Source organism: Eretmochelys imbricata, chromosome 17, assembly GCF_965152235.1.
Source record: "Eretmochelys imbricata isolate rEreImb1 chromosome 17, rEreImb1.hap1, whole genome shotgun sequence".
In the NCBI taxonomy this organism is placed as follows: domain Eukaryota; kingdom Metazoa; phylum Chordata; order Testudines; family Cheloniidae; genus Eretmochelys; species Eretmochelys imbricata.
The window spans coordinates 1,840,507-1,898,928 of NC_135588.1; the positions used below are offsets into that span (position 1 = coordinate 1,840,507).

The 58,422-nt window shown below is 64.5% G+C and overlaps 1 protein-coding gene across 1 annotated transcript; it reads right to left on the reverse strand.

Annotated features, from left to right (window-relative positions):
* Positions 1-558: 558 nt before the first annotated feature.
* SEZ6 (seizure related 6 homolog) lies at positions 559-35,199 on the reverse strand. Its single transcript, XM_077836922.1, has 18 exons — positions 35,059-35,199; positions 33,641-33,653; positions 31,589-32,416; positions 30,355-30,485; positions 22,027-22,219; positions 14,821-15,006; positions 14,224-14,392; positions 12,230-12,396; positions 11,887-12,081; positions 11,517-11,655; positions 10,941-11,137; positions 10,495-10,689; positions 8,915-9,106; positions 8,317-8,514; positions 7,722-7,760; positions 1,559-1,676; positions 1,062-1,164; positions 559-591 (listed from the first exon to the last, which is right to left on the reverse strand). Exons 1-18 carry the CDS (start codon positions 35,197-35,199, stop codon positions 559-561), a joined length of 3,237 nt encoding a protein of 1,078 aa, XP_077693048.1.
* Between the last annotated feature and the right edge of the window lie 23,223 nt (positions 35,200-58,422).

Here is a 58,422-nt window from a genome sequence, read left to right on the forward strand (position 1 = left end):
AGGCCCTAGAGCCGACTCAGCAGCGGGCTCCTCACACCTGGCGTACGCCGGGCCCGGGTCAGACCCCACGAGCTACAGCTCAGCGCCTGGGACACGAGGGGCTGAACAGGCTCATGGGAAGGAAGTGTCTCCTTGGGCTGGGCCAGGCTGGCGATGGGAGGGAGGCCGCGGCGTTATCCCCGGCCACAGTGGGCAGGAGCAGGAGGCTGTGTGGCTGCGTCTGGCCTGGCCTGGCCGGTCCTGTGCACAGCTCCATGCGGTGTGACCGCGAGTCCGGGGCCCATCACACCCATGTGGAGCCCAGAGCCCCCCAGTTTCTCTGTGCACAGACCCTGCTGGGCTGGCGGCTGGGGCTGGGTGGGGCCGCACCGGCAGGAAGGGGCCAGGCCAGGGAGGGGAGCAGAGCTGCTGGCTCCTGCTTGGGCAGAGTCTCCTGGGGACAATATCTGGACACTGGCGGGGTGTCCAGAGGGGCCAGTCGGCGTGGGGGGGCCGAGGACAGTGCTGCTGGGGCTGCCCCTCCTCCCGGCTCAGCTCAGCTCGGCCTAGATGGAAACCTCATATTCCCTGGTGTCCTGGAAAGGAAACAGACTGCAGGGGGTTGGACACTTGCCAGCACTGCCAGGGCGTTCTCCACCCAACCCCACTAGGGGGCAGCGTCCCCACACTCGTTCCCCCCCCATCCCCCTCACGCCTTCCCTTCCTCCCGCCCCCTTCCTGGGGGGCAGCGACCCTCCTCTCCCCGCACCTTTCCGCCCCACCGTTGGGGCTCCCTTTGCAGCCCCCTCCTGGGATTGGACATTGCTGCACAAAATGACCCCTCTCCGGCTCCACACCCATACTGGGGGACTGGGGGCAGTTCCAGCAAGGGCCCAGGGCACTCCCCAGCGGAGGTGCATGGGGCTGCCCCTTTGCACAGCTGCTCTCAGCCCTCTAATCCAAGCCAGCCCCCAGCTCCTGGCAGTGCCCCAAGCACCTGGGTTTACCTGGGGCCAAGCTGCCAACAACCCTGTGTGGCCCGAGGGCTGGAGGGGCCCGAGTGAACGGGGCTCAGTACTTACTCCTGTCTCGTAGGCGGTGTTGTCAAAGGCCGATTCCACAGTGATGTGATCGTAGGGGTGAGAACCAGACAGGGGCAGCTGCAGGGACGGTTTCCCCTGGAGCCTGCAGGTGAAAGAGATGAGCAGACAGTGACCCCAGCTCCCAGGGCTGGAACTGACAGACAGGGCTGGGCAGGGGGCAGACAAGAGAACATGGGACCCAGGCTGGGGGGCAGGGGCAGACAGGGCTGGGGGACAGATGGGGCCGGGCAGGAGGCAGATGCGATTGGGTGCGGGGCAGATGAGGCCGGGCAGGAGGCAGACAGGGTTGGGTGAGGGCCAGTCGGGGCCAGAGACGGGGGCAGAGGGGCCGGGGGCAGATGGGGCCAGGGGCAGACAGGGCCGGACAGGGGGCAGACGAGGCCGGACAGGGAGCAGAGGGACCAGGGGCAGACAGGGCTGGGACAGATGGGGCCAGGCAGGAGGCAGACATCCCCTGCCCCCTCCCAGGCACTCACTTGCAGAAGTAGAGGTAAATGCCTCCGATGAGCAGTGCCACGACCAGCACTGGCAGGAAGATGGCGATGGCGACGTTGGGGCCCTCCTGCGGGTTCCCCGAGGGCGAGACCTTTGCAACTGCCGGAGAGAGAGCCGGGGAAAGGGAGCGGGGAGGGGTACAGAGACCAGGGCAGCGGGCAGGGGAAGAAGAGAATTTACCGGGGATGAAACCAGACTCCCTGGGCAGCTCGGTGGGGATCCTGCACCCCCCTTCTCAGGGCACTGGGGTTCCGCCCCCCCATGTGCTTCTGTGAAAGGTGCCCTGCGCGGACATGGGACCCAGCCTGCAGTGCCTCCTCCCCGCTCACAGGGGAAACGGCGCCTCCTGCTGGGCAGCCACATCCCGGCTCTGCGCTTGCTGCGAAGCCCAGCCCAGCTCCCTAGATAGCCCCCCTGCCCCCGCCCCCATGGGCACCTACCCCCACCGGCACCCCCACCTGCATCCCCGCCCCCATGAAAACCCACCCCCGCCCGCATCCCCATGGGCACCTACTCCCACCAGCACCCCCATGGACACCCACCCCCCACCCCCATGGGCACCCCCATGGAAACCCACTCCCACCCGCACCCCCATGGGCACCTACTCCCACCGGCACCCCCATGGAAACCCACTCCCACCCGCACCCCCATGGGCACCCACCCACTCCCACCCGCACCCCCATGGAAACCCACTCCCACCCGCACCCCCATGGGCACCCACCCACTCCCACCCGCACCCCCATGGACACCTACTCCCACCAGCACCCCCATGGGCACCACCCCCACCCCCATGGGCACCCCCATGGAAACCCACTCCCACCCGCACCCCCATGGGCACCTACTCCCACCAGCACCCCCATGGACACCCACCCCCACCCCCATGGGCACCCCCATGGAAACCCACTCCCACCCGCACCCCCATGGACACCCACCCCGACCCCCATGGGCACCACCATGGAAACCCACTCCAACCCGCACCCCCATGGACACCCACCCCCACCCCCATGGGCACCCCCATGGAAACCCACTCCAACCCGCACCCCCATGGACACCCACCCCCACCCCCATGGGCACCCCCATGGAAACCCACTCCCACCCGCACCCCCATGGACACCCACCCCGACCCCCATGGGCACCACCATGGAAACCCACTCCAACCCGCACCCCCATGGACACCCACCCCCACCCCCATGGGCACCCCCCATGGAAACCCACTCCCACCAGCACCCCCATGGGCACCTACTCCCACCAGCACCCCCATGGACACCCACCCCCACCCCCACCGGCACCACCATGGAAACCCACTCCCACCCGCACCCCCATGGACACCCACCCACCCCCATGGACACCCACCCCCGCCCGCATCCCTATGGGCACCTACTCCCACCAGCACCCCCATGGGCACCCACCCCCACCCCCATGGGCACCACCATGGAAACCCACTCCCACCGGCACCCCCATGGGCACCTACTCCCACCGGCACCCCCATGGACACCCACCCCCACCCCCATGGGCACCCCCATGGAAACCCACTCCCACCCGCACCCCCATGGGCACCTACTCCCACCAGCACCCCCATGGACACCCACCCCCACCCCCATGGGCACCCCCATGGAAACCCACTCCCACCCGCACCCCCATGGACACCCACCCACCCCCATGGGCACCACCATGGAAACCCACTCCCACCCGCACCCCCATGGACACCCCCATGGACACCCACCCCGACCCCCATGGGCACCACCATGGAAACCCACTCCAACCCGCACCCCCATGGACACCCACCCCCACCCCCATGGGCACCACCATGGAAACCCACTCCCACCCGCACCCCCATGGGCACCTACTCCCACCAGCACCCCCATGGAAACCCACCCCCACCCCCATGGGCACCCCCATGGAAACCCACTCCCACCCGCACCCCCATGGACACCTACTCCCACCAGCACCCCCATGGGCACCACCCCCACCCCCATGGGCACCCCCATGGAAACCCACTCCCACCCGCACCCCCATGGGCACCTACTCCCACCAGCACCCCCATGGACACCCACCCCCACCCCCATGGGCACCCCCATGGAAACCCACTCCCACCCGCACCCCCATGGACACCCACCCCGACCCCCATGGGCACCACCATGGAAACCCACTCCAACCCGCACCCCCATGGACACCCACCCCCACCCCCATGGGCACCCCCATGGAAACCCACTCCAACCCGCACCCCCATGGACACCCACCCCCACCCCCATGGGCACCCCCATGGAAACCCACTCCCACCCGCACCCCCATGGACACCCACCCCGACCCCCATGGGCACCACCATGGAAACCCACTCCAACCCGCACCCCCATGGACACCCACCCCCACCCCCATGGGCACCCCCATGGAAACCCACTCCCACCAGCACCCCCATGGGCACCTACTCCCACCAGCACCCCCATGGACACCCACCCCCACCCCCACCGGCACCACCATGGAAACCCACTCCCACCCGCACCCCCATGGACACCCACCCACCCCCATGGACACCCACCCCCGCCCGCATCCCTATGGGCACCTACTCCCACCAGCACCCCCATGGGCACCCACCCCCACCCCCATGGGCACCACCATGGAAACCCACTCCCACCGGCACCCCCATGGGCACCTACTCCCACCGGCACCCCCATGGACACCCACCCCCACCCCCATGGGCACCCCCATGGAAACCCACTCCCACCCGCACCCCCATGGGCACCTACTCCCACCCGCACCCCCATGGACACCCACCCCCACCCCCATGGGCACCCCCATGGAAACCCACTCCCACCCGCACCCCCATGGACACCCACCCACCCCCATGGGCACCACCATGGAAACCCACTCCCACCCGCACCCCCATGGACACCCCCATGGACACCCACCCCGACCCCCATGGGCACCACCATGGAAACCCACTCCAACCCGCACCCCCATGGACACCCACCCCCACCCCCATGGGCACCACCATGGAAACCCACTCCCACCCGCACCCCCATGGGCACCTACTCCCACCAGCACCCCCATGGAAACCCACCCCCACCCCCATGGGCACCCCCATGGAAACCCACTCCCACCCGCACCCCCATGGACACCCCCATGGACACCCACCCCCACCCCCATGGGCACCCCCATGGAAACCCACTCCCACCAGCACCCCCATGGGCACCTACTCCCACCAGCACCCCCATGGACACCCACCCCCACCCCCACCGGCACCACCATGGAAACCCACTCCCACCCGCACCCCCATGGACACCCACCCACCCCCATGGACACCCACCCCCGCCCGCATCCCTATGGGCACCTACTCCCACCAGCACCCCCATGGACACCCACCCCCACCCCCATGGGCACCACCATGGAAACCCACTCCCACCCGCACCCCCATGGGCACCTACTCCCACCCGCACCCCCATGGGCACCCACCCCCACCCCCATGGGCACCACCATGGAAACCCACTCCCACCGGCACCCCCATGGGCACCTACTCCCACCGGCACCCCCATGGACACCCACCCCCACCCCCATGGGCACCCCCATGGAAACCCACTCCCACCCGCACCCCCATGGGCACCTACTCCCACCCGCACCCCCATGGACACCCACCCCCACCCCCATGGGCACCCCCATGGAAACCCACTCCCACCCGCACCCCCATGGACACCCACCCACCCCCATGGGCACCACCATGGAAACCCACTCCCACCCGCACCCCCATGGACACCCCCATGGACACCCACCCCGACCCCCATGGGCACCACCATGGAAACCCACTCCAACCCGCACCCCCATGGACACCCACCCCCACCCCCATGGGCACCACCATGGAAACCCACTCCCACCCGCACCCCCATGGGCACCTACTCCCACCAGCACCCCCATGGAAACCCACCCCCACCCCCATGGGCACCCCCATGGAAACCCACTCCCACCCGCACCCCCATGGACACCCCCATGGACACCCACCCCCACCCCCATGGGCACCCCCATGGAAACCCACCCCCACGGGCACCACCATGGAAACCCACTCCCACCCGCACCCCCATGGACACCCACCCCCACCCCCATGGGCACCACCATGGAAACCCACTCCCACCCGCACCCCCATGGACACCCACCCACCCCCATGGGCACCACCATGGAAACCCACTCCCACCCGCATCCACACCCACACGCCCATGGAAACCCACCCCCACCCCCATGGGCACCCCCATGGAAACCCACTCCCACCAGCTCCCCCAACCACACCCCCACGGAAACCCTCCCCCACCCGCATCCCCATGGGCACCTACTCCCACCGGCACCCCCATGGAAACCCACTCCCACCGGCACCCCCATGGACACCCATTCCCACCCCCACCGGCACCCCAATGGAAACCCACCCCCACCCGCATCCCCATGGGCACCTACTCCCACCAGCACCCCCATGGAAACCCACTCCCACCAGCACCCCCATGGACACCCACCCCCACCCCCACCGGCACCACCATGGAAACCCACTCCCACCCGCACCCCCATGGACACCCACCCACCCCCATGGACACCCACCCCCGCCCGCATCCCTATGGGCACCTACTCCCACCAGCACCCCCATGGACACCCACCCCCACCCCCATGGGCACCACCATGGAAACCCACTCCCACCCGCACCCCCATGGGCACCTACTCCCACCCGCACCCCCATGGGCACCCACCCCCACCCCCATGGGCACCACCATGGAAACCCACTCCCACCGGCACCCCCATGGGCACCTACTCCCACCGGCACCCCCATGGACACCCACCCCCACCCCCATGGGCACCCCCATGGAAACCCACTCCCACCCGCACCCCCATGGGCACCTACTCCCACCCGCACCCCCATGGACACCCACCCCCACCCCCATGGGCACCCCCATGGAAACCCACTCCCACCCGCACCCCCATGGACACCCACCCACCCCCATGGGCACCACCATGGAAACCCACTCCCACCCGCACCCCCATGGACACCCCCATGGACACCCACCCCGACCCCCATGGGCACCACCATGGAAACCCACTCCAACCCGCACCCCCATGGACACCCACCCCCACCCCCATGGGCACCACCATGGAAACCCACTCCCACCCGCACCCCCATGGGCACCTACTCCCACCAGCACCCCCATGGAAACCCACCCCCACCCCCATGGGCACCCCCATGGAAACCCACTCCCACCCGCACCCCCATGGACACCCCCATGGACACCCACCCCCACCCCCATGGGCACCCCCATGGAAACCCACCCCCACGGGCACCACCATGGAAACCCACTCCCACCCGCACCCCCATGGACACCCACCCCCACCCCCATGGGCACCACCATGGAAACCCACTCCCACCCGCACCCCCATGGACACCCACCCACCCCCATGGGCACCACCATGGAAACCCACTCCCACCCGCATCCACACCCACACGCCCATGGAAACCCACCCCCACCCCCATGGGCACCCCCATGGAAACCCACTCCCACCAGCTCCCCCAACCACACCCCCACGGAAACCCTCCCCCACCCGCATCCCCATGGGCACCTACTCCCACCGGCACCCCCATGGAAACCCACTCCCACCGGCACCCCCATGGACACCCATTCCCACCCCCACCGGCACCCCAATGGAAACCCACCCCCACCCGCATCCCCATGGGCACCTACTCCCACCAGCACCCCCATGGAAACCCACTCCCACTGGCACCCCCACCTGCATCCCCATGGACACCCATTCCCACCGGCACCCCCACCTGCAAGCCCACTCGCACCCGAACCCCCTCTTTGATCCCTCCTTTGCCAAATCTCCCTGGGCAGGCCAGTGAGCCAGCAGTGAGCCCAACCCAGCTGCCCCGCACCCAGTGCCGTCACTCCCTGTGTTTCTGCATGTCCCGATGGTTCAGTGTCATCTGCTCTCCCCACCAGTCTCCCGGCCACAGTGGCTCTCAGGCCACCCCCCTCCAGGCCTCTGCCCCAGAGGGACCCCCCGGCCCTCTTGCATGGCAGCCTGCAAGCGAGGCTGAGGGCTTGAGGGTACCAGGACCCCAGCTGCAGGCAGGCCAGAGGGGGCTGCACGCCGGCCAGAGGAGGCTTCACGCCGTGTTCTTACCGTCCAGGTTGCGGTTGCTGTAAAATTCATCATAAGCAGCTGGAAGAAGAGAGGGAAGAATGAAAGGCGGGAAGGAGAGCCAGCAGCTGGGACGAGCAAGGGGGGCAGGAGTCCAGTGCATGGGCTGCTGGGGACCAGGGCAGAGCCAAGGGCCCCATCACGTGCTGGCCCCAGGCAGGGCAGCTGAAGCTCAGAGTGGTTATTAAGTGAGAGCCTGTGGCCGGTGCTTTGCTAACAGCTTGGCCCAGTGTGGCCCCCCTGCCTTGGGGCTGACGTGGGCACATGCTCCTTGCGCCGTGGGGCGGGAGCATTAGAGTCAGGCTGGAGAAGGGACAGGCAGCTTTGCAATGCCAGGGAGACGCTAGCGCTGGCAGTGGCAGGGGGTGTCCCTGGCACACTCACCATTCAGTCATGGAAGGGGCGGGGGAGGAGCTGGCATGCCCAGGGCACAGTGACCACAAGGCAATCCCGCCGGAGAGGGCCGTTCTGCACCCCACAGCGGAGGGCCCTGCAGGGAAGGTGAGACGCCAGAGGCCAGGGGCCTGGGGACTGGCTGGGCCGCACACACTGTTTGCTAGTCCCAGGGCAGACTCACCAGCCTTGCAGATGGGAGGAGAGCTGTTCCACTGTGAGGGGTGGCCGGGCACACAGCGGAGGCTCCCCTCCCCCAGCAGCACGTAGCCCATGGCACATGAGAAGCGCAGGGTTGTCCCGGCCTGGTACAGCCTCTTCTCCGGGGTCTGGATGCCGTTTTCCGGGGCGCCCGGGTTGTGGCAAGGCTCATATACTTCCGCTGCAAACGTGGAATGGAGCTGGGCTGAGACACACACCTGCAGCTCAACCGCGGGCAGAGGGGCTCGGTGTGGGGCTGGAGCTTCCTTTGGGGGCTGTGGGGAGCCTCCCCCATGGGGCTCAGCCTGGCCCAACTGCTGGGGGACTCTTGCCAGGGCTGGGAGGCAGGCAGCTCCTTGCCAGGCTGTGGCCCAGGCCCTGGGGACAGCCCAATGGGATGCGGTGCCCCCCTCCTGAGCATCCCATGCTTCAGGGTACCAGCACAGGCTGCAGGGCCAGGGCTCTCCCCGACCCTGGAGACAAGCAGCCGGGTGCACCGTGACCAGTTTTGAGGGGAGGTTACAGCCAGCCAGCTGGAGCAGCAGGACCCCACGGAAGCACCTGGCTGAGCTTGGACTCACGGGTGCACTTGGGGAGGTGGTCGCTCCACTTGGGGCCCCCGGCCTGGCGGTCCCGGCAGGTCAGCAGGCCGCCCCCTGTCAGGACGTAGCCCTTGTCGCAGACGAACTGCACAGTGGAGCCCACGGGGAACTTGGAGCTGGAGATGATCCTGCGGCTGTGGTCCACGTCCCCGGGGTCCTTGCAGGAGGTCACTGTGCAGGGGAGGGAGGGCAGCGAGACTCACATCAAGCTGAGGGGCAAGGGGGAGATGCCTCTCCGCACGGCTCAGGGCCTTAGGAGGTGTGAGGATGTGACGCAGCAGGGAGGGGGGAGTGTTGACCTGGGAATGTGCCCTGGGGATGGGAGACCTGAGAGCCTGTCACCTGAGCCGGGAGGGGGAGGGGGAGGTGACACCTCTGCCCAGGAATGTGAAGACAGGCTGCAGGAGGGAGCCTGCTGGGGGGGGGTTAGTTTCAGTTTGGGGCTGGGTGGAGGAACACAGGGAACCCCAGGGCTGGGGTCTAAGCTCCCTGCTCCCCCAGAAGGACTTGACTGAGGGGTCCTGGGTGTACCCACAAGCTCTGTTTTGGACTGTGTTCCTGTTGTCCAAAAAACCTTCTGTTTTACGGCTGGCTGAGAGTCTCAGTGACTCCCAGGAAGAGGGGTGCAGGGCCTGGACTCCCCCACACTCCGTGACAGGAGGGCTGGAGCCAAGTGGGGCTGTGGCCCTTAGCTCTGCAGGGTGTGGGGGGAGGGGAAGGGAAGCTGCTCGGGGGTGGGGTGTGGGGGTGGCAGCCCAGAACTGGATACTGCTCCTGCTCGGATTGTGGGGGGGCGAGGCTGCAATCCCCACAGCCTGCCCAGCTATGCCGTGGCAGGCAGCGTGGCTAGTGGTCGAAGCACAAATGCCTAGAGTCTCTTCCCAGCACTGCCACCCATGCCTGGCAGGGCGAGGCCTCCAGCCCCTCTGCACCGCAGAGAGGGACACAGCCAGACCCCCGGGCGCCCGGAGCCCTGCCCCAGGGCTGCAATGGGTAGGTGAGAGTCCGGCCCTCTGGGGCTGGCATTGAGGGCACGGAGCTCCAGCAGGGGGAGCTCTCGGCACAGCAAAGCCTGCCTGCCCCAGCCGGCCTGAGCAAGGCAGCCTGGGCACAAAGGGGTGCAGGGTTGTTTGGGGGAGGCGACTGTTGGCGTCCTGGCAGGGCTCCGGTCTGGGGGATCTTGTACCCAGCCCCACCCTGCTAAGTGCCTGCCGCCTGGGGGGCAGCCCCACCCACCCCTCCCAGCTGGGAGCCCGGTTCGGAGCTGACGGGGTAGGCAAGGTGCTGTCCCTGGGAAAGAGGGAGGGAGCGGGGGGGGCCCTCCCCTCCCAACCTGTGCTCCAGCAGGAGCAGCCAGTGCTTGAGGGAGACCTGGGCCGGGCCAGCTGATTGTCCCCTGGATGGCAGGGGGCCCGAACAGCCAACACTGGTGCAAAGGGGCCAGAACTCCAGCAAGCGCTGGGGGGCAGCCCCAGAGGGCAGGGCAGGCGGGGAGGGGAACCCCGGGGCAGTCTCTGGGATGTGCGGGGCAGCCTGCCCCAGCAGTGACCTGAGCTCACCCCTCTCACAGGTGGGCAGGTCCCCGCTCCAGGTCAGGTCCCAGTGGCACATGAGCAGGTCCGTGCCCACGAGCTCAAAGCCGGGGTAGCAGTGGAAGTTCACCATGGTGCCGTGGATCAGCTCGGGGTGGGATGTGGTCTTCCAGCCGTTGGGGATCTCGGGCAGCTCGGGGCACGTGTCGTTGCGTGGAACCTCTGCAGGGAGAGCCAAGTGAGACCTCTGCCAGCACAGGAGCCTGGCCCCACAGGCTGGCTGCAGGGCATGGCGGGCGGCACAGCTAGCGGTGCTCAGAGCTCTGAGGGGTTGGGGGTTAGAGCAGCGGGGCTGGGAGGCAGGACTCCTGGGTTCTATCCCCAGCTCTGGGGGGGCACTGGTGGTTATGGGAGGGGGGACTGGGAGGCAGGATTCCTGGTTTCTCTTCCCAGTGCTGGTGGGGGTCCCTCACCGAAGAAGTGGATGACGAAGCCCTGCTGGTAGCCAAAGACAGCGCCGCCGGGGTCTGACTGGAACTGGATGGTGACGTCGGCCATGGCCGTGTAGAGCTTGAAGCGGCGGTGGGTGCCCGTGTACTGGCCCAGGATCCGGGCTGTCAGGTCATCCCCGTCGTAGAATGTGAGGATGTCACCCTTCCCAATGTGCAGCCTGGGGAGAGAGAAGGGGCTGGGGCAGACGCCCTGCGGAGGGGACCTGTAGAGCCCGGCTTAGCTGGTCCTGGCCCTGGCCCTAGAGGGGACTCTCCCCCTCGGATGAGTGAGGCTGTGTGGGTGTGGACTTCACTTAGAAGGGTTTCAGCCAAGACCATCCTGGGGCAAAGGGAGCCCAGCTCTGGCCCTGGCCCCTTTGCAGCCACAGACTCTCACAGTGAGCAGTGGAGAATTGGCTGCAGACTCAGGGGACGAGGGGTTCCCCACAGGGCTCGCACCTCTGCCAGCCATCCCCAGGGCACCCAGTGATCGCCCGGGGGCAATCCATAGGCCCTTGCTCCCCCTCATGCCTGGCTCAGTGCCTCCCTGACACTCACACTTGGATGTCCAGCATGATGCGCTTGTCCTCCTCCACGTGCAGGCCCCAGATGCAGTCCTGGCCCTTGCCATAGGCCTCTGGCCAGTTGGGGGACAGCACCACGCCCGCTGAGTCTGTGATCTCCCCGCTGCACACGGCTGCAGGGACAGACGACACTGAGCTCCTGCCCCCTCTGCCCCCTGCAGCCCAGAGCTACGGGGCGGGAAGCCTCACAGCAGCCCCCCTTCCTGTCTCAGCGAGCAGCACAGGGGGCTCTCAGTGGAGCGCCTGGGCCCCAGCTCTGCCCCTGCCCTGGCTCAGCTGGTCTGTCCCCCCAGGCACCTGCCTACCCCCTCCCCTGCAGCCTGGCTTGGCCTCAGCAGACAGACCTCGGCACGCCGGCTCCGTCTCGTTCCACTGGGGGTCGCTGGGGTCCACGCACTCAATGATGATGGAGCCCTGCTCCAGGGTGTAGCCAGGGTCGCAGCTGAACTCCACCGTGGTGCCCACGGCATAGGTGGCGTCGCTGGTGGTGAAGTTCCCGTACTTGACGAAGGGCTCATAGCAGTGCCCCTGCTGGAACGCTGGGGGCGGAGGGGCAGAGGGTTAACGTTGCCACCCAAAGGGGGCCGGGATGGCAGTGTCCGTGGCTCCCCGGCAGCACAGGGCTCGTTCTCCGGGGCCCCGGGCCAGGCGTCTCTCCATGCTCCCTGCGGGGGTCTCGGGCCTTACCTTCGTAGCGGAGCGCCATGCCGGTGGAGGCGCCGTTGCTGTCGGTGGTGAGCTCGAGGAAGAAGTGGCGGGCGGTGCTGAGCAGCCCCTCGATGGGCAGGTACTCCACCTCGAACGAGTCGTACACCGGCGGCGCCTCCGTGCTGTTCCCGTTCCGGATGACGAGCCTGCACAGCAATGGTCACAGAACCAGCTTGGGGGGGGGGCACAGGCCTTGGAAGATCCCTGCGGTGTGGCCGCTGGGTTCTAGGGGTCTGTGGCTCAGCCTGCTGGAGGCCCCTGTGTGCATCGGGAGAAGGCGGGGAGACGAGGGGCACGGCTGATGCCTGGTGGCAGGAGGGCAAAAACCACAGGTGCAGGGGTGACACTATACCCCATATTGGTCATAGAAATATTGTTATCGTAGGATTACAGCATTACTAAGATACGGTTTGTGCAAGATAAGGCATGTGAGGTGTCATTGGAAGTTATGATTTGCTGAGTATGATTATCCTGTTTGTATGTGTGGAGCATTTTTGTATCTAAAGTTAGGAATATTGACTATACATCTGAACTACAAAAATGTTTACACCTAGGGAACGCCCACCAGACAGAATGCAATCAGTCTGGCTGGCTAGCTGCGGACGAGCCAGTGGACCATTGGGAGAACAATAGGTCTTTGAAGATGCTCATCTCCCACCTTCCCGGGATGCTACAAACAACCTCTGACTCCTGGCTGCTTTGACACTGCAGGGTCCTGTGATTAAGTCACCTGGTACTGGACTCCATGATACAATACCAGTATTTTCCCACCGGAGGGGACTGGACGGGATGGGGCAGGGCAGGAAAACAAAGGATTCCTGCCATACGAAACACCTATTTAAGGCAGGGGAGAGATAATCAGGGTCATTTTCACTGAATCTGTGCCCAGCATGACTGCTGCATACACCTAAGCAACAAAGACACAGGGGGGAGAAGGACTGAGCGCAGGCAGGGAAGGTGTTTGGCCTGTGAAAGGGATACCTGGAGTTTTAAACTGCAAGCAACAGCAGCTTGCCTTCAAGAACCTCTGCAGACTGCCTAAATCAACATTTAGGGTGAGAAATTATTACTTGTAACCAGCTTCTTTAGTATTTTAAGCTTATCTTCGTTTTTGTTTTATTTGCTGGATAATCTGCTTTGACCTGTTTGCTACCCCTTATAATCACTTAAAATCGATCTTCTGTAGTTACTAAACTTGTTTTGGTTTTCTCTAAAACCAGTTTGTGGAATTCATAACTGGCGGTGGGGAAAAGCTGTTGAATATCTCCCTCCACCCCGAGGAGGGGAGCAAATTTCATGAGCTTATGCTTCACAGTTCTCTGAGCTGCACAAGACACTATAGGTTTGGGTTTGTGCTCCAGAGGGGGTGTGCACGTGAGTGCTGGGCAATTCCCTAGCTGTGCTGATTTCAGCGTCTGGGTCCTTCTGCAGCTGGGTGTGTCCCTACCTGGGTGTGTCCCTACCTGTGTGTGCTGGAGGAAGCTTGAGGGCCTGGCTCAGCAGGACAGTGTAAGGGAGCCCAGGCTGGTGGAACAGGTGGGCTCAGTGGTACCCCAGTACATCAGGCGGCACCCTGGAGGATGGGTAACCCATCACACAGGGGAGCTGTGGTGCCCTGGTTATCTCCTCTATCCCCTCTCCTACAGGGGGCTCAGTGGGAAGGCCGGCTCAGGCATGGAGAGTCGGAGGGGAGCCCCTGGTTGGGGTGGGAGCCCAACACCTGTCACTGTCCATCAGCGCTGGCTAGAGCTCTGACCAGAGAGCAGGGCAGCCTCAATGGCACAGCTGCTCTGGCATGTGCCATCGGTGGGTTTCAGAGCCAGCATCCACTTGCAAACACATGTTGCAAGTCCTACACAGTGTGGCAGGGGAGCTCTAGCGCCCCAGGCCTCACAGACACGTCCACCCTGCTCCCCTGAGGCTGCACCCTCATAGGCCCTTCCCTTGTACGGGCCCCGCTCCCTGCCCCGCACCTGTCATCATCCTCAGCCAGCGCGACCTTCTCGAAGTGCAGGTGCAGGCGATGGCCCCTGGGGGCCTCCAGCAGCCACTGGCAAGTCAGGTTGCTGCTGTAGTTGTTTGGGAAGCCGGGCGAGATGATGCGTCCGACGGTGGCATTTCTGATCACGCCTCCGCAGGCCGCTGCAAGGGGAGGCCGAGGGTTAGGAGCACTGGGGGGATGGCCGCCAGGCAGTGGCTTGCCCAGGCGGGGGCATCGGAGATGGGGCAGGCCGACTGGCTTGCCCCCATCAGAACGCCCTTGGCCAGATACTGCCCGGCCTTGCAGTAGTGGGCAGAGGGCAGTGCCTGGAGCCGGGCTGCAGCTGCAGGGCAGTGGTTGGAGCGTGCCCAGTGCTTAGGGGGCACCCCATAGCCTGTGGGAAGGTGCTGGGGTGCAGAACCCTCTCTTAGGAGGAGACAGCCAATCACGAGCTGGCGTCTGGGGCCAGGCTCAGGCTGAGAAGGCCAAACTCACATCCCTTGTGAGCAGCTAAGGTCTGCTCTGGCAAGGCCTGTGCCCAGCCAGTGGGGCATCCGGCAGCACTGGGCAGCCCCTCCCCCCAACTCACCCAGGCAGATGGGCTCCCGGCCGCTCCAGAAGGGCCAGGTGGCGTTGAGGCAGGTGAGCACAGGCGGGCCCTGCAGCTGGTACCCTGTGGTGCAGTAGAAGTGGGCGCTGCCCCCAGGGTGCAGGCTGGTGATGGAGATGTCGCCGTAGGCCGGTCGGGAGGGGAAGCTGCAGCTCAGCAGATAGGCTGGAAGGGAGGAAGGGAGAGAGAGGGGCATTGAATGGCAGGGCCTGGCAGGCTGAATGGCTGGAGCGATGTGCTCCCTGGCTTGGCATGCCTGGTGCCCGGGGGTGGGTGCCCCGTGCCCGTGGGGGCGGGTGCCTGGTGTCTATAGGGAGGGATGGACTCAACCATGTCCCTGCTTCATGGTTGCAACCCGCTGGCCCCAGTCCCCCCAGGGCACCAGGCTGTCACCCCCTCACTGCCCCGCACAGCACTGACCCAGGGCAGAAGGTGCCACCACGGCACCTGGGTGTTTTGCAGCACGTGGCCCTGCCAGGCTGCCGTGATGCTGGAACACTTTTAAGCGTGGGCATGCTAAAAGCCAGACCCCCATACCGTCCACAAATCCTCCCACCCCGAGCTGGGTCCAGGAGCAGGGCCATGTCTTTGGGAGGGGGGGACCTGGACAGGAGTAAGGGGGCCGAGGCCAGGACCACAGCTGGGGACGGGCGCGGGATCAGGAGCGGAGCCGCTGGGTGTGGGGCCGGCAGCCAGGACCCTGGGGGGGGGCCAGAAGTGGAGCCTCGCGTAAAACCTGGGGGTGCTTCAGCACCCCCCCACACGCCTAGTTCCTGCACCTATGCCAAGCTGGGCATCAGAGGGATCCTGCCCCACAGTGTGGGTGTCACACCCTCCCTCTGAGAGCCACAGGCAGGAACTCGGGGTGGAAGGAGGTCGGCTTTCCCTCCTGGAATACCCAGCTGCTGAGCGGTTTTCTCTCCTCTCCCCCCATTGTACGGAGACCCAGAGCCTCTGGAAACACAGCCTGCCCCACCTGCCCAGGCAGCACCCAGTGGGCGCAGTTACAGAGACATGGGTCGGACGGGTGTTGTCCCTGATCCCAGCCGGCAGGTGGCAGCAAATCCTTCTGTATGGCCAGGCAGCTGGCCGGAGGAGTGCAGCCCCCCAGGCCCCACCCTGCCCACAGGTGCTGCCCGCCCAGGGACACCGCTCTGCCAGGCTGCAGGCGGGGAGCCAGACTCCTCGCTGTCCTTCTGCCAGGGGAGCTGGCGTTCCCCACCCTGCCAAGAGTCCTTTGCCCCTGCTGATGCCTTGGGAACCCCAGGAGCCATGGGTCCAGACTAAGCGGGCTGCTCCCATGGGGCTGCACAGCCTGGCTGCTGGCATCGCCAGAGTCCCTGCTGCCCCAGGGCAGGTGGCGCTGCAGGGAGTGGGCGGGGGTGGGGGTATGCAGGTGAACTCTGCCCAGGTCACGCTGGGTCTCAGAAGGGAACCCAGCCCCTGGCTCTGTGCAGGCCGGGGGTGCTCGGGGAATGACTGGGGCAGGAGCCGGAGGGGGGCTGGCAGCACCTTCGCATCTCCACGCTGGCCGAAGGGTGCTGGACAAGCGGGGTGTGAAGGGCAGCTGACAGTGAGGGAACACGCTGGTGCCCTGGGGGACCGCAAACGTGGCCGAAGATGCAGCGCCCCTCCCCCTCTGGTACCCGGCTCACTTTGCCCACACACCCGGGCACAGCCACAGTGCAACAGAGGGGACACTGCTCATAAACCTTCCTGCCCAGACCAGCCTCTGCGGCTCAGGGCTACACACTGGCTGCGTGAGCTCACAGCCTCTGCTTGCGAGGTCACTCCACCTCCGCAGCAGCACGCTGTGATGTCACAAAGAGGTGAGCCTGACCTCAGCTGGGGCGGAGGAGGGATTTGGACGAGCGAAGGATCCCGGGGGCACTCCAGGAAGAGCAGCCACGGCGCTCAGAGCACCGACCTCTTCCACCAAGCCAACACCAGCGCCAGGCAGAGCAAAGTCTAGTTCTAGTGCGGAGGAAGGGCAGGGCCCTGGGCCCCTTTGCATGCGAGTGATGCCCAGCCAGGGCCCCTTTGTACACCAGCGTGATGCCCAGCCAGGGCCCCTTTGCACACCAGCGTGATGTCCCCCCAGGGCCTCTGTGCACACCAGCGTGATGCCCCCCCAGGGCCCCTTTGCACACCAGCGTGATGTCCCCCCAGGGCCTCTGTGCACACCAGCGTGATGCCCCCCCAGGGCCCCTGTGCACACCAGCGTGATGCCCCCCCAGGGCCCCTTTGCACACCAGCGTGATGCCCCCCCAGGGCCCCTTTGCACACCAGCGTGATGTCCCCCCAGGGCCTCTGTGCACACCAGCGTGATGCCCCCCCCAGAGCCCCTTTGCACACCAGCATGATGCCCCCCCAGGGCCCCTGTGCACACCAGTGTGATGCCCCCCCAGGGCCCCTTTGCACACCAGTGTGATGCCCCCCCAGGGCCCCTGTGAACACCAGCGTGATGCCCTTCCAGGGCGCCTTTGCACACCAGCGTGATGCCCTGCCAGGACCCCGTGCCCCTTTGCACACCCTGGCAGCCAGCAGAGATGAAGACTGAGCCCAGCAGAGCCCAGACTCTCACACTCAGGGGCTGCAGCTGACTGTGCAGTGTCTGTGGGTGACGGGGGGGTGAGACCATACTGTTGGGGGGGGGTCACAAGCAGTCCAGCGCCTTCCCTAGGAGCTCCCCACGTGGGAATCAGCAGGGGAGGGGAGCAGGGATGGGCGCGATGGCCAGTGGTAGCCAGCCCAGGGCTCTCAGTAGCGGAGGGCCTGACCCTGCTGTCAGGGAGCAGAGGGTGACTCTCAGCTCATAGAGCCCCTGCCCTGGCGGGAAATGCCCCGGGCCCAAGCACCTGCGGAGGGGGGCTGGGGTACCCAGGCATCTGGCTGGCGGTACCACAGCCTGGCCGGTGGGAGTGACTGAGTCATGCCCAGCCCCTACCTGTACCCAGAATCCCCCTGAATCCGGGGTGGGGAGGGGACTGGACCCATCAGACAATAATATAAAGGAGCGTGAAGTGCGGCTTTTCCCATTAATTTGCTGCATGTTGCCATGGCGACCCCGGCCGAGGGACGCACTCAGCACAATCTGTCGTTATTTTTCCATTAATAGCGTCAGGGCGGCACCAGGCATGTTGGTGAGTGAGGGCAGGTCGGGGGGGCAGCACATCCCTCCCAGGAGATTCTGGTGCAGACAGAGACCCCCCAGCCCAGTGCTGAGCGCCCCTTGGAGGTATTGCTTTGCTGAGGGACCTTGGGCAGGTTAAGGAGACAAAGGACCATGGGAAATGGGAAAGCAGGCACCCCCCATCCCCGAAACCCACCGAGCTCCGCCAGCGCCCCTCAATCCTGACCCTCAGCCCCCTGATAGCCCAGCCCTGGGCTCCCCCATCCCCGAAACCCACCGAGCTCCGCCAGCGCCCCTCAGTCCTGACCCGCAGCCCCCTGATAGCCCAGCCCTGGGCTCCCCCATCCCCGAAACCCACCGAGCTCCGCCAGCGCCCCTCAATCCTGACCCTCAGCCCCCTGATAGCCCAGCCCTGGGCTCCCCCATCCCCGAAACCCACTGAGCTCCGCCAGCGCCCCTCAGTCCTGACCTGCAGCCCCCTGATAGCCCAGCCCTGGGCTCCCCCATCCCCGAAACCCACTGAGCTCTGCCAGCGCCCCTCAGTCCTGACCCGCAGCCCCCTGATAGCCCAGCCATGGGCTCCCCCATCCCCGAAACCCACCGAGCTCTGCTAGCGCCCCTCAATCCCGACCCGCAGCCCCCTGATAGCCCAGCCCTGGGCTCCCCCATCCCCGAAACCCACCGAGCTCCGCCAGCGCCCCTCAGTCCCGACCCTCAGCCCCTGATAGCCCAGCCCTGGGCTCCCCCATCTCCGAAACCCACCGAGCTCCGCCAGCGCCCCTCAGTCCTGACCCGCAGCCCCCTGATAGCCCAGCCCTGGGCTCCCCCATCCCCGAAACCCACCGAGCTCCGCCAGCGCCCCTCAGTCCTGACCCGCAGCCCCCTGATAGCCCAGCCCTGGGCTCCCCCCATCCCTGAAACCCACCGAGCTCCGCCAGCACCCCTCAGTCCTGACCCGCAGCCCCCTGATAGCCTAGCCCTGGGCTCCCCCATCCCCGAAACCCACCGAGCTCCACCAGCGCCCCTCAATCCCGACCCGCAACCCCCTGATAGCCCAGCCCTGGGCACCCCCATCCCCGAAACCCACCGAGCTCCGCCAGCGCCCCTTAATCCCGACCCGCAACCCCCTGATAGCCCAACCCTGGGCTCCCCCCATCCCCGAAACCCACCGAGCTCTGCCAGCGCCCCTCAGTCCTGACCCGCAGCCCCCTGATAGCCCAGCCATGGGCTCCCCCATCCCCGAAACCCACCGAGCTCTGCCAGCGCCCCTCAGTCCCGACCCGCAGCCCCCTGATAGCCCAGCCCTGGGCTTCCCCATCCCCGAAACCCACCGAGCTCCGCCAGCGCCCCTCAATCCCGACCGCAACCCCCTGATAGCCCAGCCCTGGGCACCCCCATCCCCGAAACCCACCGAGCTCCGCCAGCGCCCCTCAGTCCTGACCCGCAGCCCCCTGATAGCCTAGCCCTGGGCTCCCCCATCCCCGAAACCCACCGAGCTCCGCCAGCACCCCTCAATCCCGACCCTCAGCCCCCTGATAGCCCAGCCCTGGGCTCCCCCATCCCAGAACCCACCGAGCTCCGCCAGCGCCCCTCAGTCCCGACCCGCAGCCCCCTGATAGCCCAGCCCTGGGCACCCCCATCCCCGAAACCCACCGAGCTCCGCCAGCGCCCCTCAGTCCTGACCCGCAACCCCCTGATAGCCCAGCCCTGGGCACCCCCATCCCCAAAACCCACCGAGCTCCGCCAGCGCCCCTCAGTCCTGACCCGCAGCCCCCTGATAGCCTAGCCCTGGGCTCCCCCATCCCCGAAACCCACCGAGCTCCGCCAGTGCCCCTCAGTCCCGACCCGCAGCCCCCTGATAGCCCAGCCCTGGGCTCCCCCCAGATCCAACAAGCTTCACGTCCCAGGGGTCTGGACTCCAGCACCCCCCCTCTGCCAGACCCTGCCCCTGTCGTGCCGCCCCAGCATTTCCTCTGCCTGAACCCAGAGAAAGAGCCACCTGCGTGACTCCTGCGTGACCACAGCTACAACCCCATGACACTACAGCATCTCCGCCTGGGGGCTGGCTGCTCTTGGGGGGCTGAGCTCAAACAGCAGAGACTCTGCCCCAAGCCTTCCCTACCCTCCTCCCACCCCTCTGTCCTGCAATGCCCCACGGCCTACCCCATGACTGCCCTCGTCCCCCAGCCAATGCTGGCACATTTGACTCATCCCTGCTGCTGGGGTCCAGCTCCAGGAGGGCTGCGGGGTGGCACCCCCATGGGAACGCTGCTCTGGTGAGAGGTGCCGGGAGCCTGGTGCTGAAGGGCACGACCCCTCTGCGCTCCCTTGGCCACGGCCTCAGCGCCAGCCTGCAGCGAGGGGGCAGTCAGGGGATTGTGACGTGAGCGCCAGAGCCGAGAGCCCTCAAGCTCCTCCCTTAGGCCCCCGCGTGGCAACCAGCCAGGCCAGGGCACCATGTCAGTGGCCCCTTGGCCCTCCAGACGGGAACCCCTGGTAAGTCTTCAGCCCATGTTCCTTGGAGCCTCCCACCTCATCGGCTGCCTCAGCGCTGGCTCCCTCAGGCTCTACGGCCCACCTCTGCCATCAGCCAGGCGGGGGCAAGACACGGAGCAGCTGGTGGGCTGGGAGCATTGCTGAGGCTGGGGACGAGGAGGCTGCATATGGTGTGTGGGGTGGGATTCACACTGCGGGCTCGATGTGGGCACTGCAGGCAGAGGGGTCAGGGCGAGGGAGGAGACAGAAGCTCAGGGCAGGATAGTGGCACTGCCGGGCTCCAAGCCTGGGGTGGGGAGCAGGGGAGAAAGTCCCTGAGATCCAGGCTAGCCTGTAGGTGTGTGGCTGGCTCCCCCCGCCAACAACCGCCTTTGCAGAGCCCCACAGGAGGCTCCCCGGAGGCACGTCCCTCGGCTGGCCCTGTTGCACGTGGGCGCCGTGCGGGAGGAGCGGCTCCGCCCTGCTATCAGCGACAAGGGGCCTAACTTTGCCGGTAATTATGTTAAATGAGCCCGTAATTGCTCACACCAATTATCTCTCCATTAGCGCGTCTCTCTGGTTGGTGCCCGTTTAACCTGGCGATGTCGCAGATTAACTCCGCCAGCAATTCCAGAGCTTTAAACAGGCTAATTGGCCCTGGCTGGCTGCAGCTGTGCCAGGGAAACAGGGGTTCACCTGCAGGGGAGTGGGCGGGGCCGCCCTGCGGACACACTCTTGGCAGGATGGTGCCATGCTGTGCACTGGGCACAGGGGCGAGATGGGTGCGCGCTCTGACCCAGGGCTGAGCCTAACTCCACAAATCCTGGGAGGGAGATGCTGTTGCCCCAGGCTATGGGGGGAGAGGGGTGACATGGTGGCCTCGGAGGAGGAGGGGGCTCTGAGAGGGACAGGTGTGGGGGTGTATATGACCACACTTAGCCAGAGCTTGCCTGGCCGCTCCCAGCCAAGGTGAAGTGCAAAGGGTCCAGGTGGGATGCCAGGCTGTGCTCTGTGCAGACACGCGCCCACGGGGGGGTGCCGTGCTACATGTCCAGTGTGCCCATATTACAAAGGGACTCTAGGTTGGCTCCATGGGAGGGGAAAGGGCCCCTCCCCAGCCTCAGCTGCCAGGGCCCCTTTCGCCAGGGACAGGGGCATGCTTGGCCCCATTGCTAAGCCAGGTGGCCTCTGGCCCCAGCACATGGCCTGGAGACAAAGGATTCTTAGCTACAAGCCACCGGACACTGACTGCCAGTCCCCTTCCCAAACCTGCCAGGCCCATCAGCTCCTGGGAGCAGCCCCCACACTGCTGTGGGGCAGCACTCCTCTCCCGGGGTGGGGCTGCCTCGTGGGGCACTGGGTCTAGGGCGCAGGGCACCACATCATGCCCCCCAGCTCTGCTGCAGCATCAGAGCTCTGAATGACCTGCTGCGCCCCACCAAGTGACGAGGCGAGCACGACGGGCCCTCTGGCTGCAGGAGGGCACCAAGGGCGGGGCCATGTCTGGCTGGCACGTGTGGGGGGCAGGACGGCACAGGGACCGTGGCTCCGCAGGGCACCGCAAGCCGTGCCCGTACCTTGGAAGCGGAAGTGGAAGGTGCCGGGGCTGGCGGGCTGGGGGCTCTGGAACCGCACGCTGACCCGGTTGGTCGGGCTGCGGATCACCTGGCCCCTCATGAGGAAGGACTCGTTGGCCAGGACGACAGGCTCCGCGCCCCCAAAGGTCTCCATGGTGACCGTCTCCCCTTCTGACAGGCTGATGTTCAGGACCTGTGGGAGGAAGGGGCATTGTCAGTGGGGCATCAAGTTATAGCCAGCCCATGTGCTTGGCCCAAGGGCAGAGCAGGGGCACCTCCCCCGTTGGCCTTTCCCCTGGTCCCGCCCGGGCGACTGGCACAGCAGGGGGCTGGCTTGCCCCCCCACCCCAGCTAAATCTGAGAGCCTGGGAGGAGTCACCTGGCCAGCCGCCCCACACCTGCCGGGCTCCAGAGACAGAACACAGCTCTCCTGCGCCAGGCCTGCCAGCTCCACGGGGTGGGCAGTCACCCAGACAGCCCCCAAGAGGGGCCGGCGCTCACGCCCAGGGGGCTTGTCTCCTCTTCTGGAAGGGGATGTGCCTATCCCCACCCAGATCCTCCCCCGACACCCCCCCCACCCCCGCTGCCCCCCAGAGCCCCAGTGCCAGGCGGGCACGTCTCTCTCAGCACCTTTTCCCACAGTCAGTAAGCGAGCGGTGAGGCCGGTCTGCCCAGGGCCAATGGCAGCAGCAGCTTTCAAACATACTTAGCAGCCCCGAAAATCTCGGTGCTGGGAGATGCCTTGGACAGGCAGCGCTCGGCGTGCTGCCCCTGCGCGGGCTGGAACCGGGCCCGTGGGCAGGGGGCAGAGCCCGCAGGAGAGCCGCCCGCTGTGCCCTGCTCCGATGCTGAGCGGGCCCCGGCCCCGACACTGGGCTCTGACTGGGCCAGGTCAGAGGGCTACACTCCAGCGGCACCGTGGTGAAGCTCCCGTGATTGAGAAGAGCCATCGGTGTCCACGGCAGCGCTGGGGCAGAGACCCGTGGCAGCACGGCGAGTGAATCCCAGGGCTTACGGGCCAGAGAGATGCCTGGCAGGGAGCCAGGACAGAACGGCCCTGCCACGTGGCCCTGGGGGGGTGGGGAGAGACAGAGCCGTCTTTAATTGAGGGGTCTCAGAGTGCTGGAGACCTCTGGGGCCTCCTGCCCCACCAGAGGGTCAGCACCACCATCCCAGTGCACAGAGGCCAGGGACTCACCAAGGCCACACAGTGTCAGGCAGAAGCAGAGCTGGGGACAGAACCCAGGAGTCCTGGCTCCCGGTCCCCCCACCCCCACTCTAACCCCCTGGATCCCGCTCCACGCTGGGCCATGCCACCCCCAGGCTGTTTCTCCCAACCCCCCGCAGGCAGGGCTGGAGCTGGCCTAGCCCTGGCTAGGCCCCGTCATGGCCCTGTTGCCGCAGTAGACCCTGGCCAGGAGGACGTGGGTGCTGCTCCCTGGCTGGTGCTGCCCACGCTGCCATTAGCTTCCCCAGGGGCACACGGGCCAGCTCCCCCAAGCAGCCGTTCAGTGGCAATATGCCCTCGCTCCATTGCCATGGTAACTGGCGGCTGTCCCAGCCGAGAGCTTTGGAGCTGCGAGCTCTGCCAGCACGTGGGGCCCCGGCCTCCGAGGGCTCCCTCTGCTTGGCCACGCAAGGGGGCAGCACTATGGGCCCCTCCATTACCCTGCCCCTCCAGGAAACCCTTGGGGACTGGCTCCAGACATTGTCCTGAGAAGGCGGGGTTAGCTACTGCGGGGGCAGATCCTGGATCTCCCCGTTTGGGGCCTAAGCCAACATGGCAGCTGGGGGAGGGGTGAAGGGACAGGACCCAAAGGGAACTGCTAGGCGCCCCAGGCCCAGGGGTGTGGCTGGAGGGACAGGAGGGCGGCTTGTCCCTCTGGAGACTCCAGGCCACCCCTGGAAGGGGGCACAGCGGTTCCAGTCCCTTCTGCGGGCTGCCGAGGCCGCGGGGCCCATCCCCTGGGGCACGGAACGGCCTGCACCCGGCGCAGCCACCGCATGCAGCTCCTGAAGACAAAACACGCAGTGGCTCGTGCTGGGCCTCGCCCTGGGAGAGGGCAGGCACTGGGGCTGCAATGGTGCCCACATGCGAGGCAGGTACGGGTCACAGATGGTACCCGCTCGCTGCAAACCCCTTGTGGAGACACCATTTGCACGGGCCCAGTGAAAGCAGGGAGAGCTGCCCGGGTGCAAACCACAGCTCCGACACTGGTTCCTGGGGCAGCAGCACCAGAGACTGGAACCCCAGGGAGGCCAAGGTCGGGAGTGGAGCTGGTGCCTGCAGCCAGGGACAACGGCTGCTGGGGCCAGCAGTACAGGGGACCCCACAGCCAGCATGCAGGGCAGAGGGCGGGCAGAGCCCAGAGGAGCCCCCGCAGGTGCTCCCAGGTATAGGGGGCTCTGCGGGCAGCAGCTCAGATGCCAGGCAGGAAGGGAGCCCTGGGAATGGCACGTGTCAGCCTCACACGGCTCATGGCGGGCATGCACATTCACTCCCTTGGCCTTAACAGGCAGGCTCGAGAGCCAATGGGAACCGGGGAAGAGGCTCTGGGCACGGCCCGATGGATCCCGGCCAGCAGGAGATGGAGAACCGCCAGCACAACGAGCTCCAGATGGCGAAGAGACGCAGCCAGCTGGAGAGAGGGGCCCAGCCACCGAGCTAGCGGAGCAGGGAGCCTCCAGCAGGATCCACACAGCACACAGACACTCCCCCATGCATGGGCACCACGCATACACCCCCTCCCCCGTGTGCACACACACGCAGAGACCCCCCAGGCAGGGGCACACGCATACTCATAAACCCCCATGCACACGCAAACACACATACTCATAGATCCCCCCCACGCACACTCATACACACTCCCCCATGCACACACTCTCAGCAGCAACGAGAGGAGCCCAGGAGAGGGTTCCGTGGTAGGATGCTGCAGCCGCAGGCCAGGCTGGGTTTGGCTGCGCGTCTGCAGGTTGCTGCAGGGCTCTTGCTTGCCAACCCCAGCGGTGCCGTGCAAGTGCCACGTGACTCAGCAGCAGTCAAAGCGGAGCAGCTCGCCCCCCGGCCCCAGGGGGCTGCTACCGGGCTAGAGCCTGCAGCCCACCCACATGGGGTGTTCCCACAACAGGCTAAGCCCAGCTTTAACTGAACTGCTTTCACACCGGTCTGGATCATGCTGGGCACCGTTTGGTGCAGAGGTGGCCTGGATGGGAGGACAGCTGGAAGCTGGTTTATGCAATGGGAGCTGGGTGCAGGCCAGGGCACAAACTCATGCTGGTTTAGTGCATGTGATGCCTTCCCCGCAAGCGGCTGCCCACCTTTGGGGGCAGGGCACACAGAGGGCACAGAGAGCTTCAGCCTAGGTTTCATAGCTGCCTCTGGGCCAGTGCGATCCCGTCGCGTCTCCGTGCACCTCCCCATCCCAGTTCCAAGGGCTAAGGCGGCCCCGGTCCTCCCAAGAGAACGAGAACGTGGCTGCCCTCCCAGGCAGAACAGACCGGGCCCTGCCCAGCGCTCTCAGTCAAGCTGCATCGCATTCACTTAGAGCAACCATGGATTCCCGCGGCGGGCGCGGTCATGGCTGCCACTCAGCCATGCAGTGTGGAAATGCAGACAGATTGCCCAGCACAGGCGAGGAAATGGAGTTCTCTCCCGTGATTGTTCTGCAAATTCAGAAACTCCAGCTGGGGTGGGCGGTGACCTGGACAGGGGCCCTGGGCAGCAGCCAATCCGCCAGACACATAGGCAAGCTTTGGGGCAGACACAGGTGGAGCCGTACCGCCTCCGGCCTCGTCCGAGCGAACGCAGGTAACTGCCCCACTCTCCCTTTACTGGTTTCAGCATCCCTGGGCCTTTACATCTGCAGCTGTTCCAGCCAGCAGCGAGAGCAGAGCGGTCCCCACTGCCCCTCTTCTGTGCCACATGCCCACTCCGCGTACCCCCATAGCCCCATGGCCACAGTCTCTAAGCCTCACGCCCCCTGCTCTGGGAGTCAGGATCACCCCTGCTTTACAGGGAGGCACCACAGCTCAGAGAGACTCAGCCAAGGTCTCCCAGAGCTAGGAATTAAACCCAGGCATCCTAAGTCTCACCCGGCCCAGCTCTGAGCTGCTCGCTTGCTGCTGGAGGTGAGCGGGCATCCGCACACTCACAGGGGTGGGGGCTCGGGCTCCCAGCTTGCTGGGAATCCTGGGAAGGTTTAACCTTGAGGTTTCCTGGCTACAGTTTATATTTTAATGGATCGTTATAAAATATAACAACCCCCGCCCGTTTGGGACTCCCCCCCCAGTAGGGCCTGGGGATGGGGCGCAGGTGGCTGGGGAGTAGGGGTCCCGTCAGTAGCCATGGAAAGCCCCAAGGCCCTGTGGCTGGGGGGCAGCCATGTAGCCCGGCACACACATTTCAAGGACCAGCCCCCAGTCCTTAGTGTCCATCCCCGAGGCCTGGCTCCCGGCAGCTCTCTGCTGCGACGACATCATCACTTATCCTGAGAAACCCCAAGCTGTTGCCTTGTCTCATTAGGAGGTGATTGGATATTAATGATGTTAATTAAGCAACGCTACACGGTAATGGAGAGCAGTGCCGGTACGCACATTCTCACCCTGTGATGCTAATTACTGTGAGGTACCTGCCGGGTGGCAGGGGTTTGGGCAGCCGCGTGCGGGCCAGCACCGTGCCGAGCTCCTTGCCGGTCTGTTAAACTGTGGCGGGATGGAGAACCACGGGGAGGTGGGAAACTCCTTGCTTGGCTCCATGGCGATCAGCTTCCCAACCCGTAGCTAGCCCCAGTGCTGCGCTGGGCTCACCCTGCCATAACGGGCCAGGGCCAGACCGTGGGTTGATCTCCCTCCCCAGCCCCTCAGAATGCTGGCTGGTCGTGGGCCAACCCAGCCTGGGTCTGGGGGATGTGAAACCAGAGCTTGGCTTAGAGCTGGAGCGTGACACAGGCCCACAATGCCCAGCCCCGGGCAAGCAGAGCCTGCCTTGTTCTCCTCCGGGTGCTGCCACCCTGCCCACTCAGCCTGGCCAGCCGGCGCGGCACCCACCCTGCCTCAATGGATGGAGCCTGTGCGGCTGGTGGAGGCGGCGGGGTTATTTATTTATTAATATGGAGTTTGAAGGCTCTGCTGTTGCCGAGGTCTAATTAGGCCCCAGGAGAGGGACTGGCTGGGGGCTGGGGCACATTGTTCAAATGTCGCCAGATACCACGTGCATTGATTTGACATTCTGCAGCACAGCTGCTGCCCTTTCAGCATTCACATGCCCCTCGGTAGAGGGTTGGGTTTGCTCCTCAGTGGCATTTCCAGCCCCCCTGCAGCTGGACGGGCTCCTCAATTGCACCCCAGGTCCCCTGCTCTTCCCCCTGGGGAGTCCCTTCCTGCTCGTCAGCCAGCGTTTCCCTCCCAGGTGGTTCTGCGTAGCCAAGAGAGAAAGTCCTGGAGTGCTGGGCCATGGGCCCACCACAGACCCCATCAGAGCAGGGCTGGCCTTTGCTGCTATTTCCATTCCACAGCACTGCGGCGGCGTAACGGCCTTGTGACGGAGTGGGGGAGTTTCTTGCTTTTCCTTGTTTCCTATGGGGGATTTTCTTGGTTTTCCTAGGGTTTGCATGCAGAGACAGTGTGACTCAGTTTCCCTGGGTGCTATGGGTTTAACAACGTGATGGGAGAGGGAGTTTGTTATTACAGAGGACCGGAGAGGGAACTTGGGACCCCAACCACTGGCGCGGAGAATGGAGACCCCAGCCAGGTGACCTGGTGACCCGGAGGCCCAGCTCAGGAGGCCCAGCTGGGTCTGGCCAGTGGGAGGACAATGGGCTGCGAAGAAAGGAGAAGGGGCCCAGGCGACCCTGTAGATGACCCTGTTTACCTGCAGAGAAGACAATGGACAGAGGCGGGGCTTGGAGCCGGTGCTATCAGATGCCCAGCTGGGAAGCAGGGGGGCTCTGGGCTGGAGGGAGGGAGCAGGCAGAGGCCACCTGGATGCAGGGGAGACTTGGATATGCTGTGCTGGGGGAGGCCAGGCCTAAGGCCCTGAGAGTTTCCTGTGCTGTGTTCAACGCTCAATAAACCCTCCTGTTTTACACTGGCTGAGAGTCGCTCCGGTCTAGAGAACAGGGTTGCATCATCCCCTTCGGGGAGGGGTGGGGGTGGAGGCCCCGGGGGGCCAGAGTGAGTGGACTCCCTGTGGGGGCCCATGGCGAGAAACGGGTGTGCTAAGGCTCAGAGAGGTGTGGCTCCAGGAGGTGGAGGGGCTGAACCCCGAGAGAGAGTGGACCCCTGGGAGAAGGGCTGTCGCACTGAAAGGGGCACCCCCTACGGACCGCATGGGCCAAGTCCGTGACAACGTGGTAGCAGAGGGTGGCTCGCGGATGCACCCTGTAGACGGAGGGCTGCGACCACAGGCGCCTGGCAGTGAGTGGCTGCCAGCGATAGAACAAGGGTATTGAAAGGGACCGGCCTGGAAATGGCCTATAACCAGCTCTGTCCGAGGGACCTGGCATGTCTGCGCAGGGAGAGAGGGCTGAGCGTGGGGAGGCTTACTAAGGAGCAGCTGATGGCTCAGCTTGTAGAGAATGACCAGTCTGAGGAACAGGCTCCAGACCCCAGGGGGGCTCCTGGGGTGCCCGGAGAGCCGGAGAATAGCCGTGGGGGCAGTCTGGGTAGCAACCGGGAACCTATCAGACCCGACTCCCCAGGCAGCGCAGGGGGACCCCAGTCGGATTCCTCCCTGGAGGAGCTGCGGAGACTGGAGCTGGTGCTGAAAGCGAAGGAGCTGGAGCTGGAGGAGTGGAGGCTGGCAGACAGAAAGAGAGAACAAGAGGACCGTGCGGAACAGCGGACGCACCAGTTGGCGTTGGAGGAGCGGCGGGCTAAGAGGGCCTGCCGGGGGATAAGTGGGGAAGGGCCCGAGATGCCAGTGTTGTGGGGAATCTAGACACCAAACTGCTGCCCCGGTTTAAGGAGGGGGGGGCTATTGATGCCTATCTCATAGCCTTTGAGAAGGCTAGTGAGCTGAAACAGACCGACCCTGCAGACAGGCTCCGCTGTCCGACCCCCCTGCTGGTCCCACGGCCGTAGAGGCATTCAGCCCAAGGGATGGTATTGAGACGGGGACTATGACCTGTTCTAACAGGCTTTGCTGCAGAAGTTCGAACTGACCCCCGAGGCGTACAGGAAACGATTCTGGGGTGTACGCAAGACCTCAGGCGTCGCCTACAAGGAGGTCGCCAACCTGCTGGGGGAATATCTCCTCAAGTGGGGGAAGGGAACAGGGGCCACGATCGCACAGGACGTGTATAACCTGGTGGGGTTGGAGCAGCGGTGCGACATCTGCCCTCCAGATCTTAAGATGTGGTTAGTGGACCGGAAGCCCAAAGATCTGCGCAGTACGGGGGCACTGGCAGAAGAGTTTGTTGACAGCAGATCGGGGGCAAGAGGGAGACCCACATCAGGGACTCAGAAGGGGAGTCACCCAGAGCCCTCTCCAAGGTGGGACTTTAGGAAGCCCAACTCAGGGGTGCCCGGGAATGCCGGGGTGGGCCGACTCCCCTGGTGGGACTTGAGGGACCTGAAATGTAATGACTGTGGCCAAAAGGGACACAAGGTGGCATAATGCCTGAAGATGGAGGAAATGGCAGCTAAGCAGAACCCGCGGGGTGTCAACTGGATGAGAGTCCACCGAGAGGGGGCAGCGCGGGGCCCGGGGGCCGCAGTCGAGAGGGCTGTGCCAGAGGGAGGGGACTGCCAGGCCAGGCCCTCAGGGGAAGGCGGGGCTCCAGGTCCAGAGTGCCCATACTCCATCCACCCACACAGCCTTGGGTGACCATGGTTCCTGCAGTGGTGCCCATGCTACTCACTCCTGCAGCCACAGCAGGGCCTGCCCTGCCCCTCCAACCTGGCACCATGGCCCAATTCCCTGTCCCACAGCTGGAGATGCCCCCTGCCAGGTAGTAAGGAGGAAGGCCCAGCATGCTTTGCGCAGAAAGATTTGCATATTGAGTGTTGCCCGGTACCACCAGTGCCATCTGTTGTGGGGGAGGAGAGCTGCAGGGTGCTCAGCGCGGGCTCCGCTGGGGCGCTCCCAGCACAAGACTCAGGGGGGCGACAGGCGGCGGTCGGGGTTGGGGGGTTGGCGGTTTGCAGGCACTTCGCTAGGATTCCATTCGCGCCATGAGACGCACACGGCCCAGAAACCCCTCCCGTCCCCTGCATGGCCCGGCCTCGAGCCCGTGGGTGTTCTTCCCCACTCAGGGACTTGGGGGCTGCAGGGTCCCCCACCGGCTGCCCCAGCTGGTGATGCGGCATTCAGGAGCCCACGTTACCGACCTTGATCTCCACGCCGTAGCCGGGGTATCCGGAGATTGTGTAAGTGCAGTCCAGGCTGTCATAGGGAGAACTGACCGGCTCTGGAGACTCCAAGGAACCCTCGGGGCCAGTGAGGTTCCAGTTGCACGGAGCTGGGGACAAGAGGAAACCATGGGATCAGACAGGCTTCACGCCTGCTCCCAGCCCCGCCAGCCTATTGCACCCCTCCTCTCCCAGACAGGGTCTAGCATCCTCACCCCCTCCTCTTGCTAGCCCGGTCTCTGGGACACCTGGTGCTGATGAGAGGGTGGCTCATGGTTTCACCCCCAGCCAGGGAAGTGGAACCCCTGGTTAGCCTCATCCCCAGTACCCCACCAAGGGCCAGAAGCAGCCTGTACCCTCTCTCCCGCACCAGCCCCATCTCCTTAGATAAGAGTTTTCCCAGGACAAGCCCCCGGCTTCTGGGTTTGCTGCCATCATGCCCCATTTCACACTCACACTGTTGCGCTGGGCCAGAGGCCATGGGCTAAACTGGCCTCCATCTAGAGTGCGTCTACACTGGGCCCAGCTCTAGCAGGGGTGCAAAGGCGGGGGCGCTAGCGTGGACCGGGCACAGGTCCCGTCTAACCCTGCTTTGCTGTGGGGCCCATCTCCAGTACAGCTCCCAGTGCCCCCTTCCTGGTGGGGCCACGGCCACAGGCCCCCCACCCCAGGAGGGGCTGCACGCCACAGCAACAGAAGCCCCCTCCCACTGGGCCGCGCACCCTGGGAACCTGGGGGATGAGTGTTCCTGGCGGAGAGGTCAAAGCAGCTGAGCTCGATCCTTAGAGCCGTTCCATACCTGGACAGCAGCTGTCCTGGCTGCTGCAACAGGGTGCTCGCCAGCTCAGCCTATGGGTGCCCTCCAGCCCAGTCCCCGTGGGAGCCGGCTCCCAACCGAGGCAGCTGGTGTCTCCGGCAGCCCGTGACCATCTCCCCGCCATGTGGTGACACACTTGCTGTGCGCCTGCCACGCGCTGGGCGTGGAACGATGCCGCCCGTCAGACCTGTGCCCAACTCTTCCTCGGCTTCCCTTGTGTCGCCAACGTATCGCGACTGCCCTGCGCGGACGGCCCACTGCCAACAGCCCCCTTTTAGCCTCACCCCAAAAGCGGGTCCAGCTCTCTCCGAAGACCCTGCGGCCACTCCCACCCCCGCGTTAGCAGGCGGCCTGGCCTGGTGCCCCTGGTCACCGCTAGGGTGGGAGTGCCCTCACCTGGTACCTGCACCGTGGTGATGGTAGTCGTGGTGATGATGGTGGTTGTGGTGGTTTCCTCGTCGTCCCCAGAAACCGTGGCTGTGACGGCAGCCTCTGGCTCGGGCTCCTTGGCCCGTGGCAGCGCTGGGCCGGGCACCTGTGGCGAGACAAACCAGGCTGTGGGGGTGATGGCGGTTGTGGTGTTGCTGACCACCATGTCGGTGGTGGCTTGACCTGGGTTGGTCAGGGCAGCTTGGGAGATGGCAGGCGTGGGGGTGATGGGAGGCTCCGTGAGGACAGAGGCGGAGTTGGTCTCTGGGCCAGCTGGCTGGGGCTCTGCCCATGGGGCCACGCGGCCTGCAGCCGTGGTCAGCAGCTCCTCAGTGAACGCCGGCTTGACCATTTCTGGGGTCCTCTCCGCGTCTCTGGCCTTGGCCTTCTCTCCCACTAGGGCCGTGGGGCTGGTCATGGTCACAGGGGCTGTGGCTGGCACCGTGAGGGATGTAGTCAGGTCAGAAAACACCGGAAGGTCATCTTGGTTTGGCAGGTTGGCCCTGGGGGTCTGGGTGATCCGCCCTGGCACGTCGGGCAGGACCGGGCCTGGCCCCCGCAGGCCCCATGTGAGAAAGGGCACCTGCCTCAGATAGTCCTTCTTCACCAGGGCCTCGTGCAGGAACTCCTCCAGCAGCGGGTGATGGTTGAGCAGCGTCAGCGTGGGGGCCGTGGTGACAAAGTGGACCTTGCCCTCCAGCTCGTCCGGAGTGGGGGGCACCGTCTGGTCCCCCTCAGCCTCAGAGCTCCCCGCTGCCCTCTGGCCCACCACGTTTGGCTCCTCCGAGGCAAAGTCTGGAAGGAGGAGAGAGGTGGCTGAGAACAGGGGTGGCCAAGAGGGAAGGGGCTAGGGAGGGGCGGGGAGCTGGGCCGTCAGAGGCCTGGCAATATGAACCTTGGCATCGTGCCCCACCACCCCCAAAGGGCTCAATCGTGGCAAGTCACAGGGTGGCGGCTGGTGCTTCGGAGGCACCCAAATGCTCAGAACACCCCCGCCCCGCCAGCAGGAGACCCCCAGGACGCTGGCTGCCACCTGAGGCAGCACCCTGAGCCCTCCAGGCCCCCAGGCTGGCCTGGGTGCTGCTCTCAGACCAGCTGCCAATTCCCTCAGCAGCTGCCGACAGCCACAAGCCTCCGCCAAGCTTGTGGGGGGACAGACGCCATGTGCGGAGGGGGACAGGTCCCCCCCAGCGCAGCGCCCTCAGAGCAGCGCCCGATGGCAGAGTCAATGATGTTCTGGCTCCAGCTCTCTTTACCCAAGAACACACGTCCTCCGATAAAGTCGTCAGCTTTATCGAAAGCGATTGGCGCCTCTTCTTAGATACTGTTCTGCCTCGCTGCTCCCCTTCCCAGAGGCATGGGGGGGGGGTCTGCAGAGCTGCCCCCCCGGCCACCAAAAGGCCCTGCACTGCCCTGCTCCTGCCTGCAGTCATGGCTTCAACACCACACGCCCTGGGCCGCCGACCTCAGAACAAACTGAGCTACTGGCCTCTGCACTGTGCCCAGGGCCCTGGGGCGGGGAACTGGAGCCCTGCTGGGAACACCAAAGGCCCCAGCTTCTCTAAGAGACAGCGCACCCCTTTCCTGGGCAGCTGGAGCCCGGCAGGAGCCTGGATCTCAGCTCCCCCCGCGAGCAGGCCCCAGGTGAGGCTCCTGAAGGCTCCCCAGAATTCACTCTCCTGCTGGCCGTGTGCCCTGCCCAGCCTGGTCTCTGAAGCTGGGCCAGCCAAAGCCAGTGCCCCACACATTGCAATGGTGCCAGGGGCCCTCGGGTGCTCAGCCCTTAGCCCTGGCACCAGTATCCTGCAGACCCAAACTATCGCCCTGGTGCGGGGACACAGCAAGCAGCTCCATCGCGCAGCCAGGCTGGGGGCCCTACATGGGGCTGGTGTCCTGAGCCCGGACCTGGAGAATGGAGGGGCCAGGACACTGGCAACAGAGGACAGGCAGCTGAGTAACTGCCCCAGAACTGCGCCCACCCCACTCCTTCTCCTACCCAAGACAGGCTCCAGGCCTTACCGTGCCAGGCCAGCTGCAGGGGCCAGGGACGGGAACTGAGCTGACCCCCGTGACTGAGACAAGCCCAGCTGCGAGCCAGCCCCTTCCCCACACAGGCAAGGCAGGGGCACTGTGAAGACCCCCTCACCATTTCCTGCGAGGAGGGGCTGGCAGCCGGCAGAGGAGCGGGAGCAGCGAGGCAGAACGGTATCTAAGAGGAGGCGCCAATCGCTTTCGATAAAGCTGACGACTTTATCGGGGGACGTGTGTTCTTGGGTAAAGAGAGCTGGAGCCGGAACATCATTGACTGTGCAATTGGCAGCTGGCTCAGCAGCCCTGCCACGCGGCCGATGGGCGCTGCCACGGCTCTGGGGAGATGGTGCTTCTGGCCAGCATTACGGGGCCCTTACCCTGCATGTGGCTGCTCCGGGGGGGCATGCCCAGCAATGCAACACGTGCTAATGGATGGGACGCTGCAGCTTGTTTCACTTTGAGGGGCACGGGTGTTTCCCATCCCCCACCCGCCCTGCTGTGCTGAAGGTTAGAGCAAAGAGGGGCAGAAGAGCACGACTGGCTTACGGAGGGGGCTCCCGGCCAAGACCAGCCCAGCACAGCCCGCCCAGGGCAACCAGAGGTGACTCCCAGCTGAGACTGGCTCAGCCGGAGCTCCCCTGACCCAGTGGCTGCTCATGGGCCATGAGGTTCCCCCTACTCCCAGCTTCAGTGCCTGGTAGGATCAAGTCCAGTGCATCACTACACAACAGCTGGGGGCCCTGTAGGGGCTGAGTCCTGCCTGTCGAACCCACTACAGGTCGGGCCCCCGGGACCTCCAGAGGGGGGGCAGGGCCAACCCCAAAGTGCAGCCAGCGGCCCTGCAGCCGGGCAAGGCGGGGCAGAGCTCTGCAGCCCAACCCCCAGCCTGGGGCAGGAACTCCTCTCCCAAGGGTCCTGCTCCTCACCCCGGCCTGGGGCGAGCCTCACCGCTGCAGGCAGAGGGAGCACAGGGCGTGCCCAGCGCAGGTGGAGAGAGAGAAGAGAGTGCCGTGCCCGTGCTGGGATGGCCCCAGGGTTGAGTGTCCCCACGGGGAGCCTGGGGCCTGCTGACCTGTGCTGGGAGGGGTGTGAGAGAGAATCCCCCCATCCCAAGGACCTGCCGGGCAGCACAGGGGGCCACGGAGACGCCAGTGCCGGGAAAGTCGGATGCCAGGCAGGCTGCTCTGGAGAGGGGCCTGCAGCCTGCAGGCAGGGGAGTGTGAAGCAGCCCATGTCACAGCTGGGGCTGGGCCCAGGAGCTAACAAATGCACTGGCCCAGCCTCCGAGCGGAGACCTACATCTAATGGCAGCAGTGAGACCCTCCCTCCTGCTGCCCACCGGTGCCGGAGCGGGATGCACTCACGCCTGTGCCTGCCAGAATGTGGAGCCAACTTGGGGGTGTTACCTGACTGCCTGCAGCCCCCGCCACGGCCCCGCCGTCTTCCTGCCCGCTCCCAGCCCCCGCCACGGCCCCGCCACCCTCCTGCTCGCTCCCAGCCCCCGCCACGGCCCCGCCACCCTCCTGCTCGCTCCCAGCCCCCGCCATGGCCCCACCGCCCGGGAGCTAACAAATGCACTGGCAAATAACTTGGGGGTGCTACCTGACTGCATGCAGCCCCCACCATGGCCCCACCGCCCTCCTGCTCGCTCCCAGCCCCCGCCACAGCCCCGCCGCCCTCCTGCTCGCTCCCAGCCCCCACCACAGCCCTGCCGCCCTCCTGCATGCTCCCAGCCCCCGCCAGGGCCGCGCCGCCCTCCTGCTCGCTCCCAGCCCTGCCACGGCCCCACTGCCCTCCTGCCCGCTCCCAGCCCCGCCACCCTCCTGCTCACTCCCAGCCCCACCATGGCCACCCTCCTGCTCGCTCCCAGCCCCGCCACGGCCCCGCCGCCCTCCTGCTCACTCCCAGCCCCCACCATGGCCCCGCCGCCCTCCTGCTCGCTCCCAGCCCTGCCACGGCCCTGCCACCCTCCTGCCCGCTCCCAGCCCCGACACAGCCGCACCGCCCTCCTGCTCGCTCCCAGCCCTGCCACGGCCCCACCGCCCTCCTGCTCACTCGCAGCCCCACCACCCTCCTGCTCACTCCCAGCCCCACCATGGCCACCCTCCTGCTCGCTCCCAGCCCCGCCACCCTCCTGCTCGCTCCCAGCCCCGCCATGGTCCCGCTGCCCCCCTGCTCACTCCCAGGCCCCGCCATGGCCCCACTGCCCTCCTGCTCGCTCGCAGCCCCCGCCACAGCCCAGCCACCCTCCGGCTTGATGTCCAGGGCATCTGTTGTGGGTAGAGCTGAGTCTGGTGCAGCTCGGTGGACTCCGACACAGACTGGGACACACGGACACACATACAGCTCTGGGCCGCTGGAACGCAGCTGGGCCAACACTTCACACAGGGCTTTCTACCTCGCTCCCCTCTGACCCCTCCAGAGGAGCCCCAGGGGAGCAGCGGCCTTCAAGCATAGGCCTCATTTGACTTCTATATTTGCGGGGGCAGCTCCAGTCAGGCCAATGGGGCCACACATGGGGGAAGCAAATTCCACACCTGCCCAACGCTTGCAGTTGGGGGGGTCAACGCCCCCTGCCCTCCCCAAAATATGCCCACGTCTTCAAATAGCCTATTCCAGCAGCTGGGGCTCTTAATGGGCTGACCTGCCCTCTGCTCCTACCCGGCATCCCCAGCCCCCACCTGCACAGATCCTGAGCTAGGCCCTGATGTCATGAGATTTTAATTCTAACCACATCTGGTTCTTTGCTCCTGAGTTGGTGCCTCAAGGCCTGTTCCCAGCAGCTGTCCCCCAGCACTAGGGCTGGAAACGCACTCTTTTCTGAAATGCCAGCCGAGGTTTCCCCCCGTCACCTGACTCCAGGAGCTGGGACATTAGGCGAGCAGGCCTGCGCTCTGGGCCAGCCACAGGGTGGGCAGGGCAGCCCGTACGGCTCTGTGGCAGGCGCGCTCCCCTCCTGCCAGCACCGCAGCCTCATTAGCGGCCCTCCCTGCACATTATCTCCTAAGCTATGCAAATAACCTATGTGTGAAGCCATTTAAAGTATTTAGACTAAATGAGAAAAGGCTTTCATCAGTCCTAATGAGCCATTGAACATGGCTCCCTGGCGAATTCGCTCTCCCTGCGTCTCCTCCCCACCACCGCTTGTGCCCCAAGAGCTGCCGTGTGACCCCATTTCCTGGGGACGGCTCCCACACATGCCCTGCCCCACCTTCCCGGGGGTGGGGGGGCAGAGCTCTCAGAATGCCCCTTCCCCCATTACAGAAGACATCACAGCTCAGCCGTGTGGTCACTGGCGACACCAGTGCTGCCTGGAGAGCACCCAACACTAGACTTATTGTAGGGCCTACGTAAACGGTGGCTGAATTGTTTCCTCTTTCCAGACAAGCAGGGAGATTGCTTTGGGGAGTGGAGAACACTTGATTTTCCCAACAGGAAGGGCATTCCTCACACGCTAAAGGGGGTCGCAACCACATTGCACTGTCTGCCTGGGCCCCAGGTCAGCCCGGCCCCTCTCACGCAGGGCCAGCGGCTCGGGGTGAGATGGGCCCTCGCCAGGCCTCAGGCCCCGTCTTCAGCGATCTCTCGCCTGCCCCTTGGGCCCGCCTGGGTTGGGTCGTTCGGAGCCGGCAGGGGAGTGCAGCTGCCCTGCTCAGGGCGGCAGTAGGGATGCAGGGGGGCGCGCTGTGGCGCTCAGGCCCCTGGTGCGGGGCAGTGACCGAGGCACGCCAGTGAGGGTGTTAACACCGGACGGGAGCGTCGAACACCAACTCCGGGAGGATGAAGAGGCTTGCTAGAGGAGCTAACGCTGGTGCTGGGAGCTCCTGGCGCCACGTCGGGGGGAGCTCCCGCACCCTTCACCCCCAGGCCAGAGTGAGCAGGCAGCCTTCACCACTTCCTGTCCCCCTCGCTGCCCAGCGCAGCTCCCTCAGGCCTGGCAGCACCAGGGACGCGGCAGATGCACACCAGGGTGGGCGTGGCGGGGGGCCATTGTGCCACGTGCCAGAGGGGAGCAGGAGAGGCCAGCTAACGGCTGCAGCAGAGTTCAGCTCCTGGGGAGGGCATCCCTAGGTGGGACGGAGAGATCCAAGGACGTGCCCAGCGGGGATCAGCCATGTCCCGAGGGCCCTGCCACAGGCTCAGGTGCCCCCTTGCTCGTGTCTGCCGGCGGCAGTGCGAGCGCCAAGACAGGCCACGTTAGCGCACAGGACACGCCCTGGCGGAGCGCTAAAGCTGCGCACTGATGACACGATACTGCCGATTAGCAGGTAATTACACTGAACGCTACCAAGGGCAGGGCCCTTCAAGGATGAATCCCCAGGTGACTGCCACGTTGCAGGGACTAGGAAGAGGCTTGAGCTTCAAAGATTGGGGAAAAGGTTACTGCTCCAGTTCCTGAGTCCTGCTGAATTTGGTGCTCAGAGCGTGGGTGGGGGCTGCCAGCAAAAGGCTCCCCGCCCCGAAGCTTTGCATGTGCCCCTTACTCCTGACCCACAGCCCCATCCCCACTATCACAGCCCCAGGCCCCCCCGCCCAATGCTGTCCTTCAGCACCTCCTGCTATCTTAATCCCACTCTCCCTCACCCCAGCTAACGCCCCTCAACCCACAGCACCCAGGGCTTGCAGGAGATGCTGGCTGTGGAGAACGTCTCCCTAGGCCAGGGCGCGTCAAGATCCCCCCAGGTCCCCGTTTTCATTTGTTATTCCAGGGACTTCTGGGAATCACAGGACTCGCCAGCCCCGCCCAGCCCCGGCCCTGACACAGCCAGTTCTGTCAGAGGAGACATGAGGAGCAGCCGGTGCAGGGCCATTTCCTGCCCTGGTACAGCCAGATTTACGTCCCTTCCTACTTTATCATTAACCCACTGGATGGCACCAGGTGTTCTCCTTACCCATGGCAAGGCCCCCTATGAACCCAGGTGTCCGGAGGCCACCTGCTGGCACGCTGGCCCCCAGCACCACATGCAAGTAGAGCAGGGCTGGGTAGCAGCTGAAGGAAGCCCCGATCTGCAGCCTCCAGGACGGGGGGGGACGTGCCCCTGGGGCCGGCAGGCGGCCCTACGGGCGTGTCCCCAAAGCTCCAGAGGAGCCTCACTGCACAGTAGTGGACGGGAGAGGCCCTGCTCCCCACCTCCCCGCCTGAGCAGGGAGAAATATGCCTCGTTGCAGAAGTTCTAAGAGGTTAACTTGCACCCAGCACGACTGGAATTATTTTTTAATAGGATCCATTTATTATACCATAAAAGTTAATGAGTTTATACTGAAGGGCGCCAGAATCCCTTTTAGGTTTTAATAGGGGATTAGCACTCCAGCCCAAGCCCTACACCGGCTCATTAACTGCTGTCTGCAATGGCTCCCCACTCCAGGGGGTGGGATCTATGGGGAAGTGATGCCCCCAGCCCCCTTGCCTGGCATGCTCATGAACACAGCCTGCCAATGCAGATTCCCCTTTGTCACCGGGCCCCGAGTGGCCCCACGGGACTCAGCCACCTGCAAAAGCTTCTGGGAACTTGCCTGTCCCGGGCCGGGCATTCAGCAGTGACCCCAGGCTCAGAGAGCTGTGTGGCCACAGCCCTGCACGGGGTGTCACCAAACCCGGGGGAGATGGGCAGAAAACAAGGCTGTGTCCCTTGGGGTCTCAGAGCCCAGCAGCAGCCATGGAGCGGCTGTGCAGAGACCAGTGCCAACAGAGGGGTGCCAGCTGCATGGCCCATCTCCCCAGGGCAGGGGACACACTGGCAGAGCAGGCAGCAGGGTGCACTGGTGCTGTCCTGGCGGTGCCAGCCCTAGGGAGGGAGAGGGCTCTGGTGCTCCACCCCACGGATGCTGCCCCCAGCTCCGGAACCAGCTGGCTGCTCGGCTCAGCTCTATCCGAGTGGGTTATTTTCTCCTCACCGCTCTAAACGGCTGCGATAACCCTGCTCCTGCTGCTCGCTGGATGGCTCTGATAATGAGATGTAACTTCTCAATGGGTGTTTTGTGCTCCAGCAAAACGTGTAAATAAATTGAAATGCTAATAATACCCCATCAGGAGAGATTCACTCCGCGACCCCTGCAACCTCATCAGTGCTGGCTCCTGTGTACCAGAGGCTGCCAGCAGAGACACGGGGCCAGCCAGGCGCCGATTATGTAACGCTGGGCTGGGGGAGCCCCTGCGGGGGTGGGACGTAGGCAGCCGAATATTTTGGTTAATACCAAACAAGGCTCTGCAGGAAGAGCCATCGCTCGGTAGCACCCCCGCTGCCCACGGCGGGCGCCGGCCAGAGGCATTGCTGGGCAGTCCTGGAGCGAGTACCGAACGCTTCCACGCAGCCCTGAGAAACGCCCCCGTTTCCCACCACGCCCGGAGCAATACGCTGGGCTCAGGCAAGGCAAGACCAGAGAGTGGGGCTGCACCGGGCTGCACCAGGTACCCTGGGGGTGCTGTCAATGCAGAAGGCCCCTGGGCACCAACTGGCCTGCCCTGCCCCCATCCTCATGCCTGGCCCAGGCTGGGTCCCAGCCCCGTCCCGCGCCCCTTCTGCTGCAGCTGGGCACATGCTTGCGTCCCACTGGAGTCAGTGCAACTCGGCCTGCAGGTAACCCTGCGGGCACTGAGCAGAAAGGAGAGGCCTGGTCTCTGCCCTGATGCTCTCACCTGCTTGCAACATTGCCCAGTGCAGCTCCTGGGCTCAGCGCCCCACAGGGCTCCCCACACGCCCTGGGCTGGACACAGCACTAGCTGGAAGGGGGAAGCCGGGGGGGCGATGCCAGCGCTGGGTCACCGCACAGCCAGGAGGCTGGGCTAACGGCACCCTCTTTGCCCAGTGGCGTATCTCTCCCCCGGAGGTTTGCTGGGCACCATGAGCCCTCCACACTCATCTTCCCACCTGCCACTGAGAACAGCCATGAGCCGCACGAGGCGCCTGGTGCCCGGGTCTGCCAGACGGGTGGAGAGTGCTGTGCCGGGGTGGGGCTGGCTGGGCTAATGTCCCCCTGCCAGCGGCTCCAGGGAGAGCACTGTGCCTCAGCACAGAATAAACCTCATGTGCAAAGCTGTGGGATCCCACGGTGACGAAACAGGCACAGAGGAGTCATGTGCCTGACACCGCGTAGCGAGTCGGTGGTACGGAACCCAGGAGTCCTGCTCCCAACCCCTCTGCTCCAACCCACCAGACCCCATTCCCCACCTGGAGCGGGGGATAGAACCCAGGAGTCCTGCTCCCAACCCCCCTGCTCCAACCCACCAGACTCCATTCCCCACCCGGAGCGGGGGATAGAACCCAGGAGTCCTGCTTCCAACCCCCCTGCTCCATCCCACCAGACTCCACTCCCTCCCCAGAGCCGGGGACAGAACCTGAGCCAGGCCCTGAGCTCCACACTCCCCCCATTCGGCTCTGCACCCCCCTGGCTGGGGAACAAGTGAGTGGAAGGAGAGACCACGCCAGCAGCGGGGCGAGTGGGTGGTGGGGCAGGGGGTGGAAGAGATTCTGCCTCAGGAAAACAGATCAGCTGCGGAGCTGCTGGAGACAGGGATCCGGCAGCGCGGCTGCTTGTTAGCGGAAGGCCCTTTACACTGCGGGATTAGGCACTGAGCTGGTAACAAGCACTGGCAGATCAGCCCTGCGCGGCGGCTAATCGCACATAAGTCAGCACTCTGGCTTCTGCTGAAGGAGGCTCGTCTGCTCGGCAAAGCCAGGAGAGAGAGCGAGAGGGATCGCCTCTGCCAGGCTGTGGTGCCCCCAGTGCCCTGGGCTCCAGGGGGGCTCCCAGCACACCTGCCATGGGGCTGGGTGCGACGCTGCCCCGGGCCAAGCAGGGGAGGTCTGGGGCCGAGGGGCAGGCTCTGCAGGAGCCAGGTCCCCGAGAACGATGGGCCTAGCGCTGCCAGGCGCCGCTCCTGAAGCTCCCGCCGTGCTCCTATTACCAGCCCAGGAATAAGCAGCTGGGGGCTGGGCTGGGGATGCAGGGGCTCAGCACCTTCGCAGCACAAGAGGCCGCGGTCACGAGGCCGCGGAGGCTCCCAAAGCGGCGCCCCCCAGCGGAGCGCGGGAGGGGCTCAGAGCCCCCAGCCCAGCTCCCGCGCCTGGCTCCGGAAGAGGAGTGATATCTGCCCCCCGTGCAACCAGCAGCTGCTCCCCTGCAATGCAGCACTCAGTTTGGATGCTCCCCCAATGCTCTCCCAGGCTGCGGCAACACCCCCCACCCTGTTCGCTCCCCAGGCTGGGCACAGCCGGCAGTGCCAGGGGAGGTGGCAGCTGCCTCCTGCGTCAGACCTGGTGCTGCGGCAACACCCCCCAGAGCTGACGCCACGCTGCTCGCCACTGAGCCTGGCAGAGGGCTCAGCTCCCACGCGCCCCAGGAAAACCCCGGGCTCGCTGGAGCTGAGCGGGGCAGTCGCTTGCTGGAGTGCCGGCACCCCTGACCCCTGGCCTGGGGCCAGCAGCTGCACAGGGAGGGTGGGAACGAACTGCCTTCTGGCCACGTAAAGGGAGTCCTGCCCACCGGTGGGGAGTTCTCGGGGCCTTTTCTTTTGGCGGGTACAGACTAACACGGCTGCTCATTGAGGCACTTGGCAGAATGACACTGCCCAGCTCCACGCAGGGCCAGCACTGCACAGCCAGGGCTGCGGGCTGAGTGCACAGGCCCCGAGGGGCATGGGGAGACGGCAGGCACTGAGCGATGGCACGGCGTGGGGAGAGCTGGGGCCACACTCACCAGGGGACAATGGCTGCACCGCCCAGGGCGCCAGGCAGCAGTGGCAAGGTGGGGTGCCATGTGATATGCCAGCCACGAGCCAGGTCCCCCCCCTCCCGGCCCAACGGATGCTGGCCCTATGAGGTGCCTGGCAGCCAGCCCCACACCCGGCACCCAAGCAGTCAGGTGGGATTCAAATCAAAGGGGTAAAGACGACGCTCTCTCCAGCTACCACCCAGGGCAACTGGCGTCCTGTGGAGGGCGGCGCCAGCCACGTGCCAGGCGGAGGTGTTGTAGGGGCCAGTGCAAATGCTGCTAAAAGGAAATTCCCACCGGGGCCAGAAAGCCTCTTCCCACCGGGCACATCCCCGCTGCTGACAGTGAGCGTTTATACTGACACCGCCCAGAGCCCGTTGCCTTCCCCTTCCTCTACTGCCAGCTGCACGGCCGGTGCCCCCACTGCTGGTCCCACAGGCCCCACCGTCGCCGCCCACACCCTGAGCACAGCGCGGGGACGGGACCAGCCTTAGGTCACACAGGGAGCCAGAGAGAGAACCCAGGAGTCCTGACTCCCTGTCCATTTTGCTAACCACTAGCTGGCCCAGCCCCCCTTGCTTGTGCTGTCACGGGACAAGCGCGAAGGAGGACTCAGCCCACCAGCAGAACCCCGTGGTGCGTGTGTGCAGGCTACTCCAGGGCACATTCGCACACAGGTCCCTGACAGCTCCCCCTCCCCTGGGCTGGACAGGCACCTCATGCGGGGCTGGGAGTTGGCTCCCTGCTGGCGGGGCTCTCCTGGGCTGGCCCTGGCTTGCAAGGGACATCCTGGAGCTGAGCCCGCCCCCGGCCCTGGGCATGGCCCCAGGAAACGCCCACCCTGCTGAGCCCACAGGGGAGCTGCGCGGAGGGGCAGGCTCCTGGGGAGGGCACTGCAGCCTGGCTGTCAGCAGCCTGTCCGGCACTTGGCACACACCACATGCTGCCAGCCGGAGCAGCTGGTCTGGGGGCCTAATCCCTCCCAGCAAACTTCCCGAGCGCCAGTCTCTTAACAACAAACGACGCTGGGGCTGCTGGAGAATGAGCCTCTCTGTGCTGTGCGCAGCAGGTGAAGGGAGGGTGCAGCAGGGGGTGGGCAGGCAAGCCGGGGGGTTCCCAGCAGAAATCAATAGTGTCTAGTGTAAAAAATAAACAAACAGCAGCTGGGATCGTGCTCTATCGACATCGTGCCGTGCACAAAGCAATAACCTAGTGCCTGGCAAAGCGAGAGAGACAGGGGCTGCATGCCACCCCGGGCAGCATGCGTGCCAGCCGGGGCCCAGCGACTGTTGCTCTGCACTCCTGGGGCCTGTTGGAGCAGGCAGCCCTTGGAGGGGCCGGGGGGAAGAAGGCTCGACTGAGCCCCAGGGATGGTTTGACCTTCAGCATCTCTCTGGCACGAGCTCCCTCTGCACATTGCTCCCTGCCCTACACTGGCTGCTGTGCTGTGCCCCAGAGGTGGCTGCATTGCAGCAATCCTGGGGCCTCTCCCACATGCTGTGGGGAGGAGGGACGTGCTGTCACTCAGTGCTGGCTGAGCTCTCTGTGCCACCCACGACCCCAGCCAGCAGAGGGGACCTTTGGTTTTCTTTGTAATTGTCTAAAGCCCTGGCTGGCAGGAGCCTTGCCCAATCCTCACTCATTAACCTCCCCACGAACAGCCCCTGTCTGTGCAGGAGGCTGGGCGCCGGCTGCCATGAAAATGAGGCAATTAGAGCAAGCAAGCGGCCCTGGGCAGAGGGCAAGCACAGAGAGCGGGCTGGCTGGTCGGCTGCCAAAGCAGCTCCCTGCAGCCTGTCCAGGACCATGCCAGCCATCGCTCTGCAGATCAGAGCCCCCCTGCTCCGGTCAGTCAGCCTCAGGACCATGGCAACAGCCCCCAGGACCAGCAAACACCTGCAAGATGCGCCAACCCCCTGCAGAGCCCGTGGAGGACCCATGCCGGACACCTCCATGGGGCACCCCCACCCCAATCCCCACACAGCCGTCCCTTCCTGCAGGGAAGCCTGTGTGATCGGATGGGGGAGGACGCTCCTTGGTCTATCCCCAGCCTCCGATGTCTGGAATGACCTTTCACTGCACTGGCCGCAAAGCTCAGAGCAAGGAGGCTGGGGATGCAGGAGGGTGGCCCATGGAGGCACGGAGAGCTCGCTTGGAGGGGCACAGTCGGTGGTGCAGGGGTGCTACCGCACGCCCGGGTTGTTTGCTTTATGGGGCCTGCCCACAACCCGCAGCCTGACTTTGGGAAGGGTGAGAATTTCTGAGGTTTGAGAAGTTCTCAGGAACATAGTCAAGCTGGGGACGGAGAGCCTCCCCCCACCCCCACTGCCAGCCACCAAGGTCCCTCCTGCATGCGCCACAGCCCCTGGGGCCGGGAGGGCTGACAGCAGAGAGACATGATGGGAATGTGACAGTGAGTTGTGTTCTGGGTCAGCTCTCGTTCTCCATCAGCACGGACACGTTGTGTGGCCAGAACCAGCATGGCGCTGAGAGCAGGGGCAGGGTGCTGGCTGCCCCGGATGGAAAGCCTCTGTCCCTGCTGCACGCACTGGGGCGCCCCCAGTGTCTGGAGCAAGGTAACCCCTCCAGGCAGCACCGTGGGTCTGGCCCCCAGCTGGAGTGAACCATGGTGCCAAGTTAGCAATGCATTATGGGCCACTGTCGCAGAGTCCCTGGGTGATGCCCTGGAGGTGCTCCCTACGAAGCCAGGCAGGACTCTGGGGAAGTCTCCTTTCTGTGAGCAGCCTGTCTGCAGGACACACAGCTCACATGGCTTCCACCTTCCTGGGTCTGACCTCGGAGCATTCAGCCTCCTCTGCCCCTCCATGCGCTTCCCACAGCGAGTCCGCCCAGGCAGGGTCCTGGGGAAGCCAGAGGGTCCTGACCCCCAACTCTGCAGTCATACGGGACTCTCAGCCAGCCAGTAAAACAGAAGGTTTATTAGATGACAGGAACATGGTCTAAACCAGAGCTTGTAGGTACAGAGAACAGGACCCCTCAGCTGGGTCCATTTTGGGAGGCAGTGAGCCAGACAACCACGTCTGCACTTTACTCCATGTCCCCAGCCAGCCCCAAACTGAAACTCTCTCCAGCCCCTCCTCCTCTGGGCTTTGTCCCTTTCCTGGGCCAGGAGGTCACCGGATTCCTTTGTTCTCCAACCCTTTAGCTCTCACCTTGCAGGGGGGAAGGGCCCAGGCCATCAGTTGCAAGGAGACAGTGTCGGCCATTTATGTACCCTGGCCCTTTGCTCTGCAACAATTACACCCCCTTATCCCACCACCTAGAGACTTAAGAGATGCATAGGGGAAATTGAGGCACCCCTACAGTGTGCAGAGGAAACATTAAGAACAGTCCCACTTTGTCACAGCCACAGTATGCAAATTAATCCTGCAAGGAACAGCCGCAAACTGGACTTTGCTGTGCCAGGAAAGGAGCTGGTTCCGCGGGCAGCTTCCACGGGGCAGGTGCCCCCACAGCTCACACCCGCTACAGCCAGTCAGCACTGAAAGCTCTACGTGCTCAATGCATGGGGAGCCGACATGCAGCACAAGGGGCTGCCTCTGAACAGAGCGCTGGCCTGGCCACTGCACCCCCAGGCCTGGCCCCTGCACCCCCAGGCCCGGAAGCATGCGGGGGATGTGGTTACGGCTGCAGCCTGGGCCCCTGGGGTTTCTGTGCTTCAGGCCGCTCCTGTGAGCAGGATAGTCACTCTCCGTGTTCCCCCACTGCCTGCTCCAGATGACACCTTCCACCACATCCTGCCCCTCAGGGGCTACACGTGTTCTCTCTGCCCTGGCCCTGGGGAGACGGCCCCACTCCCCTCTCTTGGGGTAGTGGGGTTGGGGATCCAGGGAGCCAGTTCACATCATCTGCACCCAGCTGGTCCTGGCCCTGTGCAAGGAGAGGCAGAGAGGGCAGGGTCGGCTGAAGCCCCAGGCCAGAGCACAGGGACCCTGCTTTATACACTCCAGGAGCAGCAAGGTGCAGAGTGCGCTGGGAGAGCAAGGTGGAAACCAACACAGCTACTGGGTGAGGGGCTGGCTGGGCAAACACAGATCTGAGCCCCTCCCTCCACACGCACCACGACACCTCCTGCTTCCTGTTCTGGGGCTGCCGAGTCGATCCCCAGAGCCAGCACTGGTGGCTGGCTGGCATCTCTGTCGAGGGTAGCAAAAGAGGCAGGAGGAGGGATGTGGTCTTAGTGTCCGCGGCGTGCAGTGAGGGGGCCTGGGCAGCCGGGATCACAGGCCCACCGAGCTGTCACTCCCCAGCCCCACCTGGCTGGTGCTCGCCCCTCGCGGCTGCTCTGTCACACCTGGCTTCCATCAGGCAAGCTGCGAGTGCAGCAGCCTGATGGGCTGATGAATCCAGGTGGGGAGCGGGTGGTGAAGCCGGGCGCTGGAAAAGGTCACTATAAATAAAACATGGCCACGCTGCTCCCCTCCATGCCCCCCGCCGGCTGCTCCCAGCGCCCCAGGCCGGTGCCGCTCTCTGCAAGGTCCATGTCATACTGTAGAGACACATAATAAAGAAAAAGACCCAAACAAATCCCTAATTACAATTTATGCAAAATTGCACCCGGTGCTGGCTGCTGCAGGGCAGCAGGACTGGCATCAAAGGGCTCAATAGCCGGGCAAGCACAGGGGGCCCAACCCCGCCAGGCGATGGAGGAGCATTCGGCGCACTAACGAGAACAGACAGAAGCCCTCCAGCAACGGGAGCTAACGAGAGACATGACAGGACAGGAATGACGAAGCTTTAATTCTTGCAACAAGTTTGGAGAAGCTGGTCTTACTCAAGCAGACAGCCTGCAGTGTCTGGCACGAGGGCTGGGGGCACCAGCAGGCAGGGCTGGTGCCAGGCAGGCTCAGCCCCACCCCTCTGGGATGTCCCCACGTGGGCCAGTCCCCTCCCTGCCTCTCTGGGCCATGCTGGGGGCTGCCCCCTCCCCGCAGGGCTGGGTCACACAAAGCCAGGCAGCGCCTTGGGCTCTTGGGGCTGGAGGCAGCTGGCTCCCCAGCCCTGCTTGGGCCTAGATCCTGTCCTGCACAGAGGACTCTGCCCCCACATTCTGTGCCTCCCTCCCCCGCATGCCTGTGCCCTGGGGAGCAGTGCCCACGGACCCAGCCGGGGTGCTGCCGGGTGGGGCAGCGTGCCAGCAGGTAGCTGGGGTGGGTTCTGGCAATGTGGCAGATCCTGTTTAGCAGTGATCCCCCCTCGGACACATACCCTGCTGCCGCTGGGGGTTCCTGCCAGCTGCTCTCCTGGGTCTGCCCTCTGCTGAGCCTGTCCCTTGGGTCAGATGCCCGGAGCCGCCCCCGCCCCGGTCTCAGCCCCTTGCCAGAGCTCCTCTGTGCAGCACTGTTCTGGTCCCAGTGGGGAGCCTGGCACTGCGATGCCGCACGCACGGAGGGAGCGATCCACGTGCCGCTCCCGCCCAGCCCCGTGCAGGGAGGGGGCCTGGGGGTGGTACCCAGGGGCTGGCCCGGCATCGCCTCCGGCGCCGGAGCTCCGGGAGGCCACGCCGGTTTAATATTCCTTCCGGCGCGCGCGAGGAAGCGTTTGCCCTTGTGTGTCTTGCGATTCTCCTTGAATTGAACAGTCACTTACCCACTGACACGTGTCACATGTCGTCTCAATAGGCTCCCTCGAGCATCGAGGAGAACTACAGCAATGACAAATGACGGCTGACATACCAGCTGCAATGTCTGGAAATTACAGCCATGTAGCCGTAATGGAGCTGTCCTGCGACAGCCGCCCGCGCCCACCCCACACCATGCCGGGGCGCCTGCAGACCCCTCCGAGACGCCCGCTGGGGAGGGGCTGCCGTCACCGAGTGGGGGACAGGAGGGGACTGGACTTTCTGGGTCACTCAGCAAATAAAAACTGGGAGGAGCCCAGTGAGTCCCAGCAGATGGGGGGCCAGGCAGTGAAGGGGGGGCTGCTGGGAACGGCCGCTGTGACAGGGAGCATCGGAACCCAGGGGCGACACAGCGCTCCAGCCCGCCCAGGGACCCCATGCCTGCCTCCAGCCCGCCCAGTGACCCCATGCCTGCCTCCAGCCCGCCCAGGGACCCCATGCCTGCCTCCAGCCCGCCCAGGGACCCCATGGGCCCCGGCCATTCCTGGGAAAGCCCCGACCTCCACGGCCCCATGGGCTGGCTCAGATCAGAGCCGTTTGCAACTAGTGCACCAATGCAGCCTGGCTGGGCAGAGGACGCTGGCTGGCACTTGGCCAGGGTAGGTTGGGAATGCCTCCCCCCACCCCAGCTACAACCTGCTTGACAGGGCTGAGCCCCAGGGAGCATCCCCCTAGGAGAGGCAGTGGGAGGGGGAGGGGGCAAGACTTCACCCTGCCACCTTCTCCCAGCCCAGCTGTGCCCTTGCCTTGCTGCTGTCTCAGCCTGACGTGCCAGGGGGCAGCCCAGGGCAGGCGATTTGCTACCCGAGGGCACCTGGAGAATGGGAGAGACCTGCTGGGCTTGTCCTGCCCCACCCCCCAGGGGCCGAGGGGCTGGCAGTACAGAGGGGCAGGGGTGCTGGGCAGGGCCAGCTCCTATGAAAGCAGCATTCACCTAGCTGCCTTTCTCCACGTCCCTCCCCCACCGCTGTCCTAGGCTGTCCACGCCCAGCCTGCCTGCCAGATCCTGCTCATGCCAGAACCTCAGGCCTAGACCCCCCCACCCCCATTCCCAGCTCCTCCGGTGGCCCCACCCTATGTCCGTCTAATCCTGATTCCCCGCTCTCCCACCGGAGCTAATGCATTTGTACAGCAATTTCCCTGAGCAGCGGGGATGATAAATGACATGCCGGTTGCTATTTCAGACCCGGGAGTCATCACCAGGCGCACACAAAAGGAGCCAGCCAGGCTTGCAGTGGCATTTTCTCCCCAGACCAGCGTCACTTGAAACAACCCCTCTCTCTTCTCATTGCAGGCAGTGCGGCTTTGACCTCCTGCAATTTGTGCTCGGGATGAGCTGGAGCCAGAGCCTGATTGGATTTGGGAAGGGGAAAATAAGCAGCGACAAGAGACATTAAAACAAAGGAGTGCGCGGCATGGCTGAACGGCGACCTAATGCAATCCTCTTCGCACCCACGTGGGAGACGCCAGCTGATAACCCCTGCCAAGGGGCTTCCACACAACTTTCCAGCCTGACACGGTCCAGCCACAGCTGGAAAAGCCACCCCCGGCTCTGCTCCATGGGGATTAGTGCTCAGACCGGGAGACCCCGTGCACCGGCTGGGGCTGGCAGGCAGGAGAGCTCCCGCGAGCAGAGCGAGCCGCGGGGCTGGGCGCCTGGCAGAGTGCTGCGTCCCACACTGCGAGAGGGGCTGGAACCCGATCGGCAGAGTCCCACCAAAGCGGTGGAGACACTGGTGTGAGAAAGGAGCCTGCCTGAGCCAGGGAGGGGGACCAGGCGGCCTGCCGGTGCAGTGCAGGTCTCTGCCATTCCTCACCGCGCGCGCCGGGGGTGTCTCAGAGCATTAGAGTGCCTATCACGTAAGAGGCACGGGGCAACTGCCCCGGGGCCCATGAACCACCCGGGAGGCCAAGCAGAGTCCATTGGTGGGGATCCCTCACTCACGCGCCCTAGGAGTGGCGCCCTGGGCCGGGGAGGACACCCAGGCTGGCTCTACGCTGCCCGCCTAGCACAAAACCACCGCTCCCTGAGAGTGCCCAGGGCAGAAGGACTCTCTGGCAGCTGCCAAGCCTCAGGGGCCCATGGTGGTGAAGTGAGTCCAGCTACCCAGCGCCCAAGGGTCCCTCGGCGCGCATGGCCTGGCAGGGCCCTGGACAGACCCGCTCGCTCACGCTCGCTTGGCCGGTGCGTCATGAAAATACAACGTCTGCCGTGAGGGAGGGGTCGCTCCCAAACAGCTGTTCATGCCTGGTCATTCGCTGAGCGAGGTGGGCAATTGGCTGCCAGAGTCACATGGCAATATTTCGGTTCCCTGATTGGCTGGCTAGTGTATCATTTCCCGGCACCATGTACCCACATGCCAAACAGGAGCTCCCCTCAGCAGCGGCCTGCGCAGGTCCCTGCCAGACAGAAGGGTCGAACTGCCTGGAAGGGGGCCTGGGAAGGAGTTGGGCTCATGCCCATGCCTGTTCTGAGACACCTTTGCACAGCATCTGGCCAGCTCCCAGTGCCAGGAGAATAGATGGGAGCTCAGATGCCGAATATTTATATTTGCAGCCACACTCCTGCTCCAACCTCCCCTGGCACCGGAGCCCTGGAACCCAGCATGACCTCCCCCTGTGGGGAGCAGGGCCAGGCAGGCAGCCCAGAGCTGCCCCATCCGATCCGCTTCCCTAGCGCATCTGATCTCCCGAGCACGCAGCAGCAAGCGGGGTGGGGAGCTTGCTGAGCCTGCGCCTTGGCTGAAATCCTGCAGCGTTCAGCACCCAAAGCCCTGCTACGGGGAACAAAAGCAGCTTTCTTCCCCGCTCGCTTGCTGCGATCACATCTCATTTCACGTCGGAGCTGACTGGCAGCTGAGGCTGGGCATGAGCAGCAGCGATGGCTCCTGCCTGCCCTTGCAACGGGAGAGGCACAGGCCGGACACGCGGGGCGAGCTGCAGTGTGGGCTGCAGGCCCCCACGGCCCCGCAGGTTAGGGGGCAGCTTGCAGACACCAGTGTGTGAAGTTAGAAGCCATCTAGCAGGGGAGGGGAGGGGAGGCACACAAGAGGGCAGGTTACTGGGCGGGCTCTGTGCCCATGGGCAGCAGCTGGTTGAGCTCTCCCCCCGTGTGGGCTCTGCTCAGAGCTCAGTGGCCTTTATTGCAATGGCCAAGGCGAGAGGCTGGCAGCCAGGCAGGAGATGCTAGAGCCATGCCAACGGCTTGTCTGCATGAGGGGATGCTGGAAAGGCGCAAGCGAGCACACTAGCAATGTGGCCGGGGAGCTGGAGATGTTTGCTGGCCAGGGTGAGCCCTAGGGGCAGCCCACGTGGTGCCACGAGCACAGAGAACCTCGCTGCATGGGAAGGGGCTGTTGGAAAACCGGAGGGGGGGACTGCTCAGTAGTGGGTGGAACAAGGGACATGGTTTCTAGTCTCAGCTGCGCTGCGCTAGAATGAGGGGAGGGGGGTTGAGGGCTCCTGGGCCCTACTCTCAGCTCCGCCACAAGCTCACAGCATGGCCATCCTGGGCCTCAGTTTCCCCAGCTGGGGTGGGCAGGAAGTTTCTTCCCACCAGTTGCCAGCTGGGTGCTCTAACAACACGCAGCCCCTGCTGCCCATGTGGCCAGGTGCCCGGGGTGCAGATGGGGCACGGGAAAGGCCCGGCGGGTGCCAGGACGGCTGCTGGCAGCGCGGGATCCGTATCATGTTCCCCAAGGTGTGTGTGTGATGAGCCACCAGAGCTGCTGCCGTCGCTAACTGGCTCGCTGCAGTGGATTGCGAGCGCGGCGAGCACTCCCCGGGGCCCCACTGTTTGCAAACACGGCGGCAAAGCAGGAGAGGGGAAGGGGGGCGCCCTGCAGCATGGCCTGATGCAGAGAGACAGGCAGCGCTGAGCGCGGCTGGGGCTCCAGGGCGACTCTGCTCTGCCCGCCCCCCACTTCACCAACCCTCGTCTGCCAAGGAGACCCGAGACCCCAGCTCTGGTGCTTCCATGCCACCCCATGCAACGGCCCTCCCTGGCCAGCCCCAGCCCAGCAGTCAGCTGGGGTTCCCTAGGGTCAAGATTTCCTTGGAGCCGAGGCCCGGCAGCTCTGCCATGCCTCCCATCCTGTACCTAGCCACGTGCGCCACCGGGGCTGGGTAATGCTGGGCACACCCCAGCACCTCCTGTCCCAGCGCTCGTGACTGCACTCCCCGGGGCCCTGTGACACAGAGGGGCGGGGACATGTGCAGAGGCCCGTGGGGCTCACCTGCAGGAGAAAGCTGTCTCCAGCCAGGGGCAAAGCAACCGTCCACAAGGCCAGTGGGCTGTCGAAAGAGCCCAGGTGGGTGGATGGAGAGAAACCAAAGATACCAGGGGCTGCAGAGTGGGAGCAGGCTGGCCAGGCACCATTTCCCCTCTGCCTGAGGGCACTCAGCTGCCACTCGCCCTCTGCCACGCAACAAGAGACCACACTCGGTCACCAGCTGTGCCTAGCCTCCCTTCCACACAGCAGCCACCGCCCTGCCCTGCAAGGCCCATGCCCCCCCGAGGCGTGCCAGCGGGGCCCTGGAGCCGAGCGCACGGGGACGCCACACAGCCGCGTGGCATGGCCCAGGGGGGTCTCACTCCACACAGTACGGCAGGTTAGAACCCCCCCCTGCTCCCAGCTGGGCCCATCCTTCTCCGCCAGCGCCTTGGCCCGCTCAGGCAGCTGGGTCCAGGCTGGGTCCCCACCGAGGAGGGGGTGGAGCCCACCGGGGGTTTGTGCCACCCTCCACTTGCAGATGCTGCTGATTTACTCTAGGCTGGTCAAGAAGGCGATAGATCACTGCCAGCGCCCGCTGAGCCACAGACCCCGAGCCGCCGGCTGGCAGCCAGAGGGGATCTCCGTGCAGACGTGGCAGCATTTGGGGGGTGCACAAGGGAAGGAGATGGGGGCAGAGTGGCTACGAGGAAGACTCTGGCGGGAGGGCAGGGCCATGTGATCACAGCGTCTGTCTGTGCAAGGGGGCCCTGCCCAAGCAGCCACAGGAGCGGAGAAAGCATTAGCACCTCTGTGTAACATGCAAGGGACACACCACCAGCTCTGTGCCACCGTGCCCTGGCGGTGCTGCAGGCTCCAACCGGCCAACCCCTGCCCCGTGGCCAGGCCTGGCCCAGCAGGGCTGAGGGGAGGGAGACGCTTGGTCAGGGTAGGAGGAAAGATGGGCCACGCGCTGGCAGGCCAGTGTTCGCGGGGAGCCCACCCAGGGCATGCCCAGCCTGGGGTTCGCTCACCCTGCCTCGCGAGCGCGTGTGGTGCTGTGGAGAGCCCGAGCTGGGCGGCGCAGGGCCCTGGCCAGGCACAGCCGAGGAGCCCAGTGCGAGAAGTGAGGCCCAGCGCGCTCCCTGCCCAGCCAGGCACCCGCTGAGTTGGCACTTGGCTGCTGCCTCGTGGCGCGGAGACCAGGCTGGCCTTGGATGGGGAGACGGCGCACGGAGGGAGCAGGTCGCCATGGGAACGGCAGCCCAGGGATAATCCGCAGGGGGGCAGCGCACAGGGAGCCTCCAGAGGCAGCCAGCCTGGAGCCCCACCTGTACCCCAGCTCCAGGGGCAGCTCACCCCCTACCTGCCCACAGGGAGAGGAACCTGGCCCTGCTGGGTTGGCAGCGCCCCCAGGCACACGGCCAGCAGCTGCGATTCTGCAAGGGGCACGGTGCCCTCCATTGCCAGCACGTCAGGTGAGCTGGCAGTCAGCCAGCCTCGAGCTGGGCGCCTGGCTGCCTGCAGGGCACGTCAAGCTGCCGTCCCTGGCGGCTGGGGTAGGATCCAGCACAGGTCGCAACTGCAGACTCGCCCGCTCTTACTGCCTCGCCAGCCAGCAAGGACGAGAGCAAAGCCGTTTTGCCCTTTAGCAGGCTCCCCACCCCCCCCCCCGGCTCTCTCTGTGACACTCACAATAATTGAAATCCAGTTGTGTTAAGCGTGCAAGATCTGCTTGTTCCCTTTCCATGTTCGGCTGCTCAGCTGTCCTCTTCCCCTGCAGCCGCGACTCCTTCGCCGCATGCGGTAAGTTACTCACATGGCCTGGGAGTCAGAACCCAGCCTCCCCTGCCAGCACATCCAAGCCCCCCGCTCCACGGCCTCCCCCTGCAGAGTGCAGGAGGGGGGTTCCCTTTGCTCTCAGGACGGGGCTGCAGAGCTAGGGGGACACCTGCCAGCCCCTGCCCCTGCTGCCAGGGGCCTGTAACCAGCACGGTAGGACTTGGCCCTCAGCACTAACTGGGATTTGGATGCTGTGCCCTTACTTGGCTTCAGGCAATTAAGAAGCGACCCCTGTCTTAGAGCAGAGACACGGGAGCTGGCAGAGCGAGGAGAGGCTCCCAGGTAGCTGGCATGGAGCAAGAGCCTGCCCTGACCAGCTCGGCACCCGGGAAGGGTTTGGGGCTCTGGGGGAGTCCATGCAGCTGCACGTTCCCTGCCTCTCCCTGTAGGCCCTTCCATCAGCCCGGTGCCCTTCCCCAGCACCATGGGGTGACCCAGTCCTTGGGGGGCAGCTCCAGAGCCCTGCTCAGCCACCCACAGGAGCCAGCTGGGGAAGGAAAAGACACACCCAGGGCCTGGCACCTCCATGGAGAGCTGGGGAAGCTGGGCTCGGTGGGCACCAGCCTGGTGTGCCATGGTGCACAGGGGCAGATTTGGGGCAGGGCATTCTGTGCTCGGGAAAGGAGACGAGACCACAGATCCAAACGCATTTCCCGTTCCAGCCTCAATCCGGAGTCTGAATCACTTGCCTACTGATTGCAAACACAGCACCCTGCGCAGTCCAGGATCCCCACTTTCTATTTGTATAGGACCTACATTAAAGGGCCATTCAGTCAGTTTGATTCTGGAGCCATTAAACACCCATATTCTGCAGGAGCCCTAGCAATAGATGTACACGTTAAAGTCATCTCTCCCCTCCCCTGGCATCCCTGTGCCCTCTGCTGCCCCCGAGCTGGCCCGGCAGGCTCCATCTGGCACCCGTGCTGTCTGAGCGTGCCTGGACGGGCAACGCTGCCTTACAAGCAGCAGCTGCCAGAATCTTCGATATTTCATTTGCAAGTGGGGATTATCTATTCCTTGAGTTCAGGCAGACGCGTGCAAGGAGTTTTAAACGGATATTAGATCCCCGCACCTGGCGAACTCTCACCTTGGGGCGCTGCTGGAGTGTGGGCCAGAGCCCTACAACGGCAGAGCGGGAATGGGGGTGTTTCGCTTGGGACCCAGGAGCCCCACAGGCTCAGCTCAGTGCACCGGGGAACCAGACCCACGTTGGGAATCCCCCTGCCTGGTGTTGGCCCCTGGAAGCCTCCTCCCTTGCTGGCTAAAATCCCCTGACCTCCCGCGCCCTCCAGGATCAATTCAAGTCTGTTTTGGATTCAACTGAAAGCAACCGACGAGCAGGGACAAGACAGAAACGCCCCTGAAGTGCTCTTGGGAAGAGGACCTCATCTCGAAGGAACAACTGAATATGCAGAGTACACAGCACAGCTCTGCCCCCTCCTGCCACGCACCCCTTGCACCAGGAACACCAGAGATGGGCGAGTCCATGACAGACAGCGATTGCTCCTCACCCCTGGCCGCAAGGGGAGACTTGCTCAAGGTCACGCAGCCAGTCAGCGGCGGAGCACGAACACAGGCTCTCACCACCAGGGCACACTGCCTGCTGCAGGGCCCCTCGGTTTACAGCAGGTGCTCCTGGCTCCTAGACAAAGCCGCACGGCCAGCCAGTGGCGGGGAAGGCCTCGTCTACACGAGAGAGGAGAGATGTTTCCTGTTCGTGCCCGACAAGTGCCCGTAACCCCCCGCATGGCCTACGCCGCGTGCCAGGCTTGGCTTACGCTCCCAGGGCCTGGGCAGCTAGCCCCACTGTGCAGCGCTCCTGGAGCCGGGGAGGGTCGCCAGAGGACACTGCAGTGGGGCGGGGGGAGGAGCACGCTGGAGCGGCTGCGGGGCAGATGTGCCAGCATCCTTAGCTGGGTGCAGCAGGCTGGTGCAAGCGCAGACTTGGCCAGGCTGGGCCAAGGGACGCCATTCCCCGCTGCAGGCCCAGCCCGAGAGGCCGCGGAGAACCGAGGGAAGGAAGAGCAGCTGCATTTCGCCGAGCGCCTTCCCCTCGGCTGTCCAGCTCACCTCGCAGCTCCAGCCCAGGGCTTCCCGAAACACAGCACCTGGGCGGGCAGGAGGCAGCCCGGGCAGAGAAATCCTTATCACAGGCAGAGCGAGGGAAGAGGTCACCCAGCTACATCTGATCTTGAATTTCAACAATCTCACTCCATTTTCCCTGGGTCACAGCCATCTCGCTGCTGATTAATATTTTAAACCTTCAGCACATCTCATTACTGGATTTAAATTATATATGCCAGAATGCCCACTGGAACTTGCAGCATGTAGGCCAGGTCTTAATGCTCCTTCAGTGAGCCTGCAATTGAATGCAGCCTTAATCTAAACAAACAGAGACCTCGCCTGCGCCCCCAGCTGCTTTCCTGAGACCCACCCACCAGCCACGGGGGAGCTGCAGAGCGGGCGTTCTCACTTCCCAGGCACGGGGCCGGCGGTGTGACGAAGTGGGACTGTTCTTAATGTTTCCTCGGAATACTGTAGGGATGCGTCAGTTTCCCCTATGCATTTCTTAAGTCTCTAGGTGGTGGGATAAGGGGGTGTAATTGTTGCAGAGCAAAAGGCCAGTGTACATAAATGGCTGACACTCGGTCTTCTGGCAACTGATGGCCTGGGCCCTTCCCCTGCAAGGTGAGAGCCAAAGGGTTGGAGAATAAAGGAATCAGCTGACCTCCTGGCCTGGAAAGGGACAAAGCCCAGAAGTGGAGGGGCTGGAGTGGGAGTCAGTTTGGGGCTGGCTGGAGACATGGAGTGAAGTGCAGACATGGTTGTCTGGCTCACTGCCCCCCAAAATGGACCCGGCTGAGAGGTCCTGTTCTCTGTACCTACAAGCTCTGTTTTAGACCATGTTCCTGTCATCTAATAAACCTCTGTTTTACTGGCTGGCTGAGAGTCCCGTCTGACTGCGAAGTTGGGGGGCAGGACCCTCTGGCTTCCCCAGGACCCCGCCTGGGCGGACTCGCTGTGGGAAGCGCATGGAGGGGCAGAGGATGCTGAATGCTCCGAGGTCAGACCCAGGAAGGTAGAAGCTGTGCAAGCTTCTTGCCCTGGAGACAAGAGAGACTTCCCCAGAGTCCTGCCTGGCTTCATGGGGAGCAGTCCCAGAGCATCACCTGGGGACCCTGTGACAGCAGGTGCCCGGCCCCCCCCACCGCTTCACCTCAGTGTGCTGAGCAGAGAGTGGAGATGGGGGACTTGCTGCGGCTCGGGAACTGGGGACCCTTTCACCGCTAGTTCACCAGCTCCTCCTGCCCCAGCCGCTCCCCCAGAGCAGCATGGGGCGGCTGCCTGGGGGATCTGTACCAGCTCTCAGGATGCCCGGAGGAACAGGAAGGGCAAGGACCGAGTGAGTCCCTAGCTCCCAGCTGGCCAGTAGAAGAGGTCGCTCCTGGAGAGGAGCTGAGACATTCACAGGTGGTGGGGAACCTCACCTTTTTCCTGTTCTGCGGGACTGTAAGTCCGGGCCATTTCACCAGCACTGCGTGGACTGACCCCTTTGGAGCCCAGCCTCATGCGGAGAGCACTAGGCAATGGGCCGGAAGGAAAGGAGTGACTCCGTGTGATGGACCTCCCCAGGTGTCACTGGGAACTGGGCTATTGCTGAGCCCAGGCTGGTGAGACAGAGGGCTCAGCGGTACCCCAGCTCCAGATTGCACCCCCAGCCCTGGGCTCTGTGCACTTTGGGAGACGTGACAGGGGCAGGGGCGGGGGCGATGGGTTTGCTGTGATGGTACAGGAGATCCCTGCGTGGGGGGTTAGATCTGGCAGCCCTGGAGCAAGCTCTCCAACGCCCTGCGCTGGAATTGGGCCTGCTCAAATTAGTCTGGGCTGGGGGGTTTCAGAGGTGATGGAACGAGCCTCACCGTGCCTCCAGGGACAGACTGACAATATCCTGCATGTCCGAAGGAATTTAATTCAATAGAGTGCAGCATCTGAGGGGACCGTTGTATTAACAATGCAATTGTGTCTCTTAGTGTGGTGCTGGCTGGATGTACCTGTTCTAGGAGACTGGCTAATGCAATCTCTGACTGGATTAGGAACTTCAAAGGACTTTTGGGAACAATACCTCTGAAGTCAATTTCCACTTACAATCCTCCCCTTACAAGCTACCCCCAGGGGAGGAAAACCCATTAGCTACTAATTACCTGCACCTGGAAATCCAGCCCAGAGACCCCTGACCTGTCTAAAGGGTGGACCTAACAGGTGATGAGTGGGCTAGTTCTGAGCTGAAGCTGCGATAAACTTGTAACCCCCACAAGGGACCCTTGGGAGGGGATTTGAACAGACGGCTCCATGTTAGGGGTGGG

Bases quoted from the DNA above. Each gene is read 5' to 3' on its own strand.
- SEZ6 (XM_077836922.1), bottom strand. From the start codon at position 35,199: ATGGCGGGGGCTGGGAGCGAGCAGGAGGGTGGCGGGGCCGTGGCGGGG. The intron at 12,397-14,223 runs GTGCGGGGCAGG...ATTGCTGTGCAG, and splicing joins CTGGCTGAGGATGATGACAG to GCTCGTCATCCGGAACGGGA. The intron at 11,656-11,886 runs GTCTGTCTGCTG...CTGTCCCTGCAG, and splicing joins GACGGAGCCGGCGTGCCGAG to CCGTGTGCAGCGGGGAGATC.